General features: G+C 38.4%; 2 protein-coding genes across 3 annotated transcripts; one reads left to right on the forward strand and one right to left on the reverse strand.

Annotated features, from left to right (window-relative positions):
• Positions 1-20,399: 20,399 nt before the first annotated feature.
• On the reverse strand, positions 20,400-20,927 carry LOC138905882 (uncharacterized). Its single transcript, XM_070194395.1, has one exon. The coding sequence runs from the start codon at positions 20,925-20,927 to the stop codon at positions 20,400-20,402; it is 528 nt and encodes a 175-aa protein (XP_070050496.1).
• An 11,469-nt stretch (positions 20,928-32,396) lies between these two features.
• On the forward strand, positions 32,397-35,550 carry LOC104107088 (trihelix transcription factor ASR3-like). 2 transcript variants are annotated; one of them, XM_033658883.2, is made up of 2 exons: positions 32,397-33,597; positions 34,917-35,550. In XM_033658883.2, exons 1-2 carry the CDS (start codon positions 32,892-32,894, stop codon positions 35,261-35,263), a joined length of 1,053 nt encoding a protein of 350 aa, XP_033514774.1. In that variant the 5' UTR covers positions 32,397-32,891; the 3' UTR covers positions 35,264-35,550. The 2 variants fall into 2 exon arrangements, with proteins under 2 accessions (XP_033514774.1, XP_033514773.1); XM_033658882.2 differs by having other exon boundaries at positions 32,399-33,593; positions 34,901-35,550.
• Positions 35,551-72,089: the final 36,539 nt, after the last annotated feature.

Below are 72,089 nucleotides of genomic sequence, written 5' to 3' on the forward strand. Positions count from 1 at the left end.
CGAGAGACTGGAGAGATTTATGACCGAGTGAGGCCGAGGGCCTGATTGTGAGATATTGATACTATAGCACATGAGTTGGCCATGCAGATCCTTATATTATACTATAGCACGTGAGTTGGCCGTGAGGATCCTTATATTATACTATAGCACGTGAGTTGGCCGTGAGGATCTAGATAGTTATATTATGGCACGTGAGTTATCCGTGCAACACGTGAGTTGTCTATGCAGATTATAGTGCTTTGGCTGTAGGAGCCCCTACGGAGTCTGTACACCCTAGTAAGCACGTGTACCCATTGAGAGTGAGTGATGAGGGCTGGGAGCCCAGTGCGTGATGAGGGTTGAGAGCCAGTGAGTGATTGTTGTCCTCAGAGGTTGTACTTGTTGTCATTGTGGTGAAATCTCTAAAAGATTTTTATATATGGATTACATGAACAGGAACTGTATAAAAATTGATTTGACATTAAACTGCCAGATTTGATAGAATGTCTATTCTTTGCTGGAATTACTGGAAATGAACCATAAATGTGTACCTCGTTACTATCTTCAGTTCCTTATTTATTATTGTTACTTGCTGAGCTGGTTGTACTCATACTACACCCTGCACTTCATGTGCAGATCCAGGTGTTCCCGGACATAGCGGGTGTTGATCCTTTCGCGCAGTTGATTTTCAGGAGATTTTGAGGTAGCTCCCTTGTTCCGTAGACCTTGTCTCTCCTTATCTATCTCCTTGTTTATTGTATTTGGTCTCAGACTATTATAGACCGTATTTTCCAGACTTGTATTTAGATTAGATGCTCATGTACTAAGTGACACCGGGTTTTGGGAGTGATATATTTGAAATTTTGAGATTTCTTCCGCTGAATTTAATTATTTTGTTTTCAAACTTGAGAGAAATTGTGGTTTATTGAGATTTTTGGCTTGCCTAGTATTGAGATAGGCTCCATCACGACGGGTGAGATTTTAGGTCATGACATCTTATTAACGCACTTCTTATGCATTTTATGCATTTATAATAAATATGTACTCTTAGAGGCTTGTAGACAGATGTCATGTATACAGATACTTATATGGCCTTGGGGGCGTTTTAAGTATATAATGGATCATATTGGCCTTATAGGCTCGTATGTCACAGGTATAAGTTTCTATATCAGGTAGGGTCATTCTATGTCGGGTATTCCCGCATGTTTACTATATTTATCTCATGACGCCCTTCTAGCCCACTTACCTATGATGATGTAATAAGAAAGATACGTTATGTTAGTACTCGGTTGAGTAAGGTACTGGGTGCCTATCGCGGCCCATCGGTTTGGGTCGTGACAAAGTGGTATCAGAGCAGTTCCATCCTAGGGAGTCTACAAGCCGTGTCTAGTAGAGTCTTGTTTATTGGTGTGTTGTGCACCACACTTATAAGCAGGAGGCTACAGGGCATTGAGGACTGTCACTTTTTCTTCTTACTCTAGATCGTGTGGTAGACCCTAAATTCTATTTTATTCGTAATAAGACGATACCTACATCTAGAAAGACAGTTGGTAAAAGATTGAATGTGGCCGTGGAAGAGTGGAGTCAGAGGAACTTGATTTTGCATCATGCTTATGATGAGTAAATGTGAGGTCTATAGCAGAACATGTGTGTCCTAAGACGTGTAAGCTTTTTGATAAGGAGCCTTAAAGTAAGAATATATATCCACCTATATGGTGAAAAGTAATGAGAGATTCAGAAGGTAGATACAAGTTTCAACAAGTAAAAAAAGGGTACAACGCGCCCAGTCAATGAAGATTATCAGTATTTACAATTCAGGCAGAGAAATATAAGCCTTTTGAGTTACCTTCAATAATAACAGAGGTATGTACAATTAGCCACACGCATCTCATTTATGTCCTATGGGGGCTAACAAAAGTAGTATAAGAGAATGACGGATATTAGGATCCGGCTGGGGTTAGAGTAACCCAAAATAGTGAATGGATTGTTTGCGTTAGTTAATATTTCCGAAGGATATTGCAAATGTGCTAATAGATCTCCTTGTGAGACACCCAGATGGTGCACTCTAAAATAGTACAGCTAGATATGAGTACTGCAAATATAGGCACTGGAAGCCTAGAAAGGATAAATATTATCTTAGTATGGCTCCCATCCCTAGTAGAGAGAGAATGTTAGGCAACCCGAAGAGCCAGTGGATGGAGTAAGGGGAGCTAAAAGGAAAAGAATGTCTTGTTGAAGTTTTCAGAATAAAGTGATAGACAGAAATGTTAGTAGGGAAATAAGAAGAGAGTTAATGAAGCATTATGAGTAATATGTGATACATGGATGACAACGGTAGATTAAAAAAAAATGATGACAGTATTACAGAGTCTATAGTCAAGTGAAGGAAAGGACGAGAGGTGACAAGCCTTGAGACAACAAAGGAGTATAGGCCATAAAGCCATAGCCTCATTTCGAGAAATAAGTTCATGACTCTAACGTGATTACCAGAAGGAAAAGTTAGACCCCAGAGTAATAAAAATCAGTATGGACTGGTGAGCAAGATAAACTAAACATGAATTAGGGACTGAGTAATAGTAGGCATCATGAGAATTTCAGAGATTGCATTTCGGCGATAATAGAATGGACGATAGAAGAATAACCTTTGAAGGTCATTCAGGAAAACGCTTCCCTAAAGCAAGCAATGTGAGCAAAGTTAAGGTTAAGGGACTATGTGTGCCAGTTACACTAAATGTCACCCTTGTGAGTAAGGAATTTTGTTATTCTTGGTACAGAAGGATTACCACAAGGCGAGTAAGGGTCATCGATGATGTGAAAAGATGCCAAAGATGAAGAGGTAAAATATCTATAGGTAGATCGTCAAAGCTCTAAATCTTAGTACTCCCTTAAAGGGGGGGATATGGAATGATGTGGCATTAAGTCAGAATTAAGTGGTTCTAGTAACTATGGAATGGTAAAGGAAGAATGCGATAAAAATGAAAAAGGAATGAGATTGCACTTATTCAAATCCTATAGATATGCTACGATTCTAGAACATTATGCAAGCACGACGTCAAGGAGAGGAAGTAAGGGTTCCGGCCCGGGATGTTTTTGATAAATAAGGAGACAGTGCGAGAGGTAAGTTAAGACAAAAGAAATAACCCAAGAAAGATTACGTGAAATATTGATATGAGCATGGGTCAACGAGTAGTTAGTAGTTGATTCAGGAAGAGCCTAGTTATGGCTAGACAAAAGGATACAGACAAATTAACAGATTGTGCAAGATAAACATAGTGAACACCAACAAGGGAATTCAGTCTCGCAGATATGACATCGTGATCCTTGAGAAATATTCAGATAGGAGTTAGGGTAGTTAAAGGTGTCGTATAAGTGTTATGAAAATAAAAGAGAGTTCCACTGGGAAACAGTCAAAAAAAATTCAGTTCAGAAGTAAACCTATGAACATAAGGGAAGGGAGGTACGTAACTAGAGATAATTATAGGTGAGGAAGGATATCAAAAATTCCGTCGAGTATACGATGTAATAAGCTCGCAGCTTTACAAGAGTCAGAGGGTCCTCCTTAAGTACTACAATGAATAGACTAGCTGAGGAAATAAGGGAGAAAGCTTCAACCTAAGCTCAGTGACCTAAAGAGGAAATGGTCGTATAACAACAGTCTCACGATAACATTGTATTCACTCTATAAGAAAGTGGCACCTATCGTGGCTAATGAATGGGGAGAAGAAGAAAAAAAATCATCAAAAGGTGATATTCAAGATCATATAGGTCATATGAAATTCCAATATGTGTGGGCATTAAGATAAGCCAAGTATTCATGCAACAAGTGGCAGAATGACCAGGAAAAGTAAGTACTTACATTTAAAGAAAGTTGAGAAGGAACGAAAAGAGTTATTTGATCAATGATCCAAAGTTAGTTACGTTATGAATGCACTTAAGATTTCGGAGTTGTCACGACCCAAACCGATGGGCCGCGACGGGCACCCGGTACCTTACTCAACCAAGTACCAACATAATATATCTTTTCATATCATACTATCATATATAACTGAGCTGAAGAGGCTACCGTGAGATATATAGAATAAAACATGTAATACCAACTTATACATAAGACATACGGGCCAATAAGACCAAAATAACCACTCGTACACTAAACATAGGCCGACAAGGCCGTACAATCATTTACGTACATGACATCTATCTACAAGCCTCTAAGAATACATAATTATCATAAAGGTCGGGAGAGAGCCCTGCCATATCAAACAATACACGTCTAAATCTTACTGAATAAACAAGCAACTCTAGAGCAAATGGAGCACGCACCAACACTTTCCGCTGAGCTGATAGCCTACTTGGAGGACTCTCGTCCTGTCTATCGGGACCTGCGGGTATGAAAAGCAGCGTCCCCAGGAAAAAGGGACGTCAGTACAAGTAATGTACCGAGTATATAAGGAATGAAAATCAGTAAAATAATAGACATGAGAGAAACATGGAGTAAAAGACTCGACATGTAAGTCTGAATAGCTCTGTGAAACAATTATATTTACAATGCCATGAATATCCATATAAATGTCATACCATGCATAGGTATATGTGTTCATATTATCATCAAGCCTTTGAGGGCATCCCATCATATCATCTCGGCCACTATGGGCAAATCATCAACGTATACCAACTGATCAGGTGGTGGTGCGTATATAACGTCGTAACCTTTTTCCATATCCCATATACATATATACGCGTATATAATGCCATCTGGTCATGGGTCAATGTAAATGAATGCAATACATGAGAAGTACGTCAATAAAACCTTTCGGAGTGTCATAAGACCATTATACCTCTGATTAATATCATGAAACAAACTTTATCAACTTACGTATTTTTTGAGACCCATGAAGAGATGATAGAAAAATAAGACATATGGGAATTCAAGAAAATAGGCATCTCTAATACTTCTATGAATAGAGTCATTTATGAAAGTTGTGCATTTGCTCGTTTCATTCGTGTCGTATAGATCATGCCAAAAAGAAAGAAGGGATAGCCTTAACATACCTGAGTCGATTCTCTTGACAATCTTTCTAACACACATTGATTGCGACAACACGTAACGGCGGATCGAAGTAGGAGAAAAATCTGTATGATATTGTTGAGAAAGAGAATTCCATCCGTTATGTAATCTTGTTGTTACGTTATGTAATTTTGATCATAATATTATATAAACTTTCTTGCTGAAGTTCATCCGTAACTTTGAAGATGAAGTATCTTCATTTTTGTGAATTTTGTATTAGTGGGTGTGGCCCCACACCTTTGACGACCAAGCCTTTAAATATGACACCTTATCACTTAGCAAAAGAGTCACATTTTTGATTTGTGAGTCACTTTCATTTGCTGCCATGTTTGGGCACCTTCGGCTTATCCAAGATTCCTTAATCAACTTTGTTTTCCCTCACTAATCCAATAATTAACCAATTACTCACATAATTAAGAATTATATCAAATTACTTAAAATACTACCCGCTTTTAACATACCTTATACACCTTACTATCATGGTCATGCGGTACCTTGTATGGCACTAGACCATAAATACCGAGTATTTTAGCTCGGACCGTATTTTATTCCAACATGTCAAACTTTGACGAAAATTAATTTTCTTTGATTTGCTTACCCTCTCACCTTCACGAATTTACTCATCACTTATTTGAAATAGCATAATGCTTATAATCTCAAAATAATCTCATTCCCGAACTTACGTCGATTAGCTTATGACGAAACTTTAACGTACGAAAATGCGGAATGTAACATCTTATTTCCGAGCTTATATCAATTATTTATGGTGTACTTCCACGTACAAAAACATGGGGTGTAACAGGAGTATTATCCATGCAGCATATATGTTGTCAATCATATAACCGTAAAAAACTCTGGTATAAGTTAAAAGAAAGAATTGAGTCCAGGTCATAGACAAAGGATTGAATTTTTGGAAGATGGTATCACGGATATTCCCTAGCGCCAATGAAAGGCTAAAGTAATAATACCATGAGCCGCAGATCGGAAGATAGCTTAAGCCTAAATAAAGGCTGATCAGAAGGAAGAGGAAACTAAAGAGTTACATCAACCAAGTAAATCAGGAGTTTGATTATTGGACCAAAAGAATTATAGAAATCATGATTGAGAACATAGCAGAATCACTCTTAATATCATAGGTGCAAGAGAGATAGTACAACAATAATATTCTATAACGACTCTACAAGAAAGCCAGTTAAAAGAGTACCAGCCTCATAAGAAGTCAGTATGGAGCTACCATCGGATTGTGTATACACTAGAGGTGCACATATTATAATAGAGCTTCAAATTGTGGATATGAATTATACCTATGTGGAAGGGAGGTCACGAAAGAGATAGAAGATGTGATGCGAGATTTTACGGTAAGTAAGGTAAAGGTGAACAACGTACGGGATACTCAAATGTAGAAGGTTGTGAATAGTCCATACTTCGGATAGAAGGCTAGAAGCATTGGGATTCAGTATGCAGGAATGATAGCGGTGTCGTTAGTGGCATATCTTCCAACCTATGGTTTCTAGGTATCGAGAGATCTAGTCAAGAGAGCAAAGAAGAGTTTGAGACGATGTGATATCTCGCTTGATGTTCTAGAATGACATAAGGAAATATATAGTGCAAGCAAGTTGAAGGAAGGTTGTGAGTAGTATAAATAGATATGTGTAGATCGCAAGCTAAAGTATGGTAAGCGGCAAGGTTTTAGGAAGACAGGAATAAGGATAAGAAAGGGCGAGTGAGAAGGTGACGAAAATCGATAAGTCCTCAGGATTAAGCCCATGAAAACAAGAGAGCTGGAGGTTTCTCTAAGTTATAGAAAGCTCAGTATAGCCTGAATGAACTCAAAGGAGTCTAAGACTAGTAGTATTTAGAAGAAATGGAATGCTGCCCTGGTAGTAGAATGAGGGTGTAATTGTGATAGATAAAGGATGACGTTTGGGCCTTCGATTGATTAATGATTTCATGAATTGTACAGGATTAAAATACCCACATAAGGTAAATCACATCGGGATGCTATGAAATACGGTTATGGAAGTATAGTATTGTATCGCCCCCAGGTGGATCAGAAAAATCACTTCAAATGTTCCTCGATGCGACGTGAGCCCTAGCGGCAGTGTTACATAAAAGGTCAAGTTATCAGTGGTAGATTATAAATCAATATTGAGGTGAATCAACAATGGATGGATAAAAGTTACAAAGTATGAGATGAGATTAGGCCGTCATTCTTAAGATGAACAGTAATGAGAAAGCATTAAAGGACTTAGACTTATACATATATGATAAATAGCTTAATAGTAACCTGGAGTTTGGTAGAAGACCTCAGTAACGATAAATCGAAGTAGGAGTTATGGTACATTATGACCTACCTAGATGCAGTAAAGTCATATGGATGGATAACCAGGTTTATGAAATAAGATATAGCAATATTCGTAAGTTTAACAAAGTACCGAGCAGAGAACTTTAGTGTACTTATAGATGCCCAGAGGGACATCTTGTCAAGCTCTATATATGTTCACAAAATGAGACCTAGAGATGGGCTAAAAGCTGGAGGAACAAGGAGAGAAGAGTCGCATAACCGCATTTACAAGGTCAAAGTCGTACAAGCTGCATGATAGAAGATAGCAACAGTTCGAGATTGAAAGGATTCCGACCACAAGTCATGGTATGAGAAAGAGGCCTAAAGGGGGCAATGCCCTGGCCTTTGGAATTATTCACAGAACAATTGCCTAGATGGCGAGGAGAGTACTAAAGTATTCGCAAGAACTATAGGTTATGATAATGATAAATTCGTCAGTCAACATTCGAGGACGAATGTTCCAAAGGGGGCAATGATGTTACACCCCATGTTTCATACGTGAAAGTACGCCATAAGTAAATTGATAAAAGCTCGGAAATGAAATGTTATATCCCGCATTTTCGTACGTTAAACTTTCGTTGTAAGTTAATCGACGTAAGTTTGGGAATGAGATTATTTTGAGATTATAAGTATTATGCTATTTCAAACAAGTGATGAGTAAATTCGTGAAGGTGAGAAGGTAAGCAAATCGAAGAAAATAAATTTTGTCGAAGTTTGACATTTTGAGATAAAATATGGTCCAAGCTACAATACCCCGTATTTATGGACTAGTACCATACAAGGTACCATATGACCATGATAGTAGGATACATAAAGTGTGTTAAAAGTGAGTATTATTTTAATTAATTTGAGATAATTTTTAATGATGTTGGTAATTGGGTAATTAATAATTTTGGTGGGAGATTAACTAATTAATCATAATTTTTGATAAGCCTAATCCACACCCCCCCCCTCCCCCCTCCAACGTGGCAGCAAACCACCCCAAATTAATGACTTATAAGTTATGATGGTAAGATGGCAAGTTAGAGGATTATGTGGCTAAGCAACCTTATAAGTGGGGCCCACACCCAAAGACTTAAAAGACCTCTTTTTAATTCATAAAATGAATGCACACATATACTAAGTCACAGAAGAAAGCTTCAGCAAAGATCATATTTTGCAATAGCAACGTGATTTGCTTCAACATTTCATACGAAGACTACTTAATACTATAGCAATGTGGGATTTGGGATTCTAAAGAAGTACGGTGCAATCTTTTTCAAGAATATCGTACGGATTTTCCCCTACTTCGATCCGCTGTTATGTGTTTTGTCGCAATTAATGTGTGTTAGAGGGATTTTCAAGAGAATTGGTTCAGGTATATTAAGGCTATCCCTTCTTTCCTTTTGGCATGATTCATATGATACAAATGAAACGAGAAAAAATACAGCTTTCATAAATGACTATATTCATAGAAATACTAGGGGTGTCTATATTCTTGATTCTCTATATGTCTTATTATTATATTTTCTATTCATGGGTCTCAGAAAAATATGTAGTTGATAAAGTTATCCAAAAGGCATATTGATCTTGTGACATTCCGAGAAGTCTTATTAACGCACTTCTTATGCATTTCATGCATTTATACATGTACATTGACCCATGACCAGATGGCGTTATATACTCATATATTATATGTATATGGGATATGGGAAAAGGATATGGCATTATATACGTACCACCACCTGATCAGCTGGTATACGTTGATGATTTTCCCACAGTTGCCGAGATGATATGATGGGATGCCCTCAGAGGCTTGATGATGTTATGAATGCATATACCTAAGCATGGTATGACATTTATACGCATATGCATGACATTGTAAATATTAATGATTCACAGAGTTGTTCAGACTTACATATTGAGTCGTTTACTCCATGTTTCTCTCATGTCTATTATTTACTGATTTTCATTCCTTACATACTCAGTACATTATTTGTACTGACATCCTTTTTGCCTGGGGACGCTGTATTTCATGCCCGCAGGTCCCGATAGACAGGTCGAGAGTCCTCCAAGTAGGCTATTAGCTCAGCGGAAGATATTGGTGCGCTCCATTTGCTCCGGAGTTTCTTGTTTGGTCAGTATAATTTGGACGTGTATTATTTGGTATGGAGGGGCCCTTTCCCGACCTTTATAATAAGTATGTACTCTTAGAAGCTTGTAGATAGATGTCATGTATACGGATACTTATATGGCTTTGTCGGCCTATGTTTTAAGTATATAATGGATCACATTGGTCTTATAGTCCCGTCTGTCACAGGTATGAGTTTCTATATCAGGTTGGATCATTTTATATCGGGTATACCCTCATGTTTACTCCGTTTATCTCATGATGCCCTTTCTGGCCCACTTACCCATGATGATGTAATAAGAAAGATACGTTACATTGGTACTCGGTTGAGTAAGGGTACGGGGTGCCCGCCGCAGCCCATCGGTTTGGGTCATGACAGATGTTTCAGATTCTGGCACATATGATGAGCATATTGATTTGAAAGACAAGTTTGTTGTATCTCTAGTTCTCTCATATAGGATCAACTATTATAAAGGGTTAAGCTGTCAGAATGATAATAATCTCACAAGTGTTCAACTTCTTTTTCATCCTCATCGGCTTGTGGCATAGATCCCTTGTTCTAGTTACCGTTAAGAGCATAATGCAATTTCATGTATTTTGAAACCCATAGCACATTCAGGGTGCCAGAATATTCTCATTTCGAGTTAAACTGATTTTCCCTACATTATCAATGCCTACTAGGCAACTCTATGCTTCATTTGTTGAATCAATGATTTTGTCACAATGATTAATCGTGGCAGCACTATTGGTGGTCACCCTCATGTCGCTTAGAATATAACCTCTTAAAATACCCTTCTCGGCACGTTGATGGATTCTTGAATAATTCCAGCCAAATCTCGAACCTTGTTGTTCCTATTTATAGTAACCTATGGGGGTTGAAGGTTCAAACATATTAAAGAAGAAGCCTCATTCCATGATCAAACATTTTGGATAGGAAGTTTTATGGTCATATTCGAGTTAGCATATCTTAGAGTAATTGTTGGAGGTCGCCAAAGATTTAGTTTGGGTGTTCGGCGTAGGGCTTTAGAGTTGAAGAAAGTGAACAGGTTATTCTCAAGATTTTTGATATGAATATGTTGGGTGAATTGTTAAGGAAGGTAAAGTATGTGCAGTCACATTAGGCCTTATGAAATCTTGAAGGAAATAGGCCAAACTATGAGTATGATATTTCCCTATTATTGTTCTCCGTGTACCCGGTGTTTCATGTGTCTATGTCTAAGAAGGTGAAGTTAATGGATAATTGGATTATGAGGACCAACTATTTGATATCCTACTCCTCATTCGAGAATTATGTATTCAAAACGTGTTACGAATGTTCCTCACATTATGTTATCCTTTGGGAATGTGTTTAAGAATGATATGTGTATTAAAATGCTATGTCTTTGAGTCTTGTTTCAAATGAAGGCTATGATGCCAAATTATGTGTGAAAATCTCAATATGCTTAAGACTCTTAATTGCTCATATGTGTAGCTAAAGTCTTGATTGGAAATGTCCTATTGTTGATAATCTATAAAGATGGTTAGAAGTGAAATAAGTGAGTTGGAGGTATCAAGTGTGGCCAACGTGCCAAGGATAAAAATTATACTTGTGGCCAATGGTGCCAATAAAATGAAATGATGTGGGAAAGGTTATGAAATGAGCTTTGATTCAACTGTTCCGAAATTGACTTCCAAAATAGAATTGTCTAAAAGCTCTTGAACTCAAGTGATGCCCATATGTGGCTGTTTTAACTAATGCTATGCTTTCTAAGTAGTTTCGATGTGTTTTGCGTTATTACATATTAGTGAGTTGAAATTGTGCATTGCCCTTTTTTGGGGAAAAGTATTTGAAGAATAAATGATGTGTTACTTGTTTATGATTTTAACTTGTGCTTCGATTGTCAATCATTTTACTCCATTTCTTGGAAAGAAGTCCATTGTGTTTAAAGCCTTCATTACTAATGAACCTAAAGTTGTGTTTTCCGGAATATTCTATTTGTTGATATTTATGATGATGATCCACGATAGTAAGGTGTATAAGGTATGTTAAAAGTGAGTAGTATTTTAAGTAATTTGGAATAATTCTTAATTATGTGAGTAATTAGTAATTTTAGTGGGAGATTAACTAAGTAATTAACATATTTGGATAAGCTTAATCCCTCCCCAACGTGGCAGCAAGCTATGCCCAATTAGTGACTCTTAATTCATGTAGCAAGTTGGCACATTTAAGAGAGTTTTGTGGCTAAGTCACCACATAAGTGGGGCCCAAACCCACTAAGCTTAAAAACCTCTCTAAATCACTTAAGGGAGATGCTTATATCTCTACAATGTAAGGAAAGAAAGCTTCAACAAACTCATACAAGATTTTATGATAGCAACGTGATTTGCTACAACAAAATTCATACAAGACTACTTAGCAAAGTGAGATTTGCGATTCTAAGGGAGTACGGTGTAACCTTTCTCAAGAATATCATACGGATATTTTCCTATTGCGATCTCGCCGTTACAAGTTTCGTCACGATTGACGTGTGTTAGAGGGCTTGTCAAGAGAATCGGTTCAGGTATGTTAAGGCTATCCCTTATTTTTTTAGGCATGATTCATACAGTACAAACAAAATGGGCAAATGCACAACTTTCATAAATGACTTTATTCATAGAAGTACTAGGGGTGTCTATATTCTTGATTCCCCATGTGACTTATTATTATATCTTTTATTCACGGGTCTCAGAAAAATACGAAGTTGATAAAGTTTATCCGAAAGGCATATTGATCTTATAACATTCCGAGAAATCTTATTAACGTATTTCTTATGCATTTCATTCATCTATACATGTACATTGACCCATGACCAGGTGGCGTTATATACGCATATATTATATGTATATGGGATATGGAAAAAGGTTACGGCGTTATATACGCACCACCACCTGATTAGCTGGTATATGTTGATGATTTTGCCTACAATGGCCGAGATGATATGATGAGATGCCCTTAGAGTCTTGATGATGTTATGTACACCTATACCTATGTATGATATGACATTTATACGCATGTGCATGACATTATAAATATTTCAGGATTCACAAAGTTATTTAGACTTACAGGTGGATTCCTTTACTCCATGTTTCATTTATGTCTTTTGTGGACTAATTTCCATGCCTTACATACTCGGTACATTATTCATACTGACGTCCCTTTTGCCTGGGGGCACTGCGTTTCATGCCTGCAGGTGCATGAAGACAGGCTGACAGTTCCCCTTCTTAAGATCCTTAATCAGTGAGAGTTGGTGTGCTCCATTTGATCCGAAGCTGCTTTGAGTTTTGGTACGATGTGTTTGTATACATATGGGTATGACGGGGCCCAGTCCCGCCCTTTATACAGTTGTACACTCTATTATAGGTCTATAGACAGTTATATATAGTTGGATAGTATGTGGTCTTGTCGGCTTCCAGTCTTGAAAATGTAGTTGTCCATAGTAGCCTTGCCGGCTCGCCCTACTATATTCTGCATGTATATATATATATATATATATATATATATATATATATATATGTGTGTGTGTGTGTGTGTGTGTGTGTGTGTGTGTGTCCTTTGGACATGTTTCCCTCACGTATGTTATTCACGTAATTCAGCAGTTTATTGACAGATATTATTCATGACCTACCATTAATTCATGTTTATATCTTAGACGCATGCTTAGGGGTGTTCGACAGGTAGGACTCGGGCACTCGTCATGGCCCATCAGTTTGGGTCGTGACAAAAGTGGAATCAGAGCAGTTCTATCGTAGGGTTGTCTACAGACCGTGTCTAGTAGAGTCTCGTTTATGAGTGTGTTGTGCACCACAATTATTAATACGAGGCTACAGGACATATAGGAGGTTATCCTCCTTTCTTATCTTAGATCGTTCAATATAAGGATTCATTTCCCTAACGATATGTTATGTTTTCATCGATGCCTAAGAAGGCTACAGCCGCCCAGAAGGGCAAGTCCGTGGCTGACAAGACTACTAGTCGAGCGCCACGAGTTACCAGGGCTCGAGGAGAGTCTCATAGTCAGATTCCATCTCAGACTTCACATACCCCGCCCTCTCCAGAGGAGCTCCGAGGGGCACCAGCTCCAGCGCCTGCCTCTATACAACCAGCTCCTCAACTAGATGCACCGGGTCAGGAGATGAGAGATGATATTCAAGTATTGACTCGATTAGTAGCCGCACAATCTCGGCGTCAGGAAGTAGGTATTGGTCATGCAGATAGGGTCGTCAGTGCGAAGGTTCGTGATTTCATTAATTTGGACCCTCCGATATTCGCTGGAGCAGATCTAAACGAGGACCCTCAGGTATTTATCGATAGGATGCAGAGGACTTTGAGGGTAATAAAGGCCACTGCGACTGAGTCGGTTGAGCTAGCTTTCTATAGACTTCAGGATAGTTACACCCTATATTTTCGAACGTGAAAGTACACCATATGTAAATTGATGAAAGCTCGAAAATGAGATGTTACATCCCACATTTTCGTATGTTAAAAGTTTCGTCGTAAGTTAATCGATGTAAGTTCGGGAATGAGATTATTTTGAGATTATAAGTATTATGCTATTTCAAACAAGTGATAAGTAAATTCGTGAAGGTGAGAGGGTGAACGAATCAAAGAAAATGAATTTCGTTGAAGTTTGATATTTTGGGATAAAACAAAGGGTCTAAGCTATAATACCCGGTATTTATGGACTTGTGCCATATAAGGTAAAACATGATCATGATAGTAAGTTATATAAAGTATGTTAAAAGTGAGTAGTATTTAAAGTAATTTGAGATAATTCTTAATTATATGGATAATTGGGCAATTATAGATTTTTAGTGGGAGATTAACTAAGTAATTAAGCTATTTGGATAAGCTTAATAAGCCCCCAACGTGGCAGCCAAGGGAGTATTGATCAAAAGCCCAACAAATGACTCTAATCCATGTAGCAAGATGGAACCTTAATAGAGTTTTGTGGCTTAGTCATCATATAAGTGGGGACCACACCCACTAAGATTAAAAACCCCTCTAAATTATTTAAGGGAAATGCTTGTAAAGAAGGAAAGCTCCAGCAAATTTAAGGAAGGAAATTTATACAAAGGAAAGCCTCACTAAATCACATTCTAAGGAAGGAAAGCTTCGGCAAATTTATACGAAGATTATATTATGTAATAGCAGTGTGGGATGCAATTCTAAGAGAGCACGGTACAATCTTTCTCAAGAATATCGTACGGATTTTCCCCTACTTCGATCTCGCCGTTATGTGTTTTATCGCGATTGACGTGTGTTAGAGGGATTGTCAAGAGAATCGGCTCAGGTATGTTAATGTCACGCCCCAAAACTGAGGAGCGTGACCGGCACTCAACCGAGTAAACTCGACCGAGCAAGCCTGTTAGATTTTCTTCTACCCAAACTCATCCACGAATGAAGATAATACATAATTTCATTAATTATACAAAACTGTGATCATGGTCTACAATACCAACTCATTACCAATAGTTTGCATCATTTTTTAAAGTCTCAAATAGGACAAGTAAAACAACCACAACATAACATATTTTGTCTTTCCCAGCACCAATACACAACCCACACTATGTTTACGGAGCCTCTATAGATAAAGAAGAGTACAATGATAATGCCGGCAACAAGGACCCGGTTATACCTCAAACAGAATACACAAGGAACAAAAGATACATGACCCCGGGATGAAGTGGGGCTCACCAAGTCAGCTGGGAAGAAGGTGTATTGCTATCACTGATCAATACCTCCTTCTATGGAACCACCTGTATCTATTTAAAGATGCAGCGCCCCCGAAAAAAGGGACGTTAGTACCGTCGAATAGTACTAGTATGAAATCCAAACACCAATTTAAAAATTTAGAAATACAATATGAATATGATGAATCAGGGCGACAATAGCATGACGTAGCTAACAGTTTAAACTAGAGCAAGCTTATTAAGAGCTATCAATATCATTTATAGGATTTAGGATGAGGTTCTCTGTAACCATCTTCACACAAAGCGACCCTGCCACCTCACCTGATGTATGCGGGTGGAGGTGTAAGTATAATACTGTAACTCTACTCAAGCGGTCCTGCCGCCTCACCCCCAATGTATACGGGTGGATGTATAACTACAGTACCAAGAACCTACACAAAGTGGCTATGCCACCTCACCCCAATATATACGGGTGGAAATGCATCAACGATACTAATACCAACACAAAATGGCTATGCCGCCTCACCTCAATATATACGGGTGGAAATATATCAACGATACTAATACCAACACAAAGCATCTATACCGCCTCACCCCAATGTATGAGGGTGGAGGTGCAGTCCCACATTACCATAATCCCTAGACAAAGCGGTCATGCCGCCTCACCCCAATATATGCAGGTGGAGGTGTATCGCAATCACAATCTCTACACAACTTAGCATAATAACTTTCATATAAATCACGACTTGAAATTATAACATGTGGATACACAATCCATAGTTTGGAACACATCCTCAATTTATAATACAATATGATAAGAGCATTTGAAACTCGAATTGAACATATATCTTCATCACAAAACTTATCGGAATACTCGTTTTGTAATCAACATCTTGGCACTTACAAGGATAATGGGAATTCCAATTCTTAAAGAAGAGTTTAGCCAACATACCTCACTCGAGCTTCCTTACACTCTAAATGTTCCGGAATTCTTAGCAACTTCAATCTATTTTAGAAATATAACAAATTGAACCAAAATTAGGAAGATGATCATGGTTCTAGCTCATTTGAGCATTTTATCAAACACTAGGTGTGCATAAGGTTTCAAGGTCCTTTTATGGAGAATTCCATCATCCCACAACCCAATTTTTACCATGCCTAGTTCAACAATCTTCCTACACCCTTTGATATCACATGCATGTAAAATAAACAACTCTCATACCCAAAAATTATCTTGCTAATTACCCATTTTCAAAAAATTTTGAAATTAAGGGTTAGGGTGTAGAATCTTACCTCTAGGATGAAGATCTAGTGAGTTTTCCTTGTTAATCTCCAAAGATTTGAGCAAGAATTGAAGAATAATTATTGAAGAATACCTTCTCACTCTAGGACACTCTCTCTCACTTTAAAGATATCAGATTTTTGGCCAAAATGACTTAACCCCTCCCTATTCTCAGACTTGGGGTTATTTAATGAGTTCCCACGTCCGCGGCCGCGGATTTGGCCGCGAATTTGAGGCAGAAACTCTCAAATGTGCGCGGCCACGGATTTGGCCGCGCATCTGGCCGCGCATATGACACATGTCCAGTAAAATGGCCATAACATTCTGTATACATATCTAAATGACAAACGGTTTGATGCGTTGGAAACTAGATTCAAAGGGCTTTAGTTTTATAGGTTAGACACCATATAATCCTTCCTATCTTAAGAGTTATGCTCGTTTGAAGTTAGATCTTGTGCAAACTCACTTGAAATTTTATCCCATCATATAATTTTAAACTTGACTTAGCCTTAGGGCTCTTCTTAGACCATAAACCATTCTTAATGCACCTCATACATATATTATCATCATAAATTGATATCACTCAAATTATCAGTCTTGTTCATACCCGAATTAATATAATTAATAATTAGCACCACCACCCACATATATATGGGGGTGAGGCGACATAGCCGCTTTGTGTTGGTATTGGTATCGTTGATGCATTTCCACCCACATACATTGGGGTAAGACGGTATAGCCGCTTTGTGTAGATTCTTGGTACTGTGGTTATACATCCACTCGCATACATTGGGGTGAGGTGGCGGGGCCGCTTGGGTAGAGTTGTGGTATTGTACTTACACCTCCACCTGTATACATCGGGTGAGGCGGTGGGGCCGCTTTGTGTGAAGATGGTTACAGAGGATCTCATCTTAAATCCTATAAATGATATTGATAGCTCTTAATAAGCTTGCTCTGGTTTAAACGGTTAGCTATATTATGTTATTGCCTCCCTGATTCATCATCCCACAATCAGTGATAGCAGCACACCTTCTTCCCAGCTGACTTGGTGAGCCCCACTTCATTTCGGGGTCATGTATCTTTTATCCTTTGTGTATTCTGTTTGAGGTATAGCCGGGGCCTTGTTGCCGGCATTATCATTGTACTCTTCCTTATCTATAGAGGCTCCGTAGACATAGTGTGGGTTGTGTATTGGTGTTGGGAAAGTCAAAATATGTTATGTTGCGGTTGTATTATTTGTCCATTTGAGACTTTAAAAATGATGAACTATTGGTAATAAATGGGTATTGTAGACATGAACACCTTTTTGTCTAATTAATGAAAATATGTATTATCTCCATTCATGGATGAATTTGGGTAGAATGAAATCTAACAGGGTTGCTCGGTCGGGTTCACTCGATTGAGCACCGGTCGCGCTCCTCAGTAGAATGAAATCTAACAGACGCTTTCTATGAATTAAGTATCATTCGGACACCTTGCCACAAAGTCCGCCACATTCTTCTTCATATCATTCCACCAATAGACTTCCTTAAGTTCATGATACATTTTTGTAGAACCTTGGTGCACGAAATACCTAGAAGTGTGAGCTTCAGTCATAATTCTTTCACGGAGACCATCCACGTTTGGAACACATAATCGCCCTTGGTACCTTAGTGTACCATCATCCATGCCAAGAGAAAAGGCCATGGTCTTATGTTTATGAATCCCTTCTTTCAATTGCACCAATAATGGATCGTTGTATTGCTTCTCTTTGACTTCCACAACAAGCGATGATTCATCCCTATTTTGCACAATTACCCCTCCTTCACTAGAGTCCGCAAGACGAACTCCCACACTAGCCAATCGGTGAACTTTCTTGGCCAATGGCCTTTGATATGCCTCCAAGTGAGCCAAACTACCCATGGATTTCCGGCTAAGAGCATCTGTCACAACATTGGCCCTTCCCGGATGATATAGAATATCAATGCCGTAGTCCTTGAGTAACTCATGCCATCTTCTCTGCCTCAGATTCAATTCCTTCTGCTTGAAAATATATTGAAGGCTCTTATGGTCCGTGAATATATCCACATGGACCCCATATAAATAATGACGCCAAATTTCCAACTGTCGCAAGTTCTAAAACATGTGTTGGATAGTTCTTTTCATGATTCTTGAGTTGCCTAGAAGCATAAGTTATCACCTTCCCATGTTGCATTAATACATACCCAAATCCGATTCTTGAAGCATCACAATATAACACAAATCCATCTATACCCTATGGTAGAGTCAACATCGGTGTCGTAGTCAATCTTGCTTTCAATTCCTGGAAACTCTTTTCACAAGCATCCGAACATTGGAACTTAATCGTCTTCTGCGTCAATTTAGTCAATGGGGAGGACAGAGTAGAAAACGCCTCCACAAACTTTCTATAATATCCAGCTAAGCCTAAGAAACTGCAAATCTCTATTGGAGTTGTAGGCCTCGGCAAATTCTTTACAGCTGAAATTTTTTGAGGATCAACCTTAATTCCCTCACTAGAGACTACATGACCCGAGAATATGACCGATTCAAGCCAGAATTCATATTTTGAAAACTTTGCATAAAACTGGTGCTGATGTAGGGTTTGTAGAACTACCCTGAGATGGTCAGTATGCTCTTCTCGACTTCGTGAATATACAAGAATATTGTCAATGAACACTATCGCAAAAGAATAAAGGAACAGCTTGAAAACTCGGTTCATAAGATCCATGAAAGTTGCTGGGGTGTTTGTTAGCCCAAAAGACATCACTAGAAACTCAAAATGCCCATACCGGGTCCTAAAAGCTGTTTTCAGAATATCCCGCTCCCTAATCTTCAATTGGTGATACCCGGATCTTAAATCAATCTTGGAGAAGTACATGGCACCTTGCAATTAGTCAAACAAGTCGTCTATCCTTGGTAGTGGGTATTTATTTTTTATTGTGACCTTGTTGAGTTGCCGGTAGTCAATACATATACGTAGTGACCCATCTTTCTTTCTTACAAAGAGTACAGGTGCGCCCCAAGGTGACACACTTGGCCGGATAAAATCCTTTTCTAACAAATCTCTCAATTGTTCCTTTAGTTCCTTCAATTCTGTTGGTGCCATTCTGTAGGGTGGAATAGATATAGGATGCGTATCTGGCATCAAATCAATCCCAAAATCAATCTCCCTGTCTGGGGGAATCCTAGGGAGTTCATCCGGAAAGACTCCCGGAAATTCATTCACAACAGGTACGGACTCAAGTGTAGGTGCCTCAGCATCGGTGTCCGTAACCCGAACCAAATGGTAAATACATCCCTTGTTGATCATCTTTGTGGCCTTAAGGTAGGAAATAAACCTACCCTTCAGAACTACATCATCACCCTTCCACTCAATAACTTGCTCGTTTGGAAATTCGAACTTAACAGTTCTGGTTCGGCAATCAAGCTTGGTGGAACATGAATAAAGCCAATCCATCCCTATTATCACATCAAAATCAACAATTCTCAATTCAATAAGATCGGCCACGGTGTCCCGACCGCACAACATGACAACACAATTCCTATAAACTCGTGCGGCCAAAATAGACTCACCAACCGGAGTAGATATAGAGAACGACTCATAAAGCTGTTATGGTTCTATCCCAAATTCCGTAGCAACATAAGGTGTGACATATGACAAAGTGGAATCGGGATCAATATGAGAATATACATCATGAGATTAGACAGTCAATATACCTATGACAACATCTGGAGAAGCCTCTGATTCCCGATGTCTCCGCATAGCATAAAATCTGCCGGGTCCTCCCAAATTCTGTGCAGCACCCCTGGCTGCACCAAGCCCTGCGGGTGCTGGGGTGCCTCGAGCTGGAGGTGTTGTGGATGTAGTAGCTGCAGAATTAGCTGGTTGTGCCGCACCTCTGCCCATATTTCAGCGGGACGAGCAGCAATCTCTCTGAATGTGACCCCTCACACCACACCCATAGCATACTGGTAGGTCCATGAAGCAGGACCCAAAGTGCATCCTCCCATACTTGGGGCATGGAAGCCTCCGCTGCTGAAACCTTCTATCGGGTCGACCTTGCTGGTGAGGTCCCCTGTTGCCCTGACTGGGTCCAAATGACTGTGCACCCATCGAAGACTGGGCGAATGATTGGGATGGTCCTGATGACCCTCTCCTGAATGCCGATCTACCACCACCTCTACCGGAAGAACCACTAAAGTTTCCCGAGGACCGGGCCTTGCAGCTACTCTGACGCTCCATTATATTCTTCAATTTGTGGGTCTTTGTGGCTTGAGAAAATGCCACCATCTTACCATAGTTCATATCGAAATTCATGGCAGTTGTAGCAGCCTCATTAATAACCAAGGGACTAAGGCCCTGTACAAACCAGTGCACTCTAGCCTCCATAGTGGGCAGCATGTGAATAGCATACTTGGACAGGCGCGCAAACTCCATATAATCCTCTCACACATTCATACTACCCTGCTTCAGGCTTTCAAACTCAGCGGCATGGGCTGCCTTAGTTTTGGCAAGCAAGAAATGATCCATAAAGGCATCTGTGAATTCACCCCACCTTGCCGGAGGGCTTCCCTCCTCACGGAATTCCTCCCACAACTCAAACCAAGAATAGGCCACCCCTTTCAGGCGGTAGGAGGCCAACTCCACTCCCTCCGTCTCTGTAGCATGCATAACCCGAAGAGTCTTGTGCATCTCATCAATGAAGTCCTGGGGGTCCTCCTCGGGATCAGTACCCATAAACACTGGAGGATCTAACTGAAGAAACTTGTTCACCCTGGAACTAGCAGGTTCCCCTAGATGACTGGAAGAAGTAGGCCCAACACGCAATTTCTGGGCCTGAGAAGCCACTATCTGTGTCAACATTGTATGGCTCCCCTAAGATCAACATCAGACACACCAGAATCAGAAGCTGGAGCTGGAGGTGGAACTGGTATATCAGTTGGAGGAACCGTTGCACCTTCTGTAGATGTTGAGACATGTGCGGTCTGATCAGTTGTAGTAGAGTCAGGCGGTGTAGTAACTAGAGGAATATTCTCACTCCTCGGGTGCTCACCCACATCATCAATTATAGGATCAACTGTCACTCCTGGGGTGACATTAACTCTTTGTCCAGTTCTTGCCTTCTTCTTAGGTGCCATGTACTGAAAATTAGAGCAACTCAGGAGTTAAAGGAGGAACAATCTTACAACCAGCTTTATCCCACGATCAAGAACATGAAAGAGGGGTATTATTCCTAAATGCCCATGTAGCATCCTAATTATAGATGTGGTCGATAACACACCGATAATAAGGACTCTATAAGACACGACTCCGAGACATCCTAGGACACTTTAAAACCTTAGGCTCTGATACCAAGTTTGTCGCGCCCCAAAACAAAGGAGCGCGACCGACACTCAACTGAGTGAACCCAACCAAGCAAGCCTGTTAGATTTTCTTCTACTCAAACTTATCCATGAATGAAGATAATACATAATTTTATTAATTAGACAAAACGTGATCATGGTCTATAATACCAACTCATTACCAATAGTTTTCATCATTTTTTAAAGTCTCAAGTGGCACAAGTAATACAACCACAACATAACATAGTTTGTCTTTCCCAGCATCATTACACAACCCATACTATGTTTACGGAGCCTCTATAGATAAAGAAGAGTACAAAGATAATGCCGGCAATAAGGCCCCAACTATACCTCAAACAAAATACACAAGGAACAAAAGATACATGACCTCGGGATGAAGTGGGGCTCACCAAGTCAGCTGGGAAGAAGGTGTACTGCTATCATTGATCAATACCTCCTGCTGTGGAACCACCTGCATCCATTTAAAGATGTAGCGCCCCGGCAAAAGGGATGTTAGTACCGTCGAATAGTACTAGTATGAAATCCAAACACCAATTTAAAAATTTAGAAATACAATATGAATATGATGAATCAGGGCGACAACAGCATGACGTAGCTAACCGTTTAAACCAGAGCAAGCATATTAAGAGCTATCAATATCATTTATAGGATTTAAGATGAGATCCTCTGTAACCATCTTCACACAAAGCGGCCCCGCCACCTCACCCGATGTATGCGGGTGGAGGTGTAAGTACAATACTATAACTCTACTCAAGCGGCCCTGCCGCCTCACCCCAATGTATGCGGGTGGATGTATAACCACAGTACCAAGAACCTATACAAAGCGGCTATGCCGCCTCACCCCAATGTATGCGGGTGGAAATGCATCAACGATACCAATACCAACATAAAACGGCTATGCCGCCTCACCCCAATGTATGCAGGAGGAAATGCATCAACGATACCAATACCAACACAAAGCGGCTATGCCGCCTCACCCCAATGTATGCAGGTGGAGGTGTAGTCCCACATTACCATAATCCCTACACAATGCGGTCATGCTGTCTCACCCCAATATATGTGGGTGGAGGTGTATCACAATCACAATCTCTACACAACTTGGCATAATAACTTTCACATAAATCACGACTTGAAATTATAACATGTGGATACATAATCCATAGTTTGGAACACATCCTCAATTTATAATGCAATATGATAAGAGCATTTGAAACTCGAATTGAGCATATATCTTCATCACAAAACTTATCGGAATACTCGATTTGTAATCAACATCGTCGTACTTACAAGGATAATGGGAATTCCAATTCTTAAAGAAGAGTTTTGCTAACATACCTCACTTGAGCTTCCTTATACTCTAAATATTCCGGAATTCTTAGCAACTTCAATCTATTTTAAAAATATAACAAATTGAATCAAAATTAGGAAGATGATCATGGTTCTAGCTCATTTGAGCATTTTATCAAACACTAGGTGTGCATAAGGTTTCAAGGTCCTTTTATGGAGAATTCCATCATCCCACAACCCAATTTTTACCATGCCTAGTTCAACAATCTTCCTACACCCCTTGATATCACATACACGTAAAATAAACAACTCTCATGCCCAAAATTTATCTTGCTAATTACTCATTTTCAGAAAATTTTGAAATTAGGGGTTAGGGTGTAGAATCTTACCTCTAGGATGAAGACCTGGTGAGTTTCCCTTCTTAATCTTTCAAAACTTGAGCAAGAATTGAAGAACAATTATTGAAGAACACCTTCTCACTCTAGGGCACTCCCTTTCACTCTAAAATATCAGATTATAGCTCAAAAATGGCCCAAAGAGTGTATTTAACGAAATAGGGTCGGGTTTTAAAAACCTAAAAATGAAGCTCCGGAACAGGTTCTACGATCGCATATGCGATCGCATAATCAATATGCGGACCGCATATCGGTCACATAATTGCTGACCAAAATGACCAAAAAGCTGTCTGTGTCTGCGGTCACTATACGGCCCGCATAACTGTTCTGCGGTCGCATAATGCACCGCAGAACAGTTATGCGGTTGCATAGTCGACCGCATAATTGCTTCCAGACTGACCCTCTCCTGCTTCACTTCTGCGGCCATTATGCGGCCTGCAGAGTGATTCTGCAGTCGCATAATGGACCATAGAAACGCATTTTTCTGCCAAAAATTTTCCTTTACTTTCCGGTGCATTGTTCAACCCAAAAAGACGAGCCACGTCGACACGTAGCTCGCTGCGAAGAATTTTTATAATACTCAACGCGTAAAACCAATTCGGCACCACGAAACATTATGTTTCTTTTGCAAAAATTTACGGGGCCTTACAGTTAAGGCTATCCCTTCTTTCTTTTTGGCATGATTCATACGATACAAGCGAAACGAGCAAATGCACAGTTTTCATAAATGAATCTATTCATAGAAGTACTAGGGGTGCGTAAGTTCTTGATTCCCTATGTAAATTATTATTATATCTTCTGTTCATGGGTCTCAGAAAAATATGTAGTTGATAAAGTTATCTGAAAGGCATATTGATCTTATGACATTCCGAGAAATATTATTAGCGTACTTCTTATGCATTTCATTCATTTATACATGTACATTGACCCATGACTAGATGGCGTTATATATGCATATATTATATGTATATGGGATACGGGAAAAGGATACAGCGTTATATACGCACCACCATCTGATTAGCTGGTATACGTTGATGATTTGCCCACAGTGGCCGAAATGATATGATGGGATGCCCTCAGAGGCTTGATGATATTATATACGCATATACCTATGCATGGTATGCTATTTATATGCATATGCATGACATTATAAATATGAAATGATTCACAAAGCTATTCAGACTTACATGTTGAGTCTTTTACTCCATGTTTCTCTCATGTCTTTAATCTACTAATTTTTATTCCTTACATACTCGGTACATTATTTATACTGACGCCCCTTTTGCCTGGGGACGCTGCGTTTCATGCCCACAGGTCCCGATAGACAGGTTGAGAGTCCTTCAAGTAGGCTATCAGCTCAGCGAAAGGTGTTGGTCCGCTCTATTTGCTCCGAAGTTGCTCATTTGGTCAGTATGATTTGAACATGTATTGATTAGTATGGCAGGGCCTTGTCCCAACCTTTATGGTATTAATCTACTCTTAGAGGCTTGTAGACATATGTCATGTACGTGAAAGATTGTATGGCCTTGTCGGCTTATGTTCAATATACGAGTGGTCATTTTGATCTTATATCATATGTCATATGTATAAGTTTGTATTACATGTTGGGTCGTCCTATGACGGGTATTCCCTCATGTTTTATTCTAGTTATCTCACGGTAGCCTTTCCATCCCATTTACCTATAAGAGTATGATACGAAAAGATACATTATGTTGGTACTAGGTTGAGTAAGATACCGGGTGCCTTTCGCGGCCTATCGATTTGGGTCGTGACAGTTTTCTCTCATGAAGAAGGTTAAAGAAAGGTTTATGACAAAGTACGAGTTGAATAAAGAGAGTTTGAGAAAGTTTAGAGAATTATTTTGATAACCGGCAAAAATAATGCTAAATCGTGTGATGACGCTTATCTGGGGCATTAAATGCGGATAATCAACCGTCAAAAACTTTTCAGATGGGGTCAGAGAATTTCCTGCCAAAAAAGGTATTTCTACCAACTTCCCAGTGGCACAAAGTTATGCCACCGGAAAGTAGATGGACTATGTGTATAGGGTAAAATATGTTTATATTAAATGATCGCATGAGAAAGTGACACGTGGAGCCGAAGATAGAAGACAATCGGATCCGAAGGCAACGATCTCGTCTGTTACCAGAGAGAATGATACTCATAAAGGTGAAATAAATGTCTGTCACCCGGTAGTATTTAATGAAGAATATTCTACAGTATTAAGTATGTGGCCCGTTACAAAAAATATAGCATTCACTGCCTACCGTTACACATCTTCAATGGCCCTCATAATTGTCATTAAAGAGGGGCTTGATCCTAGGACTTTGTTACCTAGGTGCCGTTATAAATAGTAAACTCTATTATCATTGTAAGGGACATGAATTTTCTGACAGACATATGCTATACTTCGTTCAAAGCTTAATATAATTCTATCTTCTTGGTCATTTATATCGCTATTATTGTCCCCAGAAGCGTTGCTCGCGGAATTACGATTTCTATTGTTTTATCTCCATCTCAAGGCTAAGTATTATATTTTTATCTAATTTATTTATTATCTTGGGATCAAATTAATTTAGTTGTTTATAAATCACGTATAAATTCAACTGTACAATTTTACGGGTAAACAAAGTTGGACATTATATTCTCTCCAAATATTTTAACACTTGATATTCACAGTAGATGTCAAGATTCTAACCGAGCTTAGAGCTCTCTGGTTCAAGTTGGAGTTCCGTGAGAATCAAAGATAAATACTACACAATTTGCTTATGGCAGAACATTGTAAATTGCTAAGACAAGTTTATCATTTTCCCATAATAATAGGAAGTAAAGCAAGATATCTTATTTTCTCACGTATTTTCTTCTATGGAAATGCAAAAGTTTATTGTCTCTTTTATTTTATCTACTTAAAGTCACCTCAATGACCTTTGGTCTATGTATCCTGCAAATGGAGCAGGCTAAACTCCAAATGCTAAGAACGACAGTGACGAGTCAGGACGCAATGGCTGTCCTCTTCGGTCAAAGCCCGTCAATTCAGTCAAAGCTTCCATGAAAGTTACGGGACCCACTGTTGTCCTAGTTGGCAGGTTAGATATCAAAAGTAGGGGGAAAAATCAGTGACGTGGCCTATGGTCTTTAATTGCCCCCCTAACTTCAAGACACTATCCCTAAAGAGGACAAAACTGTCATTTTATACATTAGTTATTGTTTTTTTGTTTCTCACTCAATGTTTGATATTCATTTTTGAATAAATTAATTCAGATTTGTATTCAAAATCTTATTTTGAGGGTAAAGTACTACTTATAGAAGACGATTCTATTTTTAGATCTGACACTTTTAATTAAGCTCCCATTTGGCATTTTGGCTTCATTTTTTAAATAAAATTTTAAAAATATTATTTGTTTATGAAATATAATAATATTTTGTGAATTTGTTTTTCAAAATTTCCAATTTCCGAAGGTAGTTTTTGGATAAAAAATTTTCTTCCACTCACAAAACTTTAATTTTTTTCAAATAAAATATATGTCCAAACACAACTTCAATAACAACAACTCAGTGTAATTCCACAAATAGGGTCTGGAGAGGGTAATGAGTACGCAAACCTTACCCCTACCTTGGGAGAGGGTAAGAAAAATCTCACAATTATTATAGACAATATCAATAAAAATTGTGAGACTTTTCTTGCACTCTTGTGTGTGGCTACTCTTGGATTTATTCTTCAACCTTCAAGACTCAACTTAAGGTGGTAAGATTAAACTCTTTCGAAATCTTAGATCACTTCTAGGTATTCAAGAAAGGTGATAAGTTTAGGCTTATTGTTGTTCTTGTTATTCTAAAGGGTCGGGTTTCACAATCTATCTCTTGTTTTTAATTCTCTACCAAAGGCGATTAGTTCTTTGTTAGCTAATTGTTGTTGTTAGAATTCAACTTCAAGAATAGACTTCTTGAATTCAAGAAACTCTTTCTTGAATTCAATCTATCTTTAATTTTCCGTTGTTTCTTTGTTTCATTATTTTCTTTTAGCTTCCGCACGTTTCTTGATTTTCTTTAGTAATTCTTGGACCCCTATCGTGTTGTTATCAAGTGGTATCAGAACATAGGCTAGTCAAGATTTCAATCTTGATAAATTTTGGGAGGTTCTTGGGCAAAAAAAAAAAAAAAAAAAAAAAAAAAAAACGAAAATCATCCAAAAGAAAAGCATTATAGCTCATTATTATTTGTAGAATTCAAGTGTTATTTGGTTTCCAAGTCAAGAAAGGAAACAAGAAGAGGGGATCCTAATTCTTGAAGATTAAGGTAAGTTCTTTCCTTATTCTTGTGGGTTTTGGGTTTCCTAAATTCTTTCCTTATTTTTTCTACATAACCAATTCCTATTCTTCCAAGGTTTGGTCCTTCACTTTTTTATTCTTTTTCTAACTCCACATTCTTATCACTAAGGGTTGTGACTAGTAAGGTTTATTAATAAATCTAAAGATTAACGACCAAGAGTTGCTTTGAGTGGAAAAAGGCAAGAGAGGCGAGAACATTAGAGGAAAAAGCCAAATTTGAGAGATACATAATTCTTCTAATCTTTGTTCAAGATGTTTCAAATAGGTAGTTATAGTGAAAGGAGGCGAGCTATGACTCAACAACTTGAAAAGTCGAACTTACAATATACCGAATGGAAGGAAGACAAAGGTAAAATTATTTTTCAAACAAGAGCTAAAGTGATGTCTGCGATTTGTGCTCTTAGAATTGACAAAGAATTTGGATATAACTCAATTAGCACTTATATGGTTGAAAAATTGAACTTGCCTTGTGTTGAGCATATTGAACCTTACATGTTGAGAGGAGTAAAGGTAGATAAAAGAGTGTTATTACTATTCTCTATTGGAAGGTATGAGAATGCGATCTGGTGTGATGTGATTCCCATGAATAATTATCATATCTTGTTGGGAAAGCCATGGTATACCTATAGAAGAGCTTCATATAACATGGTAAAAAATAGATACTCTTTTGAGGTTAACGAGAAGAAACTTATTCTTGGACCTTTGACTCCCTCACAAATTTATGAAGATGAAAAGACTGTTAAAGAGAATATGAGAAAATATGAGAGAGAAAAGAATGAGAGGAGTAAGGGAGTGCATGTTGACATCCCAAGAGAGAAAAAAGGACTTACTTTCTGTCCAAGAAAGGTTCAATAGGCGTGATAGAAGTTGGGTACAAGTTGGTGCCAAGTTGCTTGCAAGTTGCCTTCAAGATTTCCAAGATCCTATCCATGATTGGTTTGCGACTTTCAAGATTCTATCCAAGATTGGTTTTAACTTATTTCCATATATTTTGGTACTAGATTTATTGCTTTCTTAGGTAGTTAAGGTTATATTTTCCTTTTCCTAAGATTGTTAGAGTTACTTTTCAAGATTGACTTGGTTTTTGTTTCCTAGTATTTTTTCTTTTCCTAAGGTATTTGGACTTGTTGTCCAAAGTAGTTTAGGACTTTATTTTCTTATTTTTAGGTAGGAATTTCGTGACCCCCTATCTATATAAAGGGGTGTATTCTTTGTTTTTAGATAAAAGATTAATATAAACTATTATCAATAAAAATTATGAGATTTTTCTTGCACTCTTGTGTGTGGCTACTCTTGGATTTATTCTTCAACCTTCAAGACTCAACTTAAGGTGGTAAGATTAAACTCTTTCGAAATCTTAGATCACTTCTAGGTATTCGAGAAAGGTGATAAGTATAGGCTTATTGTTGTTCTTGTTATTCTAAAGGGTCGGGTTTCACAATCTATCTCTTGTTTTTAATTCTCTACCAAAGGCGATTAGTTCTTTGTTAGCTAATTGTTGTTGTTAGGATTAAACTTCAAGAATAGACTTCTTGAATTCAAGAAACTCTTTCTTGAATTCAATCTATCTTTAATTTTCCGTTGTTTTTTGTTTTATTATTTTCTTTTAGCTTCCGCACGTTTCTTGATTTTCTTTAGTAATTCTTGGACCCCTATCGTGTTGTTATCACATCCTGTATAGTTTTTTCCCGTTGTTGGGATGCCTCTCTTGCAACCAAATATACATTATCATCACCGTTTCCAGCAATAAGTTCTTTGGTTGAGGATTGCCCAACCTTTTCTGATGTCTCGGTTAGATTTATTTCCTTCCTCAGCTGTCGCTGTTGTTTTTCTATCTCTGGCTCGTATGGTATCACTTCCTTCGCAGAAGTTCGAGTCATGCACCAATCTTAACCTGTAACATGCGCACATTCAAGGACCACCAACCATAAAAAAGAAAAAGAAAATAAAATAAAAAGAAAAATTCCTGAATTAGCTCTACAAACTATTTCAAACACTATTGATTGTCAATCCCTGGTAACGAAGCCAAAATTTGACGAGCTCGAACACACTTAAATTATGATCGCTAGTCAAATATAGTATAGTATAATATTGTATCCACGGGGATTGGATTTAAACAGTATTCTTGTAGTTTCTACCTTGATTGCTATGTAAGATGATCAACAATTGAGATTTCTATGATTTTTAACTACAATTAACTAAGAATCTAAAGTTATTGACTAATGACAATCACAACAAAGGTAAGCAAGGAAGTTATCAATGGGAGAAAGTTGTGATTGATAGGATAGGTGCAAGATAATTGTTTGGGATCTAACTCTAGATAATTCAATTCTAATGTTTAAGTGAGACTCTTGAATTCACTCAATTATTAGTTCAAACGTTCAACAAAAACTCCTTTCTCGATTAAGTTTTAACCTCACAAGATGAACTAATTTAAGCACGTGAAGATATGCAAGAATGCGTAGTGGATTGGTCTTTTGGAGAACCTCTCTCGATTATCCTCCTAACTAGGTTTAATCAATGATTCAACTAGCCTTTTTCGATTACTAAGAAGAATTAATGAACTTAACCAACAATATAATGCAAAGATATCACAAGTTATGCCTCTCTCGATTACATGAACAAGTGAATATAGATACAACGATTAAATCATCCAAAAACACTTCAATACATAAAACTAGAGTTATAATCCACAAACAATCATCAATACACCAAATCTATCAAACCCCAAAGTGAACAACTCCATAGATTAGAACAATTCATCACAAATAAAGTTAAAGTGTAGGAAAACATAAATTCAATCCAAGCTCATATCTTGAGTGAGGAAGAAATGATGAAATCCTTGTGCTCGTATTTTTCCAACTCCTCCTCAGCCTCCTTAGGTCGAATATCTGAATTAGGATATTTACTCTGTAAAATTGCACAGACGCGCCGTATGGGGCGACGTGCCATGCGGGGCATTAGTAGGGAAATCCAGAGAGCTAATTTCTAACAGACAGCAGAGGATTGCACAAGGGCGACGCCCCACGCGCCGCCTCATACGCCGCGACAGTGGGGAATTCTCAGAGTACGGACCAAACTTCGATTTTTGACGTCCAAACTTGATCCTCAACCCCCGAACACGATCTCGGCTTAATGTTTGGGCTTTTACTCAGAATTCAAAATTTCAAATCACTCGAATTCATTCCATATCATCTATATAGCTCGGAATCACTCATACAAGGCATAAAACACATAATAAGTGCAAAATACTATCAATTAAAACTCCAACATAAATAAAGTACAGTGAACTAGAATCTAATAAATGACTAAAACACGTAATTATAGTCTATCATCACCCCACGGAGCCCTACGGTACTTTAATTTTAGCTGCATGGTTTTTATGTTTGTGCTTTATTTGGTTCGGCTTTTCCAAGGAAGTCAAATTTTACGATCTTACTATAATTTTTGGCCCATCCTAAAAAGGGATTTAACTTCTGTTTTTCATTTACATATAACTGAATATTGTTGTTACTAAGTTTATTTGCCCTAAATTGATAAAGTTTATTTGCACCGTTCAACATATCTTTTTATAATGAAAATCTAGTTAACGTGGAGCTTATTTAATTATTTCGTGACAAAAACTGTAACTGTGATTATTTTTGTCTCCGATAGACATTTTTTATTATGGTCAAACACATTATTTAACTTTAAAAAAACAACTTTCATTTGCTTTCTTCTTGCAAAAAAGATTTAAAAGAAAAACCTTTTTGTAAAAAAAAGTTTAGTTTTTGAAAAATATTATCTCAATTACTCAAACAGAAACCACTTAAGAAAATCTCCTACTCCCTCTATTTCAAATTAGATGATGTATTTTTTGTAGTCTGTTTCAAGATAAATGATATATTTTTAAATTTAGAAATAATTTAACTTTAAATTCTTTATTTTACTTATTTTATCCTTAATGAGAATCTTTTATAACCATACAAATATTATGACCCATAAAGCTTTTATCCCTTAAGTTTTTAAGACCATAAATTTTTTTTTTTTTTTTTTTTTAAATTTCATGCCGAGTCAAACTGCCTAATCTAAATTGAAAGGGAGAGACTATAAATATAAAATATAGCCCTCTCCAAATCTTGGTGTTATGATGACTGTTGGCTTAGCCCACGTGTGTGATTATGCTCATTAAATTCTGTTGTCCATGCAACAAATGACTATTAAGCACTCTACCTTTCGAGTCCCATCTCACTTCACCCTACTCACCTCTGCAAGAAAACTTTTTGGGCTTGTAAATGTGTCAGTTTGAATGGAGTTGTTTGGCCCTTTCTTATTGATAGTCTTTTTTTAAATGACATTTTTTATATATAAAAATAATTTCATTTTAAATTTTTACTTAATTCTTAATGAAATAATTAACAGTCACGCAAATATTTTATGATTGTCTTAGATTTTTACTTTGTCTAAAATTTTGTTTTTAGCCAAACTAACATCCCATAAATTGAAACGACAAAAGTAATGAAACAGGAGAATCAATTGTTTCTTGCTTAGCTTCAAACCCCAAAATTATCCCTACAACATAAACCCCTCTCCCTAATCTATTTTTCCATTTGGTTCTACACAAATTTGCGGAGGTATATAGTGGTCGGCGTCAGTAGTTTTAGATCTGAACTTTTACTTTTCAAGATCTTTTGAAAATGTTAAGGGGATTTAGCTAGGAGAGTGCCATGCTACATATTTCAAAGTGAAAAGCTCTCAATAAAGGCAGCTAATTTTCAAGAAAAAGTTAGAAGAAAAGATATGGTGATTATATTACTGCAGCTGCCAGTTCCCTTTTAATACTCCATTCTCATCATTTCCATTTGCAAACTTCAAAACCAGCCACATGAATTAAACCTTTAAACACCATGTAATTAACTCCCCCCCCCCCCCCCCAAAACCCTCATTCTTGAAATAACAATTTTCTTTGACAAAAGCCGAGAGTGAAAAGAAAAAAGAACACCCTTTATTCCTTTTCCCTAAAGTTGATTTCTTTTCTAGCTGTTTTGCATGGAGAGGGTGGTGGCTAATCAAAGTGGAGGAAGTAACATGTTGAGGGACTACAGAAAAGGGAATTGGACAGTCGAAGAAACTATGGTTTTAATAGAAGCAAAGAAGATGGATGATGAAAGGAGAATGAAAAGGCAAGGGGATGGTACTAGTACTGAAATTAGGGGAAATAAACCAGGAGAACTAAGGTGGAAATGGGTGGAGGATTATTGTTGGAAAATGGGGTGTTTGAGGAGCCAAAATCAGTGCAATGACAAGTGGGATAATCTCATGAGGGATTTCAAGAAAGTGAGGGAATATGAAAGAAGAGTGGCTGAGAAAGGAGATGATGGTAATAATAATCAAGAAATAATTATCAAGTCATATTGGAAGATTGAGAGGAGTGAAAGGAAAGAGAAGAATTTGCCAACTAATATGTTGCCTGAGATTTATGAGGCACTGGTTCAAGTTGTGGACAGAAAATGTACTCAAAAATTGCTAGTGGGTGGTGGTGGTACTTCTGCTGCTGCTGCTGCTGTTTCTTTAAATCCAAGCACAAGTTTGACTAATTCTTCGTCTCCCACATTGCAACAACAATCTTTTCAAGCTCAAATTGCAGCTTTGCCACTTCCACCACCACCACCAACATTGTCACCACCAGCAGTAGTAGCACAACAATCAGCTCAGCCACCTAGTCTTCCTTACACTCAACCTTTACCCGCAGTAGGTACTCTTTTCCCACTTTAAATTTCCATTAAATTATTAGTTGTATCCTCTGATATTTGAACGATTTTTTTGACGCTATCAATTTACCTTAATATGTGAATGAAGGTTAGTTATATTATCAGGCTACTAGTTAATGTTTTGCATAGAGATTTATTTGTAATTGTTGCATTATAATTAAGGGACATTATTTTTGTAGCTACTTTTACCATTGCATAAAACTCAAAACTTTTTCATAAAAAGATTGAATAGACAATCTTACTCGCATCTAGTAGCATTCAAACCCTACTTGGATATAAATAATGTCTATATTGGTAAACTATGATTGCTTGATATCTTCTGAAAGATAAGCTTTTTGCCCCATTGGTGTTGCATTTTGAATCTTGCTTTTTAGAACATTTAATATGTACCATAACTTTTTTTTCTTTCTTCCTACATGAAATAATCGTTTTTAGACTACACTATAGAGCAATAAATTTTGTACAATCCAGAGACATAAACTCTTTGTTTTAGGTGTATTTAAGCTAATTAAAGTTTGTTGTTCTCTAGCTTTGCCCTTGAACTTTTAAGATTCACCAACTGATCCTAGTGCTGTTGTTCTCCACAGCCTGCAAAAATCATTAATCTTGATTGTCTTTCTTCTTTGTGCATTCAGTTCCCTTTTTTCTAATTAATTTCTCTTCTCTCTCTCTCTCTCTCTCTCTCTCTCTCTCCACTCTTTTCTTCTCTTTGTATTTATGTCTCTTGGCCTCTTGGATGAGGTTGGGAACTAGACATTTTGCTTGCATTTATTTCAATCTCACACATCTTCCTAGGAATAAGTTGACTGTTTTACTGTTTTAACCACTCAAGATTAGTGGTCACCTAATATCTAATTAATCGATTTAAATTATGTATCAGAAAGAAATAAAGATTCTTACACCAATCTAATTTTACTTGATACAGCACGGTTCTCATCACAATTTGTAGGTTATCAAATCATGCTTGTTACATAATTTTATGAAATTTAAGTTTCATATATTGATAATGTATCAAATTTTGCACCATCATGTGTAGTTTATTGTGTTATAGCTGGTTATTTACCATTTGTTTTAGGTTACTAATTACCTGCAATTACCTTTTAAGTGATCTAAGATTGTGTAAATATTTTTTCACGTGCATAAAACTTAAAACTCTAATATTATATGTAATAGGTTTTTAATTGATTTGATAATGTACATATTCTTTATATTTTCAGTGTATCAAAGTTAAACTCAAATCAAATTAGTGTTGATAGTCTTTGGTTTACATGTGTTTATGTTTTGGAGATGTGTGATAGCTCAGATCCTGATAGAAGTGAGCATTCAGATTCACCAGCCAAGAGAAGAAGAAAGGGTGAAGGAGAAGGAACAAGTAGTGGTAATAACAACATAAACAACTTGCAAGAAGTTGGCTCTGCTATCTTCAAAAGTGCTGCTATTATAGCAGAGACAATTCAAGCTTCTGAAGAGAGAGAGGAGAGAAGGCACAGAGAACTCTTATGTTTGCATGAGAGAAGGCTGCAAATTGAGGAATCAAAAGCTGAGATCAATAGACAAGGCATCAATGGGCTTGTTGATTCTATCAATAAACTTGCCAATTCAATCCTTTCTTTAGCTGGTAATAAGAACCAAGCTGCTCCCCCTAAATAGCTAGCTAGTATTAGTTCTTTTCCTCATTATGAATTGATTATGGAAAAGTACTTCAAAGTAAACATATAGTAATTGGTATAACTAGAGAAAATATTATTAATCACAATTGCTTGTACATATAGCTGATGAACTTGATTATCATTAATTCATGTATCTTGTTTCATTTTGTGGATAATGTTCCACATACTATATCGAGGTTACATTTCTAGATCTCTCTCATGTAATACCAAATCAAAAGGTTTGTCTGTAATACTATCCATTAATGCAATTTTGTGATCTTTTAAGTACACACTTTTTTATTGGTTTTTATTGGAGTAATATTTTGAGTAAACTGTCTTCAATAGTTGAACGTTTCTGCCAAATGGCTTAGTAAGGCGAGGATTTCCATATGGTGGGGCAGCAGCAGAAACTGGAGTGATATATACTTCGCTCTCTGATGAAGGCAAACACTAGTTTTAAAGGCTATTGTTGCAACGGTCCCCAATCCAATCAAGGCTTAAGCAAATAGGAAGAAATCATTATCTACTAGTTTTTGTTTATGTTGGATGAATGTAACGATCCGACTGGTCGTTTTGAGCAATTGCGTCCGGTTCGGCAATCTGAAGTCATGAGTAGCTTCACATGGTATATTATGACTTGCGTGCATTATCGGCTCAGGTTTTTGAGTGGTTCGGAAATGATTTTAAGGAGTGACTCTCATTCGAGAAGCTCGAAATTGAAAGAATCGACCAAGGTTTGACTTTTGAGTAATTGACCTCGGATCGGAGTTTCGATGGTTTCGGTAGGTCCGAATGGTGATAATGGACTTGGGCGTATGCCCGAATTTGCATTTGGATGTTTCTAAAAGGATTCAGCATCATTTGGCAGAAGTTGGCAATATAAAGATTTAGAATTTTTCTAAGTTTGACCATAGTTTGACTTTAAGGCTATCGGGTTCAGATTTTGATTTCGGGGCTTAGAATAGGTCTGATTCGTCATATGGAACTTGCCTGCAAAATTTGGTGTCATTTGGAGTTGATTTGATACGGTTCGGATGCTTGGTTGCGATTCTAGAAGTTCTTGAAGTTCATTGTGATTTTCATGTGTTTTGGCGTCCGATTCGTGATTCTAGAGGTTATTTTGGTGTTTCGATCACGCGAGCGAGTTCGTGTTATATTTTTTGACTGGTGTGGATGTTTGGTTTAGAGCCCCGAGGGCTCGGATGGGTTTCAGACGCGTTTCAGAGTGTTTGGAAGAAGGTTCAGCTTTGCTGGTGTCTCTGTTCTTGCATTTGCGATGTACGCATTTGCGAGATCATTCTCGCTTTTGCGACGATGGGCTGGGGCAGGGGAGTTCGCATTTGTGAATAATTTCATCGCTTTTGCGATTAGGCAGCATCCGCATTTGCGACACAAACTGTTGCTTTTGCAAAGACTTTGAGCTCGCTTTTGCGAGTCTTGTGTCGCATTTGCGACTTTGACAGAGCTGGTCAGCCTTCGCTTTTGCGACGCTTTTGTCGCATTTGCGACCATCGGATTTGCAATCCGGATGTCGCAAATGCGACATCTGAGGCTGGTATTAAGACTTTCATTTCGGGACTTAGTTTCATTTTTACCATGTTTTGAACTCTAGTCTCGATGGGAGGCGATTTTGTGGAAGGATTTTCAGACCAAACCATTGGGTAAGTGACTCTAATCAATATTCAATTATATTTCGTGATTATACATTAGATTTAACGTCAAATTCATGAGAATCTAAAGGAAAAATTTGGGAATTTTGTCAAAGTTTTGAAAAATGAAAATTTAGGATATGATAGTCGAATTGGACTCGGATTTGAAAACAAAACACGTATGTGGACTCGTGGGGCTATGGGTATTCAAGACCTACCCTTGGACCCGAGGTTGACTTTTGTTGACTTTTTAGAAATTGTATAAAGATCGTAGCTTTGTTAATTGAAATTGTTTTATCTTGCATTGTTTGATATATTTAAGTCGTCTTTGGCTTGATTGAGCCGAACGGAGGTGAATTGGTAAAGGAAAAGCTAATTTGAGTATTGATTTGGCCGAATTGAGGTAAGTGTCTTGCCTAACTTTGTGTGGGGGAAACTACCCCATAGGATTCGAGGTGATTGTGCTAGTTGTGTTACGTGAAAGCCGTGCATGCAAGGTGACGAGTGGGTACACAGGCTATATGTGGTATTTGACCGGTTTAGATTATCTAGGCTCTTTCCATGCTTTTAAGTGAATTTTCTTGACTGTAACGATCCGACCGGTCGTTTCGAGCATTTGCACTTCGCTCGGTAGTTTGAGGGCATGAGTAGCTCCGTATGATGTATTAAGACTTGTGTGAATCGGTGGTTTTGGTTTTCAGGTTATTCAGAATCGATTTGGAAGAATGAATTTCATTGTTGAAGCTTTAAGTTGGAAGAGGTGATTAAGTTTGACATTTGTGAATCTAACCCCAGAACGAAGTTTTGATGGTTCTGTTAGGTCCGGATGGTGATTTTGGACTAGGACGTATGCCCGTATTTGCATTTGGATAATTCTAGAAGGATTCGACACTAATTGGCGAAAATTGAAAATTCAAAGGATTGGAAAGTTCATAAGTGTGACCGAGAGTTGACTTTGTAGATATCGGATTCAGATTGTGGTTCCGGGAATTGGAATATCTTCGTTATGTCATTTGGGACTTGTATGCAAAATTTGAGTTCATTTCGATTTGATTGGATATGTTTCGGCGCGAGTTTTGGAAGTTGAAAGTTCAAAGTTCATTAATTCTTATTCGAGTGCGATTCATCGTTTCGATGTTGTTATGCGCGATTTGAGGCCTCGAGTAGGTTCGCGTTATGTTATTGGACTAGTTGGTATATTCGGATAGGGTCCCGAGTGGCTCGGAAGAGTTTCAGATGAGGTTCAGATCGTTTGGATCAATTTGGCTAAGGAGCAGGTGGCAGGATCTGGTGTGATCGCACCTGTGGCTGGTTTTGTGCAGGTGCGATGGTCGCAGAAGCGACAAAGGAGTCGCAGAAGCGAGGTGTGAGCTGGGTGAGGAAGATCGTAGAAGCGGAGATTTGGGGCACATGTGCGGATGCGCAGGTGCGAAGGGATTGAGCGTAAGAGTGTGGTTTTGCGCAAGTGCGGATGATGGCTCGCACCCGCGATGTCGCAGAAGTGGATATTTTGTCTGCATGTGCGAGGGTCGAGTTCTCAGCTAGTTCAGCACAAGCGGAGGTTCTGTCGCAAAAGCGACGCCACAGAAGTGGCTAATTTGTTCGCAAAAGCAAAAATGCCCGAGTAGAAGTTACATATCGAGGGTTTGGCTATTTTATTCATATTTGGAGCTATGGAGCTCGGATTGAGGCGATTCTTGAAGTAATTTACACCAAGTGGATTGGGGTAAGTGTTCTCTACTATTTTTGATTTTATATCATGAATCTATCTTCGTTTTTTTGGCATTTGATCGAGAGTTTGGAGAGAGAGAATGGGGGTTTTAGCCTAAAGTTTCATAGAGTGAGTTTTTGAATTTTGAACATCGATTCGGAGTCGGATTTGGGTGAAACTAGTATGGTTAGACTCGTAATTGAATGGGTTGTCGGATTTTATAAGTTTTATTGAGTTCCGAGGCGTGGGCCCGGGTTGGACCTTTGGGTCAATTTTGGACTTTTGATTAAAGATTCGACCTTTATCGATTGGGTTTGTTTCCTTTGGCATTAATTAATGTATTTGAGTTTCTTTTGGCTAGTTTCGAGTCGTTCGGAGGTTGGTACGCGCAGGATGGAATTTTTGGAGCATCGCTTGGCTTGCTCGGTATTGGATTTGGCTTGTTCGAGGTAAGTAACACTTCTAAGCTTGGTGTTGAGGGTATGAAACCCCAAATTAAGTGCGATGTGATTGATGTTGAGGTGACGCGAATACTAGGTGACGGGCATGCAGACGTGCACCGTGTAAATTGTGATTTAGCCGATTCCATGGAACTGTGTAGCTATTTTATCTTAATATTTTTTTACTGTACTCTAAGTGTAAGAGCACTTAAGCTGTAATTCATGCTAGAAATCATGTTTAGGCTTTATGCTGGTACTATTGGGACCCATAGTGGTCGTTCTTTGCTGTTGAGTTATTTTCTTAATTGCAGTTATGTGCTCAGTCGCATTCATTATTTCATATCATATATGATAACGACAAGGTCGGGAATCCAAACTAGAGTAAGAATTTGAAAAGTAAATGCGGAAGCAATAACAATAAGGAATTGAACAACTAGAACTAAAAGGCAGAAAATAAAGGATATGGGAAAATTCAAGGAAAGAATTCCAAGAACTTCCAAGAACGCAAGTTCTATAGCCTTGACAAGATCAAAGCAACAACGTCTTGATTTATTGAAGAAATCAAACGCCTTTACTTAAAAGCAAATCAAAATAATAGATTCGGATCTTGACCGCTTTACGAGTAACTTGAGACAACAATTAATAACTAGTATTAATCGCCTTCTAAGAATACCACAAAGGAATCAAAGATATCACAATAGAGAAGTAATCTTACTACCTTGAACTATGAACTAGTAAAGGTTGAAAGATAAATCTCAAAGCACAAGTAACAAAGGTTCAAAAGAACGCTCAAAGTATGATATACTTAATCAATAATGAAGTGTCTCAATGAATGAGAAGAACTCCTTATTTATAGGAGTACTAAGGCACAAAAAGTCCTTAAAATTAGGTAGGATGGTTGCTAAGGCATAAAAAGTCATTACAATTAGGTAGGGTGGTTGCTAAGGAGTAAGAAAAGTCATTACAATTAGGTGGGTGAGCGGCCAAATCCCTTTGGGGCAGATTTGGACCTTAAAACTACTAGTTTGGGCCATTGATTTGGACTCCAATTGGGCTCCTTTTGAAACACCCCCATTTGGACCTCTTTTAAGCTCATTTTGAGCCCCTTTGGTGGACTTCAATGGCTGATTTGGTGGCCCAATCTTCCTCCTCTTGGACTTCTATTTGGATCACCAAATAATTATAAAACTTGGATAATTCATCTATTTTGGGCTTGAGCTCTTCCTCTTCAATTAAAAGCTTCTTTATTTGCCATTGAAGTCCAGCAACCTTAGAGTGCAACTCTTTAGCTTGAGATCTTGTAAATGGCCTTGGAGCTTCCAAAACTCTATCCTTGTCCTTGATGCTATCATTCCCCTCTTCTTGAAAAGAATTCGTCCCCGAATTCGATCCTACATCAAACAAAGACAAGTCAGCAACATTGAATGTAGCACTTACTTGGAACTCACTAGGTAGGTCTAGCTTGTAAGCATTGTCTCTAATCCTTTCAAGGACTTGAAATGGGCCATCTCCTCTAGGGTGCAACTTTGATTTCCTTTTGGAGGGAAATCTCTCCTTTCTAAAGTGAACCCAAACTAAATCTCCAGGTTTAAAAATAACTTGTTTTCGACCCTTATTCTTTCTCAAGGAAGTTTGCTTATTTTTCTTCTCAATTGCAAGCCTTGTTTGTTCATGAATTTTTTTCATCATCTCAGCCTTTGTCCTACCATCAAGATTAACAATATCATTAGTAGGTAATGGTAATAAATCAAGGGGACTGAAGGGATTAAAACTATAAACAACCTCAAAAGGAGACATACCTGTAGAAGAATAGATTGTTCTATTGTAAGCAAATTCAATCATAGGTAAGTGAGCCTCCCAAGAAGTTAATTTACCTTTCAAAACAGTTCTCAACATGTTTCCTAAGGTTCTATTAACTACTTCAGTTTGTCCATCAGTTTGTAAGTGACAAGAAGTAGAAAACAACAATTTAGTGCCTAACTTCCCCCAAAATACACGCCAAAAGTGGCTCAAAAACTTAGCATCCCTATCACTAACAATAGTTCTAAGTATACCATGCAGTTTGACAACTTCTTTTATAAAAAGATCATCAACATGTGAGCCATTTTGGAGAACCTATCTACCACAACATATATACTATCCTTACCGTACCTTGTTCTAGGCAAACCTAGCACAAAATCCATAGAAATATCAATCCAAGGTGAAGTAGGAACAGGTAATGGCGTGTAAAGACCATGTGGTAACACTTTAGATTTAGCTTGTTTACATTCCAAACACTGTGCACATATTTTTTCAACATCTTTTCTCATTCCAGGCCAAAAGAAATTTTCAGCAAGTATGTCTAGTGTCTTTGGGACTCCAAAGTGACCCATAAGCCCTCCACAATGTGCTTCCCTTACAAATACTTCACGTAAAGAGCAATTAGGGATACACAACTTATTTTCCTTAAAGAGAAACCCATCTTGGAGGTTAAACCTCTCAAAAGGACCCAACTTACAATCTGCAAAATTCTTTCCAAAATCAACATCATTAGCATAAAGTCCCTTGATTTGATCAAAACCCATCAATTTAGAAGTCAGGGTAGAAACTAAGACATACCTTCTTGTAAGTGCATCCGCAACAACATCCTCTTTCCCTTATTTGTAAGAAATTATATAAGGAAAATCTTCAATGAATTCAACCCACTTAGCATGCCTTCTACTAAGCTTACCTTGACTCTTCAAGTATTTCAAGGATTCATGGTCAGTTTTAATGACAAACACTCGACAAGTAATGTTGCCATGTGGCTAAAGCCCTTACCAAAACATATAGCTCTTTGTCATAAGTGGAATAGTTCAATGTGGCTCCACTCAAATTCTCACTAAAGTAGGCAATAGGTTTAGAATCTTGCATCAAAACAACACATATTCCTTTGCCAGAAGCATCATATTCAATTTCAAAAGATTTAGAAAAATCAGGCAATTGTAGCAATGGAGCAGAACATAACTTTTCTTTCAACAAGTTAAAAGCATCATCTTGTTCTTTTCTCCGTGTAAAAATATTATCCTTTTTAATAACTTCAGTTAAAGGAGAAGCAATGATGCTAAAGTCTCTCACAAACCTCCTATAAAAACTAGCAAGTCCATGAAAACTCCTAACTTCAGTTACACTCTTAGGTTTTGGCCATTCTTTTATTGCTTTAATTTTTCTTCATCAACCTCAACTCCTTTTATAACTAACCACAAAACCTAAGAAAATCACACGATCCACACAAAAAGTACACTTTTTAAGATTAGCAAATAAGAGTTGCTTTCTAAGAAATTCAAAAACTTGTTTTAGGTGTTCTACATGCTCTTCTAAAGTGTTAGAAAAGATCAAGATATCATCGCAGAACACCACAATAAATTGTCCATGAAAATCCTTAAATATATGATTCATTAATCTCATGAAAGTGCTAGGTGCATCAGTCAAGCCAAAAGGCATAATTAACCACTCATAAAGCCCATATTTGGTCTTAAAAGCAGTTTTCATTCATCTCCAAGATTCATTCGAATCTGATGGTAACCACTTTTTAGATCAATTTTAGAAAAGATTTTGGATCCATGTAATTGATCCAACATGTCATCAAGACGAGGAATAGGATGGTGATACTTTACCGTTATCTTGTTGATTTCTCTACAATCCACGCACATCCTCCAAGTTCCATCCTTTTTGGGTACCAATAGGCCGGGAACTGAGCAAGGGCTCATGCTCTCTCTCACAAAGCCTTTCTCAAGCAGCTCCTTAACTTGCCTTTGAAGCTCTTTTGTCTCTTCTGGATTACTCCTATAAGCAGGCCTATTTGGGATTTGTGATCCAGGCACAAAATCAATTTGATGCTCAATGCCACGTAAAGGTGGCAATCCATTACTACTTTGGGCTTGAGATCTTCCTCTACAATTAAAAGCTTCTTTATTTGCCATTGAAGTCCAACAACCTTAGAGTGCAACTCTTTAGCTTGAGATCTTGTAAATGGCCTTGGAGCTTCCAAAACTCTATCCTTATCCTTGATGCTATCAATATCTCAGTCTTTGTTATAGTATATTGTCACATCTTATATCATTGATTTGGGCTGCTTAGCATGAGTGTCGTGAGCCCGAGAGACTAGATAGATGGATGACTGAGTGAGGCCGAGGGAATGTTGTGAGTGATATTTATGGGATCGGGCTGCACACCGCAGCAGGCTTTATTAATTCATGCCAGGATTTGGCTTATTATAGCGCTTGGGCTGGATTGGCCCCTCCGGAATCTGCACACTCACAGTGGGTGCAATTGCTAGCAATTATTTACATTGGGCTGGATCTGCCCTGGTTCATTTGCATTTGGCTGGATCTGCCTTGGTTTGTTTGCATCTAGGTTCATTTGCATTGGGCTAGATCTGCCCTGGTTTATTTGCATCTGTGGGCTAGATCTACCTTGGTTTATTTGCATGTGGGCTGGATCTGCCCTGTACAGTACTGAGTGCATGAGTGTGTTGAGTATTGAGCATGATGAGTGAGAATACGAGACTGTGAGATGGAGTACTCTGAGAGGGTGAGTACATAAGTTCATCATTGAGATGCATTGTATTTGACATGCGTACTTGAGATACATGCATAGAGATGCATTTCCATCTACTACCCGGCTTTGGTGACATTCATGATTTCACTTATATATTGACATGTAGGCATAGAGATGTATTTTTCTCATGCTATCTGAAAATGAAACATCTTATTTATTGTTGAAAGGTTTTTGGAAAAAATCACGGATTTTCAAACTTATTCATATGCTTTTGGTGCTTTCGGTGGAAGATTTGGGATTTACTATTATACTTGAAAAGCATGCCTATTTTTTCATAACTGTGAACAAGATTAGCATCTTACATCTGAGTTATTTTCATATATTATTTTATTATTATTATTGTTATGACTGTTGTTGTTTATTGAGGTTGGACTCTGACCCTTGTCCCAGCTCGTCACTACTTTCAACCTAAGGTTAGGTTTGTTACTTATTGAGACCATGGGATCGGTTGTACTCATACTACACTTCTGCTCCTTGCGTGCAGATGTTGGATGCTGATGTTGCTGTGCACGGCGGAAGCTGGATCTGAAGATGTACATGTATTCCGGTCATAGCTGCCTCTTGATCTTGGTAGCTTTAGAGTTTTAATTTGTTCGTGTATAGTTCAAACAGATGATGTACTTTAATTCATACCAGCTTTGTAAATTCTAAATAGTAGAAGTTCATGATTTGTACTACCAGTCCTTGGGAAGTTATATAAAATTCAGTTATCTCATCTTTGATTCACATCAACGTTATTATATTATGTTATTTTGTTAATTGGCTTGCCTAGCGGGTTGGGTTAGGTGCCATCACGGCGATTTGGATTTTGGGTCGTGACAAGTTGTTATTAGAGCTCTAGGTTCATAGGTTCTACAAATCACGAGCAAGTATCTAGTAGAATCTTGCGGATCGGTATGATAATGTCCATACCTATATTTGAGAGGCTACATGGCATTTAGGATAATTTTCCATATTTCTTTCCTTATCGTGCAGAATTGATTCAGCTTGAAACATAACTCCTTAAATTCCCTCCACCCGTTCGTGTGCGCATGTGAGCGCTCGGTATCAGTTGTGCATCGACGGCTTGTGATTCCATGGATGAGGTGCGAGATATGATTTCTGTGTGCTGATAATGGGCCAGTCTGGAGGACTTGAAGCTGGGGTTTTGACTATAGCTTGAGCACGGGGTTCAGTTGTGTGAGAACGTGCTTTTAGAATTATATGTTCGGTAGGTCCCTATGAGTGGAATTTGTGGCTCGATGAGTAGCTGCAGGGCTATATGATGAGTATGATGTGACTGTGAGATCTGTTCAAATGGGTTGAATATGACACAAAGAGTTTGCTTGTGATGTTAAAAAGGACTATTGGGTGCTTGATTTCTGTCTTAATGTGACGAATAGTCTTGAGTTGTAAGTGTGTTGAAAGATTTTTCATGTTGTTTAATTGTGGAACAAAGTAGATTTTCATGTCTTGTTGTGAGTTCAGACTCAGGAAGATTAAGTGATTGCGTAGTAGTTATGACTGTGAAAGGATATAGAGAGATGTCAGTTTGAGGCTAATCAGGTGGGTTATAACCTGCGGGGTAATCTACGGATGTGTGATCCTTATGATTTTGTGTGGAGGCTTTCTTTTCTACCAATGGGTTATAGTCGTGCGATTTGAGTTTGGATCGGTTGTAATAGTTGACCTGACCGTCACGAGGATGAATGCGAGATTTGCAAATGATTTGAGGTATTAGATGGTTTGTGTTACAGAATCTTATGAAGGATTAAGTTGAATTTCAGTGCGAGATTATGGCAGTAATAGAGTATGGGCATTGTGAGTTATCGAGTGTTTTGATCTATGGCTTCGAGCCAAGTGGAGGAGTCAACTATCGACGATTTGATTGCATGGTTATGTGTTATGTCGGTTTTAGTTTGAGGTATACTGTGAATCAGTTATGACTTGAAGAGGCTGGTTTTGAGGATGACTTTACAAGGAAATTTTTGGATACGGGTTATGTCACACTTTATGAGTATATGGGAATCATGGGATGATTGAGATGTTATTCGTGAGGGATGTAGTGCGCGTGGAGTAGGAAATTGCTCTGTTGCTTAAAGGTGTGGATTACTTCTTTGGGTGTTGTTGTGCTAATAAGGCACAGGTCGTTTGGCCCGTTTGGGCAACACAATTGAGATTTGAGCAAAATGGATGACTCTCGAGAAGGATCTAATGGATTCAAGATTTTCATGTAGTAATTGTGAGTTTTTCGGATTTGTATATGGCTAGGATCTGAGATTTACATTAGATGGTGTCGAGACTCGCGGTATTTCTATCTCATCATGGATTTTACATTTCGGTATTAGAAAGGTGGAGGAAATGACTTTAGATTCACAGAAGGTCTCTTCGGAGTGGGTGTCTCGATTGTGGTACTTTTGGGGTGCTTGAGAGGGAATACAAAGCCTTATGGGCCTCAGGGCGGTGTGGTTTTATTCTAGGATCTCGTGGGTTGAGTTTTGTTTGAGGATCATGGTATTATGGCGAGGAGGAGTTTCAACTTGAGGATAATTCGGATGGAACTCAGAGAAATAGTACAACTTGGTAGTAGGTTGGATCAGGAAGGTAATAGATATGATCGGTTCTTTGGGTACTTATGATATGGTGAGGTTCTACAGGTGTTTTGGTGTCAATACTCTTAGGTTTGGCGACCCGCATGGCTTGGTTGAGTTAGAGGGATTCAGTTCTGATAGGTGGGTTATGTGCAAATGGATTTCAAAGTGTTCTCAATGATTTCTACCGCGATTCGAGGTGTATATTTCCTACTGGCGTGAGGAGCATGTTGTGTGTTGTGATTTTCTCCTGGATGCGATCAAATGGAAGGTTCCTGGCTAATTGAGTATGTATTTTTGCTGGACTCAAAGTTGATTATGAGATTCTCGTACTTTTCATATGATGGCATGATGGATGTGGTGTGTTGTGTGGGATTGAGGTTTGCATGTGCAAGGTCACGGTCAGTTTTGAAGGGAAGATCATAAATTCTTAGACGATATGAACGGTTTCCAATGTTTAGATGGATGCTATAACTACTTGGTAATTCCTCAGAAGGGTTTACATTTCAGAAGGCGCATTGTGTGTTGACTTACGAATGCTTCATTGGTATTGTTGTACTCGCCTGGTTGCTTGACTGCTGATATTCAGATTTTGCTATGTGGCACAGAAGAATTTTAGAATATTCCTCGTGGGATGATCATGTATGAGAGATGTGTTAGACATTCGGGCGGTGGAGTTAGGATCAGATATGGTGATTCATGTGTTCTACGGATTTGGAGACCGAGAGTTCTCAGAAGCAGATTATTTCGTGGTTGTGGACTGTGAAGATGTGTCCAAAGCTAGCCAGATGATAGTATATGTTATGGTTAGGTCATTGTGGACTTTTAGAGGATTATGTATCTATTTGTGGATGACCAAGATTGACCTGGGGGCCCATTGGTAGGCCTAATAAGGATGTGTATTCTATATCGGGTCGAATTAGTTGACTCCTTACTGTTGTTATTGAGCGATGAGCCATTCGGTTAGAGTTGAGCTTATTCATGTTTTGGGATCCCTTCTATGGTACGAGGGGATGTGATCCGTTGGTTATAGGCACACATGGTGTGGGTCTATTTGTGCCTTATAGAGGAATTTGAGCGAGATGGATATTAAGGTGTTGAATGATTGATTGCGCATTTGGTTATATTCTTTCCGGACTGTGGTATTGTGTTATTGGTTCCTTCGTGGTTATGGGCATGCACCTTGGGTACTTGATGTCGAATTGCGCGTGGTTATTGATTTTGAGCATGGTGGCTTGGGGTATTTCACATGGAACAGTGTTTGGATGGGTTCTTAGCATTTTGTTGTGGCAGTACTTGTTGAGGTTGCGGGACGGTTCTCTCATTTGAGTTATTTTCTATGTTTGAGTATACTTGAATTATTGCGTATTGGTGCACGGATTGCACGGTTTGTGGCTTAAGGTTGTATTGATGTGGCATGTCACTACAGTGGTTGTGTGATGAGATGAGGTCATCAGACCTAGAATTGGTGCTATCAGATTTGTTTGCGGTATATTTGGAAGGATAATGTCATTGATCGGCTTAGAAATTAGCTATAGTTCTTGTCGAAGGAGAGGGAGCTCCATGACTTGTTGATCGATAAGTGGTTATGAGTTTCTGCGTGCTTCTTTAATCATTGGTAGTGTACGAAGGTTTTAGAATGAGGTTTTATTTGATATGAGGTTTATTACCGGTACCAGATTTGTTTTGAGCAGCTACTGTGATCGAAAGTTATTGCTATGAGTATTTGAGTTATGTGGTATATCATGTGATTTTGTCTTGGGTTATGGTTATGACTTGATGCAGCTTGTTCAGACTTATACAGTATGTAGATGCGAGATTCAGATCTTATAGGAAATTTTGGATGTTGGAAATTGGATTATGTGGTTTACGGGTTAAGGTAGAAGTAATGATCTTCAGTTATGTTGCGTTGTGAGGCCTATATGGAATAGGGTGATGTGGGATCACCCCCGGGTATGTGTGTGGTAAGGTCACACGGCAATTTGATGGCTTTGGAATGACTCTTGACATGTTCGAGGACGAACATATGTTTAAGTGGGGGAGGATGTAATGACTTGACCGGTCGTTTCTAGCATTTGCACTTTGCTCAGTAGTTTGAGGGCATGAGTAGCTCCGTATGATGTATTAAGACTTGTGTGAATCATCTGTTTTTATTTTCAGGTTATTCGGAATTGATTTGGAAGAATAAATTTCATTGTTGAAGCTTTAAGTTGAAAAGGTGATTAAGTTTGACTTTTGTGAATTTGACCTCGCAACGAAGTTTTGATGGTTCCGTTAGGTCTGGATGGTGATTTTGGACTTGGCCGTATGCCCTGATTTACATTTGGACAATTCTAGAAGGATTTGACACTAATTGGCGAAAATTGAAAATTCGAAGGATTGGAAAGTTCATAAGTTTGACTAATAGTTAACTTTGTGGATATCGGATTCGGATTGTGGTTCCGGGAATTAGAATAGCTTCGTTATGTCATTTGGGACTTGTGTGCAAAATTTGAGTTCATTCTGAGTTAATTGGATATGTTTCGGCATAAGTTTTGGAAGTTGAAAGTTGAAAGTTCATTAATTCTTATTCGAGGTGCGAATCGTCATTTTGATGTTGTTATGGGCAATTAGAGGCCTCGAGTAGGTTCGCGTTATGTTATTGGACTAGTTGGTATATTCGGATAGGGTCCCGAGTGGATCGAAAGAGTTTCGGACGAGGTTCAGATCGTTTGGATCAATTATGGCTAAGGTTGTTGGTGGCAGGATCTGGTGTGATCGCACCCGTGACTGGTTTTGCGTAGGTGTGATGGTCGCAGAAGTGACAAAGGAGTCGCAGAAGCGAGGTGTGAGCTGGGTGAGGAAGATCGTAGACGCGGAGATATGGGGCGCATGTGCGGATGCGCAGGTGCGAAGGGATGGAGCGTAGGAGCGAGGTCTTGCGCAGGTGCGGATGATGGCTCGCACCTGCGATGTCGCAGAAGCGGATATTTTGTTCGCATGTGCGAGGGTCGAATTCTCAGATAATGCCGCAGAAGCGACACCGCAGAAGCGGCTAATTTGTTTGCAAGAGCGAAAATGCCTGGGCATAAGCTATATATCGAGGGTTTGGCTATTTTATTTATATTTGGAGCTATGGAGCTTGGATTGAGGCGATTCTTGAAGCAATTTTCACCATATGGATTGGGATAAGTTTTCTCTACTATTTTTTATTTTATATCATGAATCTATCTTCTTTTTTTGGCATTTGATCGAGAGTTTCAAGAGAGATTGGGGGTTTTAGCCTAAAGTTTTGTAGAGTGAGTTTTTGAGTTTTGAACATCAATTCGGAGTCGGATTTGAGTAAAACTAGTATGGTTGGACTCGTAATTGAATGCGTCATCGAAATTTATAAGTTTCATCGTGTTTTGAGGTGTGGGCCCGGGTTGGACTTTTGGGTCGATTTTGGGCTTTTGATTAAAGATTCGACCTTTATTGATTGGGTTTGTTTCCTTTGGCATTAATTGATGTATTTGAATTGCTTTTGGCTAGTTTCAAGCCATTTGAGGTCCGTACGTGCGGGATGGAATTTTTGGAGCATCGTTTGGCTTGCTCGGTATTGGATTTGGCTTGTTCGAGGTAAGTAACACTTCTAAACTTGGTGTTGAGGGTATGAAACCCCGAATTAAGTACGATGTGATTGATGTTGAGGTGAAGCGCATGCTAGATGACGGGAATTGTGGGCGTGCACCATGTAAATTTTGATTTAACCTATTCCATGGAACTATGTAGCTATTTTATCTGAACATTTTTACTGTACTCTATGTGTTAAAGCACTTGAGCTTTAATTCATGCTAGAAATCATGTTTTGGCTTTATGCTGATACTATTGAGACCCACAGTGGTCGTTCTTTGCTGTTGAGTTATTTGCTTAATTGTAGTTATGTGCTCAGTAGCATTCATCATTTCATATCATATCTCAGTCTCTGTTATCGTATATTGTCACATCACGTATGATTGATTTGGGTTGCTTAGCATGTATGTTGTTAGCCCGAGAGACTGGAGAGATGGATGACTGAGTGAGGCCGAAGGCCTATTATGAGTGATATTTATGGGATCGGGCTGCACGCCCAGTAGGCTTTATTGATTCATGCAAGGATTTGGCTTATTATAGCGCTTGGGCTGGATCGGCACCTCTGGAGTCTGCACACCCACAGTGGGTGCAAATGGGCTGGATCTGCCCTGGTTCATTTGCATTGGGCTGGATCTTCCCTGATTTGTTTGCATCTAGGTTCATTTGCATTGGGCTGGATCCGCCCTGGTTTATTTGCATCTGTGGGCTGGATTTGCCTTGGTTTATTTGCATGTGGTATGGATCTGCCTTGTACAGTACTGAGTGACTGAGTGTGCTGAATTGAGCATGATGTGTGAGAATACGAGACTGTGAGATGGAGTACTCTGAGAGAGTGAGTACATAAGTTAATCATTGAGATGCATTGCATTTGGCATGCGTATTTGAGATACATGCATAGAGATGCATTTCCTTCTGCTACCCGGCTTTGGTGACATTCATGATTTCACTTGTAGATTGACATGTAGGCATAGAGATGTATTTTCCTCATGCTCTCTGAAAATAAAACATCTTATTTATTGTTTAAAGGTTTTTGGGAAAAATCACGGTTTTTCAAACTTATTCATATGCTTTTGGTGCTTTCGGTGGAAGATTTGGGATTAACTGTTATACTTGAAAAGAATGCTTATCTTTCCGTAACTGTGAACAAGATTAGCATCTTACCTCTCAGTTATTTTCATGTACCATTTTATTTTTATTGGTATGACTGTTGCTGGTTATTAGGGTTGGACTCTGACCCTTGTCCCAGCCCGTCACTACTTTCAGCCTAAGGTTAGGTTTGTTACTTATTAAATACATGGGGTCGGCTGTACTCATGCTACACTTCTGCACCTTGCGTGCAGATGTTGGATGTTGATGTTGATGTGCATGGCGGGAGTTGGATCTGAAGATGTACCTGCGTTCCGGTCATAAATGCTTCTTGATCTTGGTAGCTTTAGAGTTTTAATCTGTTTCTGTATAGTTCAAACACATGATGTACTTTAATTCATACCTGCTTTGTAAATTCTAAATCTTAGAAGCTCATTATTTGTATTACCAGTCCTTGGGAAGCTGTATAAAATTCAGTTATCTCATCTTTGATTCATATCAGCGTTATTATATTATGTTATTTTGTTAATTGGCTTACCTAGCGGGTTGGGTTAGGTGCCATCACGACGGTTTGAATTTTGGGCCATGACAATGATGTGTTATATATCTCATCGTTAATCTACTCTTATATCTTTTATTTGACGTTGTTAGCACTCATTGTACTTCTTACTTGATATTTTGCACTTATATGCTTTAGTTGAAATTATTATCTTCCTTATTATCTTGTGACCTCTTAATTGTTGCGTTCCTTCCATGACTCCGTGCTTATTTGCTACTTGTTTTAATTGTTGTAATTGCACACCTTAGTTGTCACGTGCTTCACTTGTCCTGTTGCTTTTGTAATATTTGTTGCGTTCCTTGATTTTTACGTGATTCCTTCATTGTCGTGTACTCATACCCTATGATTGTAGAAATTCTTGTAAATTGAGTATTGGATTGTTGATGTTATTAATTTATTTATGGATCGGGTTGCACGCTGCAATAGGTGGAATAAGGGAGGATTTATATTGATACAGTGGGATCGGGTTGCGCGCTGCAACAGGTGAAATAAGGGTGGATTGATATGGTGAAATAAGGTAGAATTATGATATTGACTCTGATTGTATGGTAGGATCGGGTTGCGCGCCGCAACAATTTATGTGTTTTATGTTCCTTGATTGTATTTTGATGGCTTCAGTTCTTTCGTACGAGACTTTTAGAATTGGTATCTCTGGTTTTTACTAATTTTCGAGGATTGAGTTATTTTCATTAGTTTATTGCTTTGCCGTCATTTCCTGTTTTCCTTTCCTATTACTATTATTTTAGTGAATTGATTTTCAAGATGAATTTACCACGCTGAGTCATTATCTTATACCCTGTCGAATTGTTAGTAACATAAAGATTTTAAATGAAAGAATTTATAACATGCTTACCTTATGTGACTCTTAAGTTAAAACTCGTCATTTCTTTCGGTACCTTACTATTTTTAATAGTCGTCATATTTCACCTTAATCGATTTCTCAACTTAATCTCCTTACCCTATCTGATGTTTCTACTTTACTTAAAAAGGAATTGCTATTATGTTTTAATTTATTAAATTTTCTATTCAAATCAGTAGCTTATCTGATGCCTTGTTTTATTTGAAAATGTTATTCTCTTCACCCAAATATTTTCCAAAATAAACTCATTTTCTCATTGATTTCCTGTTTGGTTTAGAAACTGTAATTTTACTTATTATATATGAATAGATCCCTCGAATATTATTGATTAGCATTTGACACGGATACTATGTACCTAGTAGCACGTGGATTTATCGTGCGAAAGTGATATGGAAAAAGGTGGGCACAAGGTGCCGTGTGTGTAACGTTTGGGACGTTGTGATTTATAATCTGAGATTGCGAGAAGTGGGATTGTTGAAATTTATGTATGAGGAATGATTTGATTGGTTGAGTTGTCATTGTTTTCCCTACTTGAACACATTCATACTTTATCCGTACCCCGACTATGTTGTTGCTGAATTACTTGGTTATTTCTCGTTACCATTCGGGTTCCCCTTACCTTCACTGTTGATTGTAATTTGAATTATTTCTGATATTGGCCTTACATTGATATTATTTCCTTGTTAGCTTTATGTCATATCCTGCACATGTTTACATGTCCGGTAGGTATCTTGACCTGGCCCCGTCACTACTCTACCGAGGTTAATGATGGTAGGTTATAATCTCGTATTTTAGTCGCTTATTACACTTAAGTTTACTGCACTTTAATTGAGTTTGAGCTTTAATCAATAGTGTTTTGCACTTATTGTGTGTTTTATACCTTGTAGGAGTGATTCCGAGTGATGTAGATGTTATGGAGCTAATTCGAGTGATTTGGAGCTTTGAAATCTGAGTAAAAGCCCAAGGGATTAAGTCGGGATCGTATTCAGGGCTCGAGGACTACATCTGGATATCAAAAACCAAGGAAAAAGCTGGACTCTGAGAAACTTCCACAGCCGCGGCGCGTGGCGCGTCGCGACTGTCCAATTTTCCTGAAGCCTATCAGAACAAGCTCTCTGAAGTTTCCCACAACCGCCCCGCGTGGCACGTCGCCCCATGCAGCGTGCCTGTGCAATTGTTACAGAGTTATTATCCCAGTTCATGCAGGAAAAGGTGTTTTCATCTGGGACTGACCCTACTTAGTATAAATACATGTAAAAACGTTATTTTATGGATTTTTGACACATCTAAGACCTAAAGAGGCTAGAGAGAAGGTGGAGAAGTGAAAGCACAAGGGATTCATCATTCAATTCTCACTCAAGACAAGAGTTTGGATCGTTTTATGTTTTTCTTTATATTTGTGATGAGTTAATCCATATCTATGGAGTAGTTCTCTTTAGGGTTTGATGGATTTGGTGTTTTAATATTTGTTTGTGGATTATAACTCTAATTTTATGCATTGAATCGCTTTGGGTGTTTTAATTATTGCATCTATATTCACATGTTCATGTAATCGAGAGAGACATACTTGTGATATCTCTGCATTATCTTGTTAGTTGAATTCATTAATTCTTCTTAGTAATCGAAATAGGCTAGTTGAATTAATGTTTAGACCTAGTTAGGAGGATACTCGAGAGAGGTTCTCCTAAAGACCAATCCACTACGAACTCTTTCATATCTTCACCGAGCTTAAATTGGTTCACATTGTGAGGTTGAGACTTAATCGAGAGAGGAGTTTCTACTAAAAGTTTGAACTAATAATTGAGTAAATTCGAGAGACTCACTTGAACATTAGAAGTGAATTAACTAGAGTTAAATCTCAGACAATTATCTTTCACCTATCCAATCAATCCCTATTTTCTCCCATTGATATCTTCCTTGCTTACTTTTGTGTCGATTGTCATTCGTCAATTAGCTTTAGATTCTTAGTTAATTTTAGTTTTAAATCACATAATTATAAACTGTTGATTATCTTGGATAGCAATCTAGCTACAAACTATGATAATATTGATTAACTCCAACCCCTGTGGGTACGATATTATACTATACTATATTCGACTAGCGAGCATATTTAAGTGTGTGTTTTGCGCTCGTCTAATTTTGGCCCGTTGCCGGGGATTGGAAATCAAAAGTGTTTGAAATAGTTTGTAGTGCTAATTAAGAAATTTTCCTTTTAATTTTATTTTATTTTCCCCTTTTTATGTTTGGTGTTCTTTGACTGTGCGCAGGCTGCAGGTTAAGTTGGTGCATGACTCGATCCTCTGGGAAGGAAGTGCTACCTTACAAACCAAAAATCTAGAAACAACTTCGACAGTTAAGGAAGGAAAGAAATTTCCCCAAGAATACAGAAAAGGTTGGGAAATCCTCAACCAAGGAAGTTATGGAGGGAGATGATGATAATGTTGATTTGGCTGCACGAGAGGCAGTCCAGCAAAGAGAAATAGTTGCACGAGATGCTGAAGAGACAACTCATCGAAATGCTCAAATTGTCTATGAAGAAGAGAGAGTTCGGAGAATTGCTCAGAATCTACCTTTGGGTGCAGACAAATTCCGAAATATAGCTCCCGGTGCTGGGAGACCACTTGGTGATTATGCTAGACCGGTCTATTGTCACGCCCCAAACTCGGGGAGCGCGACCGGCACTCAACCGAGTGAACCAGGTCAAGCAATCCTGTTGAATACTTTCTACCTGACTCACCCATGATTTAAAGAGTATACATAACTTTGTTAATTAACCAACAAGTAGATCATGTAGACAATACCAAATTTATTACCATTAATTACTTCATTTAATAAGTCTCAAAACACACACACACCTCCATGGTTCAAAGTGGAACAAGTGATTCAATCACAACACAACTTGTTTGACATTCCCAACACCCATATACAATCCACACTATGTCTACGGAGCCTCTAAAGATACCAGAGTATAATGATAGTGCCAGCAACAAGGCTCCGGCTATACTTCAAAATATAGTAATACACACGAAACAAAGCTACACAACCTCGGAATGAGATGGGGCTCACCACGTCAGCTGTGAAGAATGAGTACCACTATCACTGGTCAATATCCTCCGTAGTAGAACCACCTGCATCCATTAAAGATGTAGCGCCCCGGCAAAAGGGACGTTAGTACATGTCGAATAGTACTAGTATGAAAACCAACATCAAATCAAGAGCTTGGAAATACAACATGAATATGATGAATCAGGGTGACAATGGAATAACATAGATAGAAGTTTAAACCAAAGCAAATTTATCAAGAGCTCTCAATATCATATGTAAATTGTAAGACGAGATCCTCTGTAACCATCTTTACATAAAGCGGCCCTGCTTCCTCACCACAATGTGTGTGGGTGGAGGTGCAAGTACAATACCACAACTCTACTCAAGCGGCCCCGCCACCGTACCCTAAATGTATGCGGGTGGAGGTGTAACCACAGGACCAAAACCTACACAAAGCGGTCATACATCCTCACCCCCAATATATAGGCGGGTGGAGGTGCAACAACAATACCAAAAATCCTACACAAAGCAGCCATACCGCCTCACCCCAATGTATATGCGGGTGGTGGTGTAACAACAATACCAACATCGTACACAAAGCGGCTATGCCGCCTCACCCAAATAAATGCGGGTGAATGTGTAATCCCAAGCACAATCTCTACACAATTTGGCATAATAACTTTTATATGAAATATGTCATTGGAGTCACAACATGTAGATACAAAATCCATAGGTTGGTACACACCTCAATTAATAGCACAATATAATAAGAGCACTTGAAACACGAATCGGACATATATATTTGTCACAAGCTTATTCAAAATAATCGATTTATGATAAACATCTAGGAACTTACAAGGGTGATGTGGGGTTCAATTCTTAAAGAAGAGTTTAGCCAACATACCTCAATTGAGCTTCCTTAACTCTAAAATATTCCGGAATTCTTAGCAACTTCAATCTATTTTAGAAATATAACAAATTGAACCAATATTAGGAAGATGATCATGGTTCTAGCTCATTTGAGAATTTTATCAAACACTAGGTGTGCATTAAGGTTTCAAGGTCCTTTCATGGAGGATTCCATCATCCCACAACCCATCTTTTACCCTTTTTAGCTCAACAATCTTCCTACACCCCTTGATAAGACATGCATGCAAAATAGCTAACTTACATACCCAAGAATTATCTTACTAATTACCCATTTCTAGTTAAATTTCGAAATTGAAGGATTGGGGAAAGAAATTCTTACCTCTTTGAAGCTCTAGCAACCATTTGATGAAATTTCAAGGTTTGATTCAAGGTAGGGTAGTGAAATCCTTAGTCCTCCCTTTCCTCTCTCTAGAATCGCACTTCCCTCTCTCTAAAACACCAGAAAATCCCCCAAAAACAAACCCTTACATTAGATAAATGAAATGGGGGTCGGGTTATAGAAACCCAGAAATTGCACAGCCGCGTCGCATGGGGTGCCGCAGGGTCATGACGCGGTAGTGACAAATGTTCCCAAAAATGATTTTGCGAAGTGTTTTAGAAATCCCCACAGGCGCGCCGCATGGGGCGCCTCATGGGAAGTGCGGTAGTGTCCCATTCTGCCAGCCTTTGGTAATTTGGTCATAACTTCTTGTAGGAGTGTCCAAATGACGAACGGTTTGAAGCATCAGAAACTAGACGATAGGCTCGTCCAAAGTTTGGTCTTGTACGTACTCATTTGTAATTTTAGTCTATCAAGTAATTTCCAACTTGACTTAGACTTAGGGCTCTCCTTAGATCCCAAACCACATATAATATATCTTGTACACTTATTATCATATCCAATTAATATCCATCATATTAATAGTCCTCGTCTACACATAAAATAATATAATTAGCGTACATCAACTTTCTTAATAGCTCTTAAGTACTTCGAAATTTTTTGGGGTGTTACATCTACAACCAAGGCTTATCAAGTGTGCGACCACCTCCAGTTGCAGATAAAAATTTTGAGCTGAAGCAAGGATTGCTCCAAACTCTTCAAAACAACCGCGTTTTCAGAGAAAAGATGAACGAAGATCCAAACAACCATCTGATGGACTTCGAGGAGATTATGAACATATTTCAATACAACGGTGTGTCACGAGATGCAGTCTACTTAAGGGCATTCCCCTTCACACTCAAAGACGATGCAAAGCACTGGCTTAGAAGCTTGCCTAATGGATCGATTAGAATATGGGATGAGATGACCAGAAAAATTTCTTGACAAATATTTCTCATCAGCTAAGACGGGCATGTTTAGAAGGGAAATTCATAACTTCTGTCAGAACGAGACTGAAACTGTGTTTGAAGCTTGGGAGATGTTTAAGGAGATAGTGCGAAAGTGTCAACATAGCTGAATTGAACTCTGGATGCAACTCCAGGATTTTTGGAATAGATTGACACCGGCCTCACGCAGAACATTGAGCAATGCAGTTGGAGGTCCATTGATGAAGAAGACTCCATCGGAGATAGTCACAATTCTAGATGAGTTATCTGAGGATGCAAATCAGTGGCCCTCTGAAATTGCTGAAAGAAGAAGATCAACTGGTGTTCACCAGGTTGATGCTAACACATCTGTGCAGGTACAGCTTGATGCCATGGCAAAAGAAATAAGGAAGCTGATCTTAGCTTTGATACATAATGAGCCTCACGCATCATGTGATATATGTGGAAGAGGACACCTACTCATGAGTGTCAAGCCTCAACTGAGGAAGTAAATGTTATGGGAAATTATAACTTCAATGCAATGGATCAGAAGCACCTAGGTTTTTCATGGAGTTCACCTAGGGGGTACTACAAATGCATGGCAACAAAACAACTCCAGATTCCAGGGACAAGGAGCTCCAGGCTTCCAAAATCAGCAAAGGCAGCAGTTTCAACCTCAACAATCCAATCAGCCTGGGCTAGAAAATCTGATGAAGTTCTTTATTGTCAAGACGGATGAGAGATTAGATGCTCATGGTGCAGCTATCAAGAAACTTGGCATATGGCTGCGAAACTTGGAGAAACAAGTGGGACAAATTGCCACCATATTGTCTGAAAGGATCCCAGGTACTTTGCCAGCTAATACTGAAAGAAACCCCAAGGAGACAGTATATGTTGTAACTCTGAGAAGTGGACAAGTAGTGAAAGAGCTCACCCATATCCAAAAAGAGGTGGTGCCTGAAAAAGAAAGTGGGGAGAAACTAAAAATTGAAGTTGATAAGAAGAAGAAAGGCAAAACGAGAGCTGAGAAAAGGAAGAAAGAGGAAACTTCAAGAAGGGAGGAATCTAATGAGAGCGAGCATATGCCTGCTTTACCTTTTCCCCAAAATCTTTATAGAGAGAAGTTGGACAAGCAATTTGAGAGATTTTTGGATATGCTGAAACAAGTTAATGTAAATTTGCCATTCACTGAGGTGCTCTCCCAAATGCCAGGTTATGTAAAATTCTTGAAGGAAATCCTGACAAAGAAGAGAAAGATAGAAGAGACATCAGTAGTCAAGATCACAGAGCATTGCAGCGCAATCTTGCAAAACCAACTCCCACAAAGTGTGGAGATCCAGAAAGTTTTACTATACTTTGCTCTTTAGGAACTCTTAATTTTGATAAGTCTTTGTGTGATTCTGGTGCCTCAATTAATTTAATGCCTTTGTCTATTTACAGAAAACTGGAGAATGAGCTTGGAGAGATACGGTCTGCACCAATATCTTTGCAGCTGGCAGACCAAACAACTATAATACCTGAGAGGATAGTGGAAGATATCTTAGTTCGGGCAGATAAGTTTGTATTTCCAGTAGACTTTATAGTGGTGAAGATGGAGGAGAACAAGGAGATACCCCTAATCTTAGGAAGACCATTCTTAGCAACGGGTAGAGCAATTTTAGATATACATGATAGAAGACTCATGCTTAGAGTGGGTGAAGAGACTGTGACGTTCGAGATAAATATAGATACGGGGGTGATAAAGGAGAAGCCAACTGCAAGTGTTGAGTGGAAGGTGAAGGGTTCAAAAGATAAGGTTGAAGTGAAAGAAAAGTGTGGGGTGTACCCCAAGAATGCTGAGAAGAAGTTGTCTGCATGGATGTGTGCATTGGCTCGGGCGCGTGGAATGGAACCCGACTTCGACTCAGACCCCGACTAAAAATTCAGGGAAGTTTCCTTTACCTTATGCTTTTTAATTATGTGTCATGGGGACATGCCGCAACTGAAAGTGTGGGGTGGTAAAAATTGTATGTTGTATGTATGTCACGACCCAAACCGATGGGCACGACGGGCACCCGGTGCCTTACTCAGCCGAGTACCAATGTCATATATCCTTCTTATCGTACTGTCATTGGCAAATAGGCCAAAAGGGCCGTCATGGGCTAACTAGAATAAATATAAGGGAATACTCAATATAAGATGACCCAATCTGATATAAAAACTTATACATTTGACATACGAGCCTATAAGGCCAAAATGATCTCTCGTACAGTGAACATAGGCCGACAAGGCCATACAATCTTTCACGTAAATGATGTATGTCTACAAGCCTCTAAGAGTACATAAACGTCATAAGGCCGGGACAGGGCCCCGACATACAAATCAATACGTGTCCAACGCATACTGACCAAATAGGCAACTTCGGAGCAAATGGAGCGCATCAACACCTTCCGCTAAGCTGATAGCTTACTTGGAGAGCTCTCAACCTGTCTATCGGGACCTGTGGGCATGAAACGCAGCGTCCCCAGGCAAAGGGATGTCAGTACAAATAATGTACCGAGTATGTAAGGAATGAAAATCATCAAGTAATAGACATGAGAGAAACATAGAGTAAAAGACTCAACATGTAAATCTAAATAGCTATGTGAATCATTAATATTTATAATGTCATGCATATGCGTATAAATGTCATACCATACATAGGTATATGCGTTCATAACATCATCAAGCCTCTAAGGGCATCCCATCATATCATCTCGGCCACTGTGGGCAAATCATCAACGTATACCAGCTGATCAGGTGGTGGTGCGTATATAATATCGTAACCTTTTCCCATATCCCATATACATATAATATACACGTATATAACGCCATTTGGTCATTGGTCAATGTACATGTATAAATACATGAAATGCATAAGAATTACATTAATAAGATTTCTCGGAATGTCATAAGATCAATATGCCTTTCAGATAAACTTTATCAACTATGTATTTTTTGAGATCCATGAACAAAATATATAATAATAATTCACATGGGGAATCAAACCGATGGGCCGCGATGGGCACCCGATGCCTTACTCAACCGAGTACCAACGTAACATATCTTTCTTATCGTACTATCATTCGCAAATGGTCCAAACGGGTCGTCATGGGCTAACCAGAATAAACATAAGGGAATACTCAATATAGGACGACCCAAGCTGATATAAAAACTTATACATGTAACATACGGGACTATAAGGCCAAAATGAACACTCGTACATTGAACATAGGCATACAAGGCCATACAATCTTTCATATACATGGCATCTATCTACAAGCCTCTAAGAATACATAATTGTCATAAAGGTCGGGACAGAGCCCCACCATACCAATCAATACATATCTTAATCATACTGACCAAATAGCAACTCCGGAGTAATTGGAGCGCACCAACACCTTCTGCCGAGCTGATAGCCTACTTGGAGGACTCTCGACCTGTCTATCGGGACCTGCGGGCATGAAATGCAGCGTCCCCAGGCAAAAGGGACGTCAGTAAAAATAATGTACCGAGTATGTAAGGAAATAAAAATCAGTAAATAATAGACATGAGATAAACATGGAGTAAAATTTTCGACATGTAAGTCTGCATAGCTCTGTGAATCATTTAATACTTATAATGTCATGCATATGTGTATAAATGTCATACCATGCATATGTATATGCATTCATAACATCATCCAGCCTCTAGGGGCATCCCATTATATCATCTCGGCCACTGTGGGCAAATCACCAACGTATACCAGCTGATCAGGTGGTGGTATGTATATAACATTGTAACCTCTATCCATATCCCATATACATATAATATACGCGTATATAACGCCATCTGGTCATGGGTCAATGTACATGTATAAATGTATGAAATGCATAAGAATTACGTTAATAAGATTTCTCGGAATGTCATAAGATCAATATGCCTTTCGGATAAACTTTATCAACTACGTATTTTTCTGAGACCCATGAACAGAAGATATAATAATTCACATGGGGAATCAAGAATATAGACACCCCTAGTACTTCTATGAATAGAGTCATTTATGAATATTGTGCGTTTACTCGTTTCGTTTGTATCGTATTGATCATGCCAAAAGAATGAAGGGATAGCCTTAACATACCTGAGCCGGTTCTCTTGAAAATCCCTCTAATACATGACAATCGCGACAAAATACGTGACGACAAGATCGGAGTAGGAAACAAATCCATTTAATGTTCTTGAGAAAGATTGTATCGTGCTCTCTTAGAATTGCAAATCTCGTTGCTATTACACAGTATAACTTCGTCTGAAATTTTATTGAAGCTTCATCTGTCACTTGGCACACCTAGCATTATACCTTAATAAGGTAAGAAATCTCTTAAAATTGTTGTGCTTGAACCCCATCCGTAAGAAAATCTCTTAGCAAGTCTTAGTATCATACTTTAATAAGATTAGAAGATCTCTCAATGTTATGAGCTCCATCCATTACCTTGTGTCTAGATTCAAGCATCCTTTTTTTGATTTTTAGAAGTCTTTTACTAAGTGGATGTGGGCCGCACTTCTTTGTAATGACTAAGCCACTAAATTCTTTATATGTGCCACCTTTCAATGTCACTTAAGAGTCACTTAGTTCATCTTGTGTTGCTGCCACGTTGGGGGTTAAATCCTTGTCCAACAATTATCTACTTAATTCCTTAATTAATTTTTTAATCCCACATTAACCAATAATTATTCAATTATCCACATAATTAGAAATTATCTCAAATTACTTAAAATACTACTCACTTTTAACACACTTTGTACACCTTACTATTATGGTCATGGGGTACCTTGTATGGTACTAGTCCATAAATACCGTGTATTATAGCTCGAACCGTATTTTATCCCAAAATGTCAAACTTTGATGAAACTCATTTCTTCGATTCGCTTACCCTCTCACCTTCACGAATTTATTTATCACTTGTTTTGAAATAGCATAAATGCTTATAACCTCAAAATAATACCATTCCCGTGCTTGCATTGATTAACTTGCGACGAAACTTTAACGTACGACAATGCGGGATGTAATATCTCATTTCCGAGCTTTCATCAATTTACTTATGGCATACTTTTTCGTACGGAAACATGGGGTGTAACATCATCCCCCCTTTGGAATATTCGTCCTCGAATGTTGATTGATGCACTTATCATTTCCATAACTTATGTCTTCTGAATACTTTAGTACTCTCCTTGCCATTTAGGCCACTGTTCTTTGAATAAATCCAAAGGCCAGGGCATCCCCCCTTTAGGCCTCTTTCTCATACCATGTCTTGTGGTCGTAATCCTTTCAATCTCGTAACTATTGCTACCTTCTATCATGCAGCTTGTACGACTCTGACCTTGTATGTGCGCCTATGCGACTCTTCTCTCCTCTTTCCTCCAGCTTTTAGCCAATCTCTAGGCCTCACTTTGTGAACATATACAAAGTTATGACAAGCTGTCTCTCTGAGCATCATTAGCTTTATTACATCTAAGTAGGCCATACTATACCATAACTCTTACTTCGATTTATCATTACTAAGGTTTTCTACCAAACTCCAAGTTACTCTCGTTGCTTTTCCTATATGCATAAATCTAAATTAACGCTTCTTCATTACTATTCATCTTAAGACTGATGTCCTAATCTAATCTCATACCTTGTAACTTTTATCCATCCATTGTTGATTCACCACAATGTTGATCTACAATTTACCACTGATAACTTGACCTTTTATGTAACACTGCCTAGGGCTTACGTCACATCGAGGAATATTTGAAGTGATTAGACTGATCCACCTAGAGCGATACTATACTTTCATAACCATATTTTGTAACATCCCAATGTGATTTTCCTCACGTGGGTATTTTAGTCCCGTACAATTTATGAAATCATTACTCAATCGAAGGCCCAAACGTCATCCGTTATCTATCACAATTACACTCTTATTCTACTACCAGGGCAGCATTCCATCTCTTCCAAATGCTATTAGTCTTAGACTCCTTTGCGTTCATTCAGGTTATACTGAGCTTTCTATAACTTAGAGAGACCATTAGCCCCCTTGTTTTCACAATCTTAATAACGAGGACTTATCCATTCTCGTCACCTTCTCACTCGCCCTTTCTTATCCTTACTCCTGCCTTCCTAAAACCTTGTTGCTTTGCCATACTTTAGCTTGAGACGTACACATATCCATTTATACTACTCGCAACCTTCCTTCCACTTGCTTGCATCATAGATTTCCTTATGTCATCCTGGACAATCAAGCGAGACATCACATCGTCACTAACTCTTCTTTATTCTCTTAATTAGACTTCTCGATACCTAGAAACCATAAGCTGAAAGACATGCCACTGACGACACTGCTATCATTTCTGGATACTGAATCCCAATGCTTCTAGTCCTCTATCTGAAGTATGGATTATCCGCAACCTTCTGCATTTGAGTATCTCGTACGTTGTTCACCTTTACCTTACTTACCTTAAAATCTCGCATCACATCTTCTATCTCTTTTATGACTTCGCTTTCACACATGTATAATTCACATTCACAACTTGAAGCTCTATTATAATACTTGCACCTCTGGTGCATACACAATCCGGTGGGAGCTTCATACTGACTTCATATGAGGATGGTATTCTTCTAACTGGCTTTATCATAGAGCCGTTATAGAATATGGCTACTATACTATATTTCTTGTACCTCTGATATTAAGAGTGATCCGGTAATGTTCTCAATCACGATTTCTATAATTTCATGGGTCCAATAATCATACTCTTGATTTACTTAGTTGATGTAACTCTTTAGTTTCCTCTTCCCTCTAACCAATCTTTATGTAAGCTTAAGCTATCTTCCGATCTGCGGCTCCTGGTATTAGTTATTACTTTAGCCTTCCGTGGACGTTAGGGAATATCCATGATACAATTTTCTAACAATTCAATCCTTTGTCTATGTCCTGGACTCAATTCGTTCTTTTAACTTATACCGAAGTCTTCAACGGCTGTATGATTGTCAACATATATACTACATGGATTATACTCTTAAATCTTGAGTGCATTCATAACGTAACTAACTCTGGATCATTGATCGAATAGATCCTTTCGTTCCTTCTTAGCTTTTTTTAAACGTAAGCAATTACTTTTCCTGGTCTTTCTGCCACTTGTTGCATGAATACTTGGCTTATCTTAGTTCCCATACATGCCGGAGTTTACGTGCAACTCATATGATCTCGAATATTACTTTTGATTTTTCTTCCCATTCACTAGCCATGGTAGGTGCCACTTTCTCATGGAGTGCATACAATGTTGTAGTGAGATTGTTTTTACATGGCCATTTCTTCTTCAAGTTACTATGCTTAGGTTGAAGCCCTCTTCCTTACTTCCTCAGCTAGTCTTTCGTTGTAGTACTTAGGGAAGATCCTCTGACTCTTGTAAAGCTGCGAGCTTATTACATCGTATACTCGATGGAATTTTTGATGTCCTTCCTCACCTATAATTATCCGTAGTTACTTACCTCCATGCCCTTGTGCTTGTTGGGTACCTTTAACTACCCAACTCCTATTTGAATATTTCTCAAGGATCACGATGTCATAATTGTGAGGCTGAATTCACTATACTGGGTTTCTCTATGTTTATCTTGCACGATCTGTTGATTTGTCTGTATTCTCTTGTCTAGCCATAACTAGGCTCTTCCTGAATCAACCACTTACTATTCGTTGGCCCATTCACATATTATTATTCCGCGTAATCTTTCTTGGGTTATTTCCTTTATCTTAACTTACATCTCGCGCTGGCTCCTTATCTAATAATAACATCTCCGGCAGGAACTCTTACTTCCTCTCTTTGACGTCGTGTTTGCATAATGTTCTGGAATCGTTACATATCTGTAGGATTGGAATAAGTATAATCTCACTCCTTTCTCATGTTTATCGCATTCTTCCTTTACCATTCCATAGTTACCAAAACCACTTAATTCTGACTTAATGCCACATCACTCCATATTCCCCTCTTTAGGGGAGTACTAAGAGATGGAGCTACGATTGTACCGTGCTCTCTTAGAATTGTACCATGCTCTCGGAGTAGGAAACAAATCCGTTTGATGTTCTTGAGAAAGATTATACCGTGCTCTCTTAGAATTGCAAATCTCGTTGCTATTACACAGTATAACTTCGTGTGAAATTTTATTGAAGCTTCATCTGTCACTTGGCACACCTAGCATTATACCTTAATAAGGTAAGAAATATCTTAAAATTGTTGTGCTTGAACCCCATCCGTCAGAAAATCTCTTAGAAAGTCTTAGTATCATACTTTAATAAGATTAGTAGATCTCTCAAAGTTATGATCTCCATCCGTTACCTTGTGTCTAGATTCAAGCATCCTTTTTTTGATTTTTGAGAAGTCTTTTACTAAGTGGGTGTGGGCCCCAATTCTTTGTAATGACTAAGCCACTAAATTCTTTAGATGTGCCACCTTACAATGTGACTTAAGAGTCACTTAGTTGATCTTGTGTTGCTGTCATGTTGGGGGTTAAATCCTTATCCAACAATTATCCACTTAATTCCTTAATTAATTTGTTAATCCCCCATTAACCAATAATCACCCATTTATCCACATGATTAGGAATTATCTCAAATTACTTAAAATACTACTCACTTTTAATACAGTTTGCACATCTTACTATTATGGTCAGGTGGTACCTTGTATGGTACTAGTCCATAAATACCGGGTATTATAGCTCGGACCGTATTATATCCCAAAATATCAAACTTCGACGAAACTCATTTCTTCGATTCGCTTACCCTCTCACATTCACGAATTTACTTATCACTTCTTTTGAAATAGTATAAATGCTTATAACCTCAATATAATCCCATTCCCGTGCTTGTGTCGATTAACATGCGACGAAACTTTAACGTACGATAATGCGGGATGTAATATCTCATTTCCGAGCTTTCATCAATTTACTTATGGCGTACTTTTTCGTACAGAAACATGGGGTGTAACACTTAAAATCTTGCATCACATCTTCTATCTCTTTCATGACCTCCCTCCCATATAGGTATAATTCACATCCACGACTTGAAGCTCTATTATAACACTTGCACCTCCGGTGCATACATAATCCAGTGGGAGCTTCATATTGACTTCTTATAAGGCTTATACCTTTGATATTAAGAGTGATTCTGCAATGTTCTCAATAATGATGTCTATAATTTTCTCGGTCCAATAATCAGACTCCTGATTTACTTCGTTGATATAATTCTTTAGTTTTCTCTTCATTCTGATCAGCCTTTATGTAGGCTTATGCTATCTTCCGATCTGCGGCTCATGGTATTAGTTATTACTTTAGCCTTTCATAGATGCTATGGAATATCAGTGATGCCATCATTTAACAATTCAATCCCTTATCTATGACCTGGACTCAATTCTTTCTTTTAACTTATACCGGAGTCTTCTACGGCTATACGATTGTCAACATATATGTTGCATGGATAATACTCCGAAATCTTGAGTGCATTCATAACGTAACTCACTCTGGATCATCGATCGAATAATTCCTTTCATTCCTTCTCAGCTTTCTTTAAACGTAAGCTATTACTTTTCCTGGTCTTTCTGCCCCCTTATTGCTTGCATACTTAGCTTATCTTAGTTCCCATGCATGCCGGAGTTTTCGTGCAACTCATAAGATCTCGAATATTACTTTTGATTTTACTTCCCATTCATTAGCCACGGTAGGTGCCACTTTCTTATGGAGTGCATACAATGTTGTAGTGAGACTGTTGTTACAAGACCATTTCCTCTTTAGGTCATTGTGCTTAGGTTGAAGCCTTCTTCCTTATTTCCTCAGCTAGTCTTTCGTTGTAGTGCTTAGGGAAGACCCTCTGACTCTTGTAAAGGTGCGAGCTTATTACATTGTATACCCGATGGAATTCTTGTTAGTCGTACTCGCCTATAATTATCCTTAGTTACTTACCTCCCTACTCATGTGCTCGTACGGTTTCTTCTGATCTAATATTTTAACTGTCTTCCCAATGGCACTCTCTTTTATTTCCGTAACACTCATACGGTACCTTTAACTATCCCAACTCCTATCTGAATATTTCTCAAGGATTATAATGTCATAACTGTGAGGCTGAATTCACTGTGTTGGGGTTCACTATGTTTATCTTGCACGATCTGTTGATTTGTCTGTATCCTCTTGTCTAGCCATAACTAGGCTCTACCTGAATCAACTACTAACTACTCGTTGGCCCATTCTCATATCAATATTCTGCATAATCTTTCTTGGGTTATTTCCTTTGTCTTAACTTACCTCTCGTACTGGCTCCTTATTTATCTATAATATCCCGGGCAGGAACCCTTACTTCCTTTTTTTGACGTCATGCTTGTATAATGTTCTGGAATCGTAGCATATCTGTAGGATTGGGATAAGTGAAATCTCATTCCTTTCTTATTTTTATCGCATTCTTGCTTTACCATTCCATATTTACTAAAACCACTTAATTCTGTCTTAATGGCACATCACTCCATATTCCCCCTCTTTAGGGGAGTACTAAGATTTAGTGTTACGATGAGCTACCTATAGATGTTTTACCTCTTCCTCTTAGGCGTCTTTTCACATCATCGATGATCCTTACTCGCCTTGCGGTAATCCTTCTATACCAAGGATAACAAATTTCCTTACTCGCGAAGGTGACACTTAGTATACTGGCACATGCAGTCCCTTAAGCTTAACTTTGCTCACATTGCTTGCTTTAGGAAAGTGTCTTCCTGAATGACCTTTAAAGTTTATTTTTCTGTTGTCCATTCTATTATCCCCAGAACGCAATCTCTGAAATTCTCATGATGCAGACTATTATCAAGTCACTCAATCCCTAATTCATGTTTAGTTTATCTTGTTCACCGGTCCATACTGATTTCTATTTCTCTGGGTCTAACGTTTCCTTCTGGTAGTCGCGTTGGAGCCACGAACTTATTTCTTGAAATGAGGATATGACTGTATGGCCTATGCTCTTTTGTGGTCTCAAGGCCTGTCACCTCTCGTATTTTCCTTCACTTAACTATAGACTCTGTAATACTGTCATCCTTCTTTTTTTTTATCTACCGTTGTCATCCATGTATCATATCTTACTCTTAATGCTCCATTAACTCTCTTCTTATTTCCCTGCTAACATTTATGTCTATAACTTTATTCTGAAAACTCGAACAAGACATTCTTTTGCTTTTAGCTCCCCTTGCTCCATCTACTGGCTCTTCGGGTTGCCTAACATTCTTTCTCTACTAGGGACGGGAGCCACACTAAGGTAATATTTATCCTTTCAAGGCTTCCAGTGCCTATCTTTGTAGTACTCATATCTAGTTGTACTATTTTAGAGTGCACCATCTGGGTGTCTCACAAGGAGATCTATTACCACATTTGCAATATCCTTCGGAAATGTTAACTAACACAAACAATCCATTCACCATTTTGGGTTACTCTAACCTCAGCCGGATCCTAATATCCCGTCCTTCTCTTAAACTACACACCTGTCAGCCCGCATAGGGCATAACTGAAATGGGTGTGATCAATTGTATATATCTCCGTTACTGTTGAAAGTAACTGAGAATGCTTATATTTCTCTGCTTGAATTGTAAATACTGTTAACCTTCATTAACTGGGTACCTCGTACCCTTCTTCACCTTGCTTCTTTTACTTGTTGAAACTTGTACCTTCTGCTTCTCTCGTTGCCTTTTTACCATAAGAGTGGATAGACATTCTTGCCTTAGGGGTCCTTATCAATAAGCTTAGACATCTTAGTACACACATGATCTGCTGAATACCTCATATTTATCCATCATAAGCATGATGCAAAAATCGAGTTCCTCTGACTCAACTTTTCCACAGCTATATCTCTTACCAACCATCTTTTTGGATGTAGGCATCGTCGTATTATGAAAAATATAGAGTTTAGGAAATTGAGTTCTTACAACTGAGCTCTACCACACGATCTAGAGTAAGAAGAAAGAGTGACAGTCCTAAATGCCCTGTAGCCTCATGCTTATAGGTGTGGTATAGAACACACCCATAAATAAGACTCTACTAAACACGACTTGTAGACTCCCTAGGACAGAACTGCTCTGATACCACTTTTGTCATGACCCAAACTGATGGGCCGCGACGGGCACCCGGTACCTTACTTAACCGAGTACCAACATAACGTATCTTTTCGTATCATACTATCATAGGAAAATAAGATGGGAAGGCTGCCATGAGATAATTTGAATAAAACGTAATACCAACTTATACATAAGACATACGGCCTATAAGACCAAAATGATCACTCGTACACTAAACATAGGGTGATAAGGCCATACAATCGAAAATTGTATGGCATCTGTAGACATGGCATCTGTCTACAAGCCTTTAAGAGTATATAATTGTCATAAAGGTCGGGACAGTGCCCCGCCATACCAATCAATACATGTCCTAATCATACTGACCAAATAGCAACTCCGGAGCAAATAGAGCGCACCAACACCTTCCACTGAGCTGATAGCCTAATTGGAGGACTCTCAACCTGTCTAACAGGACCTGCGGCATGAAACACAGCGTCCCCAAGCAAAGGGACGTCAGTACAAATAATGTACCGAGTATGTAAGGAATGAAAATCAGTAAAAATAGACATGAGAGAAACATGAAGTAAAAGACTCAACATGTAAGTCTGAATAGCTCTGTGAATCATTAATATTTTTAATGTCATGCATATGCGTATAAATGTAAGACCATGCATAGGTATATGCATTCATAACATCATCAAGCCTCTAAGGGCATCCCATCATATCATCTCGGCCACTGTGGGCAAATCATCAACGTATACCAGCTGATCAGGTGGTGGTGCGTAAATAACGCCATAACCTTTTTCCATATCCCATATGCATATAATATACATATATATGCGTATATAATGCCATCTGGTCATGGGTCAATGTAAATGAATACAATGCATGAGAAGTATGTCAATAAAATCTCTCGGAATATCATAAGACCATTATGCCTTTGATTAACATCATGAAATAAACTTTATCAACTTACGTATTTTCTGAGACCCATGAACAAATGATAGAATAATAAGACACATGGGGAATCAAGAATATAGACACCCCTAGTATGTCTATGAATAGAGTCATTTATGAAAGTTGCGTATTTTGCTCTTTTCATTTGTATCATTTGGATCATGCCAAAGAGAAAGAAGGGATAGCCTTAACATACCTGAACCAATTCTCTCGATAATCCCTCTAACACATGTATTTTGCGAAAATATGTAACGACAAGATTAGAGTAGGGAAAATCTGTATGATATTCTTGAGAAAGATTATACCGAGCTTCCTTAGAATTGCAAAAATGTCACGCTGCTAAGATGCTAAGGAATATTTGTTGCAAATCACATTGCTATTATTTTGAATGAGTTTGCTGAAGCTTCCTTTGTGATTGTAGAGAAGTCTTTAATTCTTGGTGGTGTGGGCCCCACCTTGATAAGTATGACTTGGCCAAAGAATGTCCAAATTATGCCATCTTTCAACCTAATTTAAGAGTCACATTTACCTTGCTCTTGGCTGCCATGTTGAGCCTCCCTAAGACTTATCCAAATATTCACCCCCTTCCTTAATCAACTTATTAATCCTCCACTAATCCAATAATTAACTAATTACCCACATAATTAAGAATTATCTCAAATTACTTAAAATACTACTCACTTTTAACACACTTTATACACCTTACTATCATGGTCATGTTGTACCTTGTATGGCACTAGTCCATAAATACGGGGTATTGTAGCTTGGACCGTATTTTATTTCAAAATGTCAAACTTTGACGAAATTCATTTTCTTCGATTTGCTTACCCTCTCACCTTCACGAATTTACTCATCACTTGTTTGAAATAGCATAATGCTTATAATCTCAAAATAATCTCATTCCCGAACTTACGTTGATTAACTTACGACGAAACTTTAACATACAAAAATGCGGGATGTAACATCTCATTTCCGAGCTTCCATCAATTTACTTATGGCGTACTTTCACGTACGAAAACATGGGGTGTAATATCATCATAATATAATACTGCAGAGCATAAAATCATTGTAATATAATACTGTAGAGCGTAACATCGACGTAATACTACGGGGCATAACACCTTGACAAGATGTCCCTCTTGGCATCTATAGGTATACTAAAGTTCTTCGCTCAGTACTTTTTCGAGCTTACGAATATTGCTATATCTTATTTTATAGACCCGGTTATCCATCCATTGTTGATTTACCTCAATGTTGATCTATAATTTACCACTGATAACTTGAAATCTCCTACGTAATACATTATCAATAGGGCTTATGTGTAGGGGGTATTCTAATATCGTGACGTCCGTGAAATCTTTTTTTTCCCCTCAAATCATTACTCAATCGAAGGCCCAAACGTCATCCTTTATCTATCATAATTACACCCTTATTCTACTACCAGGGTAGCATTCAATATC

Source organism: Nicotiana tomentosiformis, chromosome 2 (assembly GCF_000390325.3).
Source record: "Nicotiana tomentosiformis chromosome 2, ASM39032v3, whole genome shotgun sequence".
Classification (NCBI taxonomy): Eukaryota; Viridiplantae; Streptophyta; class Magnoliopsida; order Solanales; family Solanaceae; genus Nicotiana; species Nicotiana tomentosiformis.

Coding starts and splice junctions, on each gene's coding strand:
- LOC138905882 (XM_070194395.1), bottom strand. CDS start 20,927: ATGGAGTTTGCGCGCCTGTCCAAGTATGCTATTCACATGCTGCCCACT.
- LOC104107088 (XM_033658882.2), top strand. CDS start 32,892: ATGGAGAGGGTGGTGGCTAATCAAAGTGGAGGAAGTAACATGTTGAGG. Junction 33,594..34,900: donor ACACTCAACCTTTACCCGCA/GTAGGTACTCTT, acceptor TATGTTTTGGAG/ATGTGTGATAGCTCAGATCC.